The sequence below is a fragment of the Carassius gibelio genome, chromosome A14 (assembly GCF_023724105.1).
Source record: "Carassius gibelio isolate Cgi1373 ecotype wild population from Czech Republic chromosome A14, carGib1.2-hapl.c, whole genome shotgun sequence".
NCBI classification, from domain to species: Eukaryota; Metazoa; Chordata; class Actinopteri; order Cypriniformes; family Cyprinidae; genus Carassius; species Carassius gibelio.
This window is the reverse complement of record NC_068384.1, coordinates 16,778,177-16,850,265: the sequence shown is the minus strand read 5'-3', so window position 1 is coordinate 16,850,265 and position 72,089 is coordinate 16,778,177. Positions and strand designations below refer to the sequence as shown.

Here is a 72,089-nt window from a genome sequence, read left to right as displayed (position 1 = left end):
GTAATTGTATCGTCAATCGGAAATCGTCATCCTAGAAATAAATATTCCACACACAGAGACAAAAAGACATCCATTTCATCTCCACTAAAAGGTCACTGAGTTCCTAAAATTTAAAAGCACTGATTGATTATTTTAGTATTCAACATTAAATCAGTCAACACATTAGTTTACTAACTCATTATTATAATACTAATGACTCTTTATAAATTACTATATTCATGGTCAAAAAAAAAGAAAAAAAGAAAAAAAAAGAAATAGAATAAATAAAAATAGAAAGCCAAAATGAAAACCCAGACTTTTAGAGAAAAGGAAATCCAATTCCTCTGACAAGACCACCAACAAATGCAAAGATTCTCTTTAATTTTACAGCCTCTGGGGTGTTGATTTCCCATGCGTCAGTTTTTCAAACTTAAAACAACAAATTAAACAAGCTTTGTGTTTGCGCACCGGTGGCACATCCTCATAATCCCTGCCTTAATCCAGATTCATGATGACAGAGAAACAGCCAGACTTACCTGCAGCTGGAAGTAGAGGACCAGAAAATGTAAACACCTGGAGAGAGAGAGAGAGAGAGAGAGAGAGGAAGTAAGGGAGGTGAATCACAAGTAATTACACCAGATAAAAATGTAGCAGTTTATCTTAAACCTGGCTTTGAGCGACTTCTATTGGCAAGAATGTATGAACTCAAGGTGAATCAAAGAGATTATGAAAAATATTCCTTACACGTATATGAACCTTGACGGCAGAACAGACATCTTGGTCAAATACACCTGTTTCCAGCGTTTGCCGCTTCAGTAAGTGCCGCGCGGAGCCCTGCCACCGACTCACACACAAAATCCAGGAGGAGAGGTGCAATCCCAGGGAAAAGAGAGATAAAGGAAGTGTAAAGCTGCCGCTGGAAGCAGCATGAGGCTCTTTCTTGTTTGAAAAAGATCTGAATCAACGCAAATCAGTGTTTTCCCGGTGGTGTCGCCGCTCCTCCGCGGTCCGCGCGCGCTGCGCTCTCTCGCCAAAGCGCGCAAAGATTGAATTGGTCAGAAAGCGCGGTGTCTCCTCCTCAGTGAACAATCCGCGATCTTTACTGCTTATTCTTGATCCAGTATGCGATATAAAAATATAGATTCCGTTCGCACCTGCCGAAGTAACCTGAAAGTGCACACCTTGTGGATCATTCCAAACTTCCCGTGTCCATTGTTTGGAAAAGGAAAACGTTCCTAACAAGTCCAAGCTGTCAGGATAGATGAGTTACGTTCATAAGTTTCTTCTTCAGTTGTTGCTTTGCTGTTATCCAAGTCGTTTGTAGCTACATAAAAGACGCACAGACCCGTGGCGAATCCTGGAAGAGCGCTGAGTGATGGGACGGGGGCCGGGACTGTCTGTGTGCCGAGGAGGGTTGGAGCGCGCTGAGGGGTTTTGGGTTGGTGGTGGGTGGAAACCTGTCAGTGGTTTTGCACCTGATAGGGTGATCTGGGAGAGAGTCCATCGTGCGCGGAATGCGTCTTTCCTCTATCTGAACACAGTTGCATTTGCACTTCTTGTAGTTTCTTAAACACTTTCGTCGGTTTGATGTGAATCTGTGAGAATTCCACATAGGAACTCGTAAACAGGTGCATTTCAGTTTAAAAAAACCAGACACGCGGTGCTGAGATGACCAGATTCTCATCTGATGGGGTAGTGAGAAAAAGGCGTTTCACTTACTATTTTTCTTCAAAGTTTAAATGCGTACTACAAACGCAAATTAGGATGACATAATATAAAAATGGACAAATCATTCAAAAATTATGTATTAAACACATGCCAAGTTCTTAGAAATTTTATCTTTATGCCCATGATGGTTTCAAAAATATTTTGTAAAACAATACTCTACAACTATTTTAGTGAATTTAAAAGTTGCATTAATTTATGTATAAATGTATATATAAATGATATATTATACACATAATTATAATATAAAATTATATATAAATGTATTGTATTTATAATTTGTGTACATATGCATGCATTTTAAATTGTTATGAATATTGATCATATCTATACATTTTCTTGGGGGGGGGGGGTCAAAATGTGTGATATTTAAAAATGTTATGACGCTGGCTCACTATCTTTGTGTTATGATTTTCATATCACATGACAAGTAAATGGCTTCTCATTAAAAAAAGAAAAAAAAAAAAAAAAGGTGGAGGTGTAAATTAAATCCGTAAGATGTAGTAGTTGATGACACAACAAAAAGTAAGCATTAAAATAAAATGTCCATCCGCTGATTACCCTCATTTCAGCTCGTTTGTCAACTTCCCAAAGCTGAAAGTGTTTTTATTGGTGGAGTTTGTTGATTCCTCTCAGACGGTATTGAAATGCAAGTGCTGGTCGAACTCGAATTTTCAATATTGTGCTATAAGTCATTGGGCATTGAAATGCATCAGAGGTGTGAATGTGTTTACACGGTCTTCTGAACATGCCCCCTGCCAGCTGCAAGTTATTCCCTCAACAGCCCTTTTTCTCAGCTGTAATCAGAGAAAAAAAAGAAACATTTACTCATTTACATTACTGCTTTTACATGTTTTACCAGTGTAGACTATCATTTGCACAGAATTAATTTAAAAAGCACAGCTTAGATTTATTTTAAAGGTTAAAAACTAACAGAGCATGTGATTTAAAACAACACAGTACAGTTGGCGTTTTTGCTTGTGCTAACGATTACAAACAACCTCAGACTGGGTTGGTGTCCAATATATCTATTATGAATCAGATGAATACCTTTGTCTGGCCTAGAACAACACATGCCAAAAGAAGGTATAGTGGAAAAAAATAACACTTCATTAACACCAAATGAATTTCTATTTAGTGACTTAGAGATTTTTTTTTTCTTTTAGCATGTGCTCTTTCTTGTTTGCATGCCATTTTTAATGATTTAAAATCATGCAAGCTCCTTCTCTATAATACAAAAACAATAAAAGAATATTTTAAAATACAATGCTAACCTTTAAATCAGGAAGGCTGATGTTGAGTACAGTGAAATCCCTTTGAGGTGAATCACCTGGCCCATGCGGTAAGCTCACAATTATCCATTTGGGAATAACCAAAACAAAAGGGGTTTCAATGAAGAAGCGAACACAAAGATTAGTCCGTCATCATCCAAAAAAGATCAAGGGGAGGCTTTGGCAACCTACAGAACATTTCCTGCAACGAGGACGAGATTGGGACATGCAGATCTAACGAAAAGGAAGTTACACTCTGGCATTCTCTTAAATTCGGAAGTAGCTAGATCTTTCTGAATATTCAAAGCTTTGGATACTGCATCTGTCTTACAGGGTATTAATCTTTAACATGGTGGATTCCAAGTGCAACTTATGCTACGGTGAAGGCCAAATTCATTTGTCTAGCGTGAAGCATAGTTGTGTTTAAACTGTCTTTGTTATTTATTGGAATTGCACTGCTTGGAAGAATAAAGACAAAACGAATGAGCGATAGATTCCAGCAGTTATTCCTGGGAGAGCTGGAGAGGTCTACTTCACACTTTTAACTTGTGAGAAATTTCTAAACCTTAAAGCGGGTCACACTTTGTATGTGCCGTAGTTAAGTGGACTGAGGAGTGATTTAACTGAACAACAAAGCTTCATTAGTCAAAGCAGCTAAATGACAGGATAAAATGCATAAAAAAAGAAAAATATGTCAGATCAAGGCATTCTGCACAAAACCGAGGCCTAAAAAAATAATAAAAACCTCCTCAGTGCATTGGTGTAATGAAAGTTAGCAACACTGTGCAACTTCGGCGTCCCTGAAAGCTTAATAAAGCAGGCAAAGAAGGTCACGCACAGTTGTTCAAAGGCTTTACAAGGCCTTTTAAAGCTTGACAGAGTAACTTCACAGTTTTGGATGTAAAGCCCAGTGTACAACATTAGTGTCAGAACACCTCCGACACACCCAGCTTCCTCCCTGCTTCCGCTTTCATCTCTGACACAAATGTATAGATGGAGGGAGTCACAGCATCTGTGTCCTATTGAATTTGAAGGTGATGGAGAGACCTAATTGGCTGATTGATATCTGATGGGCTTTTTGAGGCCAGTGTGTGAAGAGAAATAATTCAGAAATAATTAGTGTCTCTCACGATGGATTCAAAGGTTTCTCTGTAAACAAAAATAAAGCAAAAATTTTTTTAATGCATTGCACAAACATAAACAATTTTGTAACATTTTAGTACATTATTTTTTTATTATATATATATATATATATATATATATATATATATATATATATATATATATATATATCATGTAATATTTTTAAGAGTTATATGATTTTTCATAATACAGCTAAACTCTTGAATAAAGGAGCCTTTTTATAATCTGAAGAACCTTCTTTCGCCAATAACAGTTTGTGAATGTTACTTCAGATGTTAAAGGTTCTTAATGGAACTATTTGCACAAAAAGGCTCTTCTATGGTCCTCCGTGAAGCACCTTTATTTTTAAGAGTATATGTGATAATTATTCAATCCCTTTTCATCATTGCTGTTTTTAAATCAGTTATTGAACAATTTTTTTTTTTAAACACAATTAAACCTTTGGAAACTATATAAAAGACAACTAGCTTTAGCTGTTGCGAACAGAATCACCCCATGCCAGTGGTAATGTTGAGTAGCAAAAATGGCCAAGACAAAAGAGCTCTCACAAGAGCTATTTAGAAAAGTTGTTAGTTTTATTACATGCTTAAACACTAAGATATGTCAGTAAATAAGGTTACTAAAGGGTTTTTTGCAATGCAATAGAAGAACCATGTCGGGTTCCCTAAAGAAGCTTTCAGTGAACAGTTCTTTAAAGATGCATTTCTTAGTGTTATGTGTGATCTAAACAACTTTTTTTCCTCCATAAAGAACCTATTGTGCAATGGAAAAGTCCAATGGATGTTAAAGGTTCTGCATTAAACCATTGATGCATGCTAATAGAATCTTTATTTTTAAGAGTGTTAATTTACCAAAATACAAAAAGTTCCTAGAGACTGAGCTGGCAGCATCATTTGTGAGTTTAAATTTGATTTTACCACAGAAAACCCAGTCCGAAGAAAGTCAAAAAAGCATAATTTCATCAAGGTCAGTAAAATGTTTGATCAACTGAGAAAAACACTAAATTGAATTGCCAAGGAACACTAAACAAGCACGGCCTTCATGCATGTACACCTCACAGAACAGCATGGTTGACCAAGAACATCATAAAGGCTAACCTAAATATGCTAACCTAAAATTAATTTGGATATACCTGTGGAGCTCTTGAAGTACATTTTAATGAGTAGTTAGACCAAATGAAAACTTTTGAGCCCGTGGATCAGTGGTATGTCCAGTGCAAAAATAAAGCAAAGTTTATGACCAGAACACTACCATCACCACCACTAAGATCAACTGGAAATCTTGAATATTTGAAAGACATAATGACTTCTATGAAGTATCAGGCAATTTTGGTAGAAAATGTGATGCCTTCAGTGCTCCGACTGAAGCTTGGGGATCACTGGACTCTTGCAGAAGGTTTGCATCCAAATTGACCAAAGCCTTGTTTAGGGACTGGTTCTAGAATAATCTTAAGTGGCCTGCTCAGTCTTCAGATGTAAATCTCATTGAAAAAATGTTGTGGGATTTGAAAAAAGCGGTGGCAACTTGGAAACCAAAGATTATCAGTGATCTGGAGGTTTTAATGTGAGGAATGGGCTCAGATTCTAGTAAAGAAGTAACAGAAGCTTCTAAGCACTTAGATGTATTGAAGGTTATAGAGTAAAGGATCTATCAGTCTATCTATCTATCTATCTATCTATGACCACAGTAATTGTCAATCCCACTTTTCAAACCCTTGGTAGGTCGCTGTAGGGTCATGTCGTGTCGGACTCTGAAGGTGACAGAGAGGGTGTGTGGGGGAATCAAAGCATTGATGTTGCTTTGAGGGTGTGCACACATTCCTAATTTGTCCCCCGTCACACGTCGACTGCATGGAACTGTTTAGAAACCCACTGAAGTGCAGGACACGGTGTGTGGGTGGGAACAGGGGTGGGGGGTGGAGGGTTAGCGTTTGAAGGTCAGGGTGCATGTTGTGGTCTGTGGGTCTGAGAAGGTGATGCTACTTAGGCAACCAAATTTGATAATTGCTCTGTCAGTGCAGTGGAAATCCTGGCCCGTGCATAGAAGGCATTAGCGCGGCCCGCAACCAGGCTGCACAGCGTGGCACTAATGATGATATTTCCCCTCTTGCTCTACGTTCTCTGTCCAAAATCATAAACACTCGGTACGACTCCCTTGCCACTAGCTGCTAACATATGTTTTTATTTTCATGACTGCATCAATTTCCATGGCTCGGTGAACTCTGCGCTCCTTAATTATTCCACAGTCGTTTTTGCAGAGTGGAGTTTAATAGATTTCAGAGAGCCGGGCAGTCAGAGCTTGTCACAATAGAGTAGATGTCTCAAACCGGAGAGAGTAATTGGTTTGGGAACAGCAGGTTTCTTTGGCACTTTGGCGGGAGGTCGAACGGTGGTGGCGAGCCACATCTCGGGTTGCAATTTGAAGACATGGTGAAGGTGGGTTATGCACCTATTTGGACGCTGAAAGTGATTTGATTGCTGTTATTATGCCATGACGCCTTCAATCTTCAAAATGAGGCAATAAGGAGTCAAAACGTCTGAAGTGTTGAAGGACAAAATTGGCATTGTCAGTCAGAGAATTACTTGGCTCTGGATCTGGGCCAGATAACCTTGTTTACATCATCTGTTTAATAAAATACAATGAAGTAGTGTCACCCACCGGCCCCGAACAGAAGCCTTGTCCTCACAATGCTCAATTATATAAAAACAGTATCTCCGATTACAGTAAACACTACCTTTGCTTCCAGCTTGGGTCATCTAAGGGCACTTTACTGTTTTAAAACAGAGAAGCTTTGTTCGGGAAAGCAGACAACGCTGGAACAAGCCATATTCTTCTGTTTGAATTCAGGCTGTCTCAGGTGTATTCTCTTACAACATCTCACCACTGTGTACAAACGCACACACACATATACAAACTCAGATTAGCAGACGTTTCTGAGAAGTGTGCTGGAGGTGTACTTTGTGTCCCTCCAGCTAGCTGAAACCAGCTTGAACTCAATGGACTAGTCTAGTCCCCCCTCCCGGACACTTTTTGGGCTGGTCTGATCCATTCCCCTGTCTAGCACCTCCTTAGAGCCTGCGTTTCCTTTGTTCTGTCAATACACAAACAACCATTCACATATGGCCACTCTGTAATCAGTGAAATACTAGCCTCTGGGCTTTCAGCAACAGAGAGAAAGAGAAAAAAAAACATCCATGACCAATCAACTCTTAAAATACCTGTCTGGATTTTGGTTGCAGATGTTTTCCAAGAAGGACATGGATGAAAAGGACATGGATTTTTTTTTAAAAAAAACAAGGGAATGGTTAATGTCTTGCTAATAGTATTGTATATATAATAGTTATATTATAGTACTATTATGTAATAGTATATAACAGTATTGTCAGTAGCATAGAGATGCATGAAGTCACTTTCAAACCAAGCAGCTTTCTGTTGGTCAGCATGGCTGGGGAACTAAAAATGTATTCCCCTGTGGAGAAAATAAATTGCATTTTTACTCAACTGTTGGGCTCTATAACCTGTGAACATGAGAAAAGAAGATGATACAGAAATTCTGCTGAAATTAAATTTAAGCTTCTACTCAAAATGAAGTTCATTTTTACAGTCTATATAATGGTTTATTGGGTGAAAAGTGTGCTGAAGGGGAAGGCCTTGATGGTAAGTACACCATTACAAACAACCACCCTTCTCTTTCCAATGCAGTGTGACTTAATGTGGTAATTACGGATCACAGTCTCCTCTGGATTCATTTGACAGCAACGTTGTTTCAGTAACACATTTACAGATTTGACTTACAAAACTTTTTTCAGGATTAGGGTTGCTAATTTCTAGTAAAGAGTACTGCATTTATTTATTTGATTTTTTATTAAGAGGTACAGTGGAAATTGAATAGACAAGACAGGGTGAGCGAGGTCATGAAATGACATGTCAGAACGTGTGCTAATCGCTAAGCTCCAACAAGAGCTTTGCATTTAGTAAATAGTGTAGTAAATTAAGCTCAAATTCTCTTCCTCGACAAAAGGTGATCCATACCAGGTGTTTATGTATGACCTCATTCCGGCTTCAAGCCTACAATTATTATTTTGTCTGATTCATATTTCTGCAGTCTCCTCATTTCACTGTTCGTATGGTAAGTCTCGGGTTGTCTGGATCAGTCTGGCCAAGTTTTAACGATAGATAGATAGAGGCCATCACATTTGCAAAAAGCCTGCAAATCACATGGCCTGTCACGCTCCATTTAGCAGCAAATGGGTTCAATTCATCTCGATAAGAGTCTCCAGAACTCAGTCAAGAAGGGGAAAAAAAAACTAAACCTCATCCCATCACTCTTAGAGAGCTACAGGTGCCCCTTGTGACCCAGGGCTGAGCATGTTTGAAGTGAAGAACCGCAAGAACCACTGGGACCGCAATCTGCACAAATATAGCTCAATTTATTTCACCCAGGAGATGCTTGGGAGTGACAAATGGCCCTTTTTAGCTTCACCGTCTCAAAAGCTAACTAATGTATCAGGAAAACGCTAAAACAAAAGTGTTCGCAGTAATGCAGGGTGAAATTCAAAAGCTAAAGAGGTCTTTGGTAAATGTATGGCCCTTTTTGTCCTGCTCATTTAGAAGTGAATGAAGCAAAATAACTATCTTAAAAACAGATAGACACAATACTATTCCAGTACTTCCACACAGTAACAGCTACCACAACTTCTGGATAACATGAATAAGAAAGTCATCTGGTTTAACATTTAGGTTTAGCTCCTTACTATGAAAATAACTTTAACAAGGGAAAATATTTCTTGCTCAACATTAACTTAAAATTAGAACTGGAACTTCCTATAATGTAACTTATGAATTTATAAGTTATTTTTTATTTTTATTTTTTTTTTTTAAGTAAGCAACAGAACATTACTGAATAATTATTATTATTTTTATTTATTTTTTTGTTTCCACATTGAAGGTGTAGGATTGACTTTACAAAGAAATTTAATTTAAATGTGATTCGCAGTAAGATGGTAATGGTTCTTTTAAGAATTATTCACTAAAAGCTTCTTTAGGGAACCCAAAATGGTCCTTCTATGGCATCACTGATGCTGGTTCTATCAAAGGGCCTGAAACTATTTTACACCTGCCCTGGGTCATCAAGTCAACCTTTTTGTTTAGCCGTGCACTTGGATTGGCAATTAGTACTGTACATCAAGATTGAGGAACAGTCCTTTGGTTGTTAACAAAGACCCATGATTCAAAAAGTTTTACAAGAGTAACCACAGAGAAACCACAAACTAACCACACAGCAGCTTCTAAGAAACCACTGACAAGCTATTAAAAACTGAAATGAAATCTTTCCCAACTGGCCCTTGTTTCTAACGTCTCTCTGTGCTCAGAGCCGAGGGTTTTTGTGGGTAGAGGAATGCAACTCACATCTCTGCCATAGCCAGCCAAGAAGGTAATGCACTCACATGTTGGCACATGTTAAGGGAAGCGCACCTTGTCTCTTATTAATAAAGCTTGGCCTCCTCTCTCAAAACTGGCAGCTTGGTCTTGGTCTTCATGAATCACGCTACACACATCACAACCATCCTGCACACACCCTTAATACATAAATCTGTAAAGAGGAACTTTTAATAAACATACATCTAAAAGCATGCTTATATTACAAAAAACTTCACAAATAAACACATCATAGAGCGAATGCACTGCTTTGAGTGAGACAGAAGCAGTTTAGGTGTCATTCTAACAGATTACAACAGGATAGAATGTCAAAGCTCAGAGCAGTTTAAAAAAAAACTGAAATCTGACAATGACAACGATGGCTTCCTCTCGGTCTAATCTAAACATACCAGCATGATCACTTATTTTCCCCTCAGGCTATCATATCGTTCCACTTCCATTCTGAAAGAACTCCACAAATAGTTGAAATGCTTCTTTGCTTTTTTTGGGCTGTATCTAGACAGTGTGTTAACATGTTTTTTTTTTTTTTTATGTACCTGACCTCTTATAGTGAAACAGAGAGCACAGAGCAGCTCTGAAAGAAAAGAGAAACAACATGTAACCAAACGAACCAATAATATTCAAATAAATAAACATAAGGCTATGGTGAGAAATATATATGAACTTACAATGCACAAAAGTAATATTACTAGAATGAGCACGTACCCCCTTTGAGTGGTGCACTGAATCCAATCGTGTTCAGTTGCTGGGAAATCGAGGCCACGTTTGTGCCGACCCTGCTCCAGCACAGATTCCAGTGTGATATTGCAGAATAATTAGTCCTTCCATCTCATACTTCAGGCATTCTTTTTTTTTTTCTTCGATCGGGAAAGGGTTATGCAATGTGTTCCTCCAGAGGCCCATGCTACCTGAGAGAAAGTTCACACCAGCACAGCCGTAGCCGGAGACTGTGGGAAAGTGAACAGTTCCACAAGCTTGCAATGTTAACGAAACAGTTAAAAGCTTAGTTTGCTTCTAATGAACCAATGGAACAGATGGAACATGTGTTTCGGAGATGATAAATTAGGTTAGACTTTTCTGGTCGGCAAAAAAGAATGAACTGTAAAATGTTGTACTGTATTGTTGCATTGCGTTTGTCCGCAAAAACCTTGTAAAAATGAAAAGCTTTTAGTTCACCAAGTTTTAGTGGTTTTCTACTGGATTTCCGCAATTCTGATTAGGCTTTGTGAAAAACGATTCTTAAAGGGATAGTTCACCCAAAAATGACAATTTGATGTTTGCCTTCTTACCCCCAGGGCATACAAGTTCTAGGTGACTTTGTTTCTTCAGTAGAACACAAAGCAAGATTTTTAACTCAAACCGTTGCTGTCTATCAGTCTTATAGTTAGGGCGGGGCAAAAAAAAATAAAACATTTTTGACAAATAGTTTTTTAAAATGACATCGATTCAGTATCGATGTAGATTCTCAAAAGCTGCAAATCGATCTTTTCCGGCACACATTTAAACCATGATTTGATTAACGTAGTCTTCTCCACCAGATGTCACCCTTATTTACCTTGTGCGATGTTAAAACAGAAAGCCTGTCATTCATTCAGCGCTTATTATGGCAGAGATACTGTCGATGAGAACCAAGAACAAAACCATACACGTAATTCGCGATGCTCAGGTGGAATGCTATAGTAATACTATAAATCTGCGGAAGTATTTGATATCAAGCATAAGGCACCATGATTGCTGCAATCAATGAATAAATGGCGGATGGGATGGCACACTCTTTTGTTTACTAACGTACACACATACTAAAGCGCGGACAATGCTTGCATTTTTTCAGCCTCTGTCGTCTCACTTTGTTGATATGAATACACGAATATCATCTCCAGCTGCTCTAAGAGTCAATTCATTACCATTTTACAGTCCATTTGAGAAAACTACTGTCATACCACATACACAGCAGCTGTAAGTACCTCACGGCAACCCATCAAAATAAAAGTTTAGTTTTACATTAAGAAACATCAAAATATATCATTATTTAGCAGTCTTAAGACTCGGTGCTTCTACTAATAATACATATAAAATAAATTTTTAGTTTTAAATGAATAATCAAACGTTTTCTTTTTTTCTTTTAACTGTAAACCTCTGTTGTGCAGCACTTTGTTTGCCAAAAATAAAAGGGTTTACTTTTCATTTGATTAAGATAAATTAATCACAGCTAAAACATACAATAAAAAAGTCTCTGATCCGCTACAAAGCAAGAAGAAGAAGATGACATCTCACACGTCTGGCCTTCAGCTCATCTGCATTGTTTGGTCTCTTGTTTCTCATTTTCCTCTTGACAAAACCCATCAGGTCTTCAGGGTTTGTTGTCAAGTCAAGAACATCAACACCATGTTAATTTAACCAACTTTTGGTGCTTTTGGCAGTGTGGGCAGGTGCCAAATCCTGCTGGAAAATGAAATCAGCATCTTCGAAAAGCTGGTCAGCAGAAGGAAGCGTGAAGTGCTCCAAAATTTCTTGGTAAACGGGTGCAGTGACTTCGGTTTTTTCAAAAAACACAATGGACCAACACCAGCAGATGACATTGCACCCCAAATCATCACAGACTGTGGAAACTCAGCACTGGACTTCAGGCAGCTTGGGCTATGAGCTTCTCCACCCTTCCTCCAGACTCTAGAATCTTGGTTTCCAAATTAAATACAAAACTTGCTCTCTTCTGAAAAGAGGACTTCGGACCACTGGGCAACAGTCCAGTTCTTCTTCTCCTTACTCCAGGTAAGATGCCTCTTATGTTGTCTGTGTTTCAGCAAATTCCTTGGCATTTCAGTGTGTGGTGACTCTTGATGCCTTGACCCTAGCCTCAGTCCATTCCTTGTGAAGTTCTCTCGGTTGGTTGTGCATATTTTTCTTCCACATTTTTTCCTTCCACTTAACTTTCTGTAAACATGCTTGGATTTAGCACTCTGTGAACAGCCAGCTTCTTTGGCAATGAATCCTTGTGAAGGGTGTCAATGATTGTCTCCTGGATAACGGTCAGATCAGCAGTCTTCCCTGTGATTGTGTAGCCTGGTGAACCAAACTGAGAGACCATTTTGAAGGCTCTGGAAACCTTTGCAAATGTTTTGAGTTGATTAGCTGATTAGCAATTTGTTGAGATATTGAACTGGTGGATTTTTGTTAAATGTGAGCCAAAATCATATAAATGAACTTTTCCATGACATTCTAATTTATTGAGATGCACCTGTAGTGTTTACATCATGAGTTTTGCAATTCAGTTATTCACTTAAAATCTTGCTATCTGCTGTATCTTTATTACATGCATTTGGCAGACGGTTTTATCCAAAGCAACATACATTGCACTGAAAGTATACATTCAGACTTTGGTTTTTATTTGGTTCTTTTAATGCAATCCTCAACTCTTTGAGCTACAGGAATGGTGCAGGAATATCTTATTTGCAGTGCAACTTATTAAATTTGCACCAACACAATAAGTCATATGACACTCAAGTAACAATGGCGTTCAGACTCAGTGACATTAAACGTGGCATGACCTGTAAATTAAAGAGTATCAGTGAAACACAACTTTTTTTTTGTTCTGTTCCTCGCACAATGATTTGCACAGATGATTTGGCATATAGACTAATGCTTGACCAATGTTCTGATGAATACTGGTGAGCAGGTCCAACCCAATCACTCACTATCACAGCTCTGAGGACCCAAATGAGACTGCCAAGCTCATGACAGCTGAAATTGAAGCTACGTCAAACATTTAATCAGCCTTGATCCAACCAGTTTTTGCCCCAAGTGTTCCTGGATAGACATGCCAAGTTGCCATTCCTTCATTCTCCCACAGTCAATGTTTACAAATCTGTCTGCATTGCACTTCAGCAGTCTGTTTTATAACCATGAACATGAATGCTTTGTTTTACCTGGCCCAGGTATATCAGAAAAGTTCAGCGCTGCATCTTTCCATATGGAGCACTAACTGGAGCACTGGAAAGACTCCCTCACTGTGAGATGCGGCCTCTGTTCCAAAACCTAGTAAGCTGTCTACACAGACAGCTACCTTTTGAGGGAGCATCCTAACTCAGTTGGAACGCACTATATAGGCAGAAACTTGCATTATAAAAATAACCTGCTGATGCAAAATGTATCATCTGTATAGATGTTTGTGTTGAATGTTAATAAGATAAAAAAAACAGTTTTCTAATTAGCAGAAATTACACATTACTTTATGTAAATAATCCAAAATATTGTGTAATACATTCAATTTCTAACTAGACTGAAAGATTTAGAGTTTAACTTTTTTTGATTTGGCTGCTATCCTGGCTTGGCACTGTGCATTATCCATATACATGCAATTTGGCCAAAATAAAATATTTTAGAAGATAGGGTATTTGTACTGCATGACTGTGGCATCTGAGGAACTTCCACAATCCAAAATTACTTAGATTCATGTATTTGCATTGCACATAAATATTACACCTATTTTAACAAACTTATTGTTATGCATATTTACCAGTCATGCATAAATAAAACTGGTAAGAAACTTGACATATTTGCCCAAAATCATGGTTTAATTTTATGAAAAGAAGGAGAAGAAGAAAAAAATCATGGTTTATTATAATCTTTATACATATTTATTTTAATAATGATTTTCAAAATGCAATAAATAATATTGAATAATATTCATTTTGTTAAAATGTATGGGACGCAAAACATATTTGATTTATTGGGGATAATTATATAAACCTGGTTATTGCGTACTTAAATCTATTGCAAAAATTTTACCTGTTAAGTCATACACAAATCTTAAAGACTTAATATTCATCACATTAGGTTTATGTCAGGCAGTGGCCCTTTGAGAAAGGGACTAAACTGGTTCCACTGCACATGTAGCCTTAAAAGAAAATAGTATGCAAAAGTATGCTGTATGCAACCGTTAATATTTCAAACAGCAGCACACTACATTGATTTTATATGACCCATTATGCTGCATGCTTAATCCAGTTATCATCTCAGAAGTTAATACTGTTATTTTGTGTTTTTTCAATGCAATTTTGTGCAGAAATGTCCTAACTTTTGGCAGTCTGAACAAATAATGAGTCAAGAAGGAGATGTTAAACGGATGACATTGCTTCTAGTTCATTCGTCACAATGGATGAAAGGTTAAGTTGAGCGCATTTCGTTGTGATACAGTTTTCCCACACAGCTCTGCTTGTATGTTGCATAAAACAGTATTTATACATAAAATCTGCATGATGTTCAGAGTGCTCATACAGTATTCTTTAATATAGTCAGTATGTCTAGAAAATCTAAACTCTACACCTATTTCCCTTACCTGTATTCAGGAGCTATAAGCACATTTTTTTTATTACAAGGCGGCACCAGTGGAAGTCAAGGCCTAAATAAGAAAAGACGAAACCAAAGAACAATTTATAATTCTTTCCATAAGACTCAGATGCATATTAAACTAAAGATATAAATTGGTGTACAAAAGGACAACAGTTCAAATCCCAACCTAATGCTGAAGTATTTGTGTAATAAATGAAGCAAAACTGGAAAAAGTGGAGTAGGATTTATTTACAAATTACACTCTATTCACTAAGAATTACAAACAAACAGCAAATTAACATGAAATTATAATTATTTTTTTTATGTACTCCAATAATCCATATTTACAGAAGAGTCTAAGATCATGCATGGAAAAGGGTCTGATAGATTCTTCGATTCCAGTTCTAGTGAACACAGAGATGTTAAAGAGCTGACGTTTGCACAGTTAAGCACTAATGTGCATCACGCAGGACAGCTGCATCTGTCCCATTATTAAATGGGATCAAAACAGTTTCTGTTCCCAACAGGATCTTGCTGACACTGTTGTTTGCGCAGTCGTGACTGGACTCTTCAGTCAGACAGCTGAATCAGAATAATATTTCATAATTCCATAATAACTGCTGATTGGAATAGCTTCAGGTGGAATTTGTGTATGATTTCCTTCATCCCTGTTTCTGCCTGGAGTGTGCGCTGATCTGGAATTCCTCACACTTGGGAAAGAGGGGGAATTCCAACACAGTTGTACTTCAAGGCTTTCCCCCCATACACACACACACACACACTGTCTGCTGAGCTCACTTCCTGCTGTAGACTCAGACAACAGGAAGTAGGTAAGTGTCAGCAGGCATAATGAAGGGGCAAAATCCAGGTGAGAGGCTGATTAATTGTCCCTTACAGTATAGAGGGAAGGAACTATCCATAAATCAAAATCATGTCATCATAAACCATTATCGCCACCATGTGGTGAATGCATGAAGAATAATTTCTAAACTAAAACAAAGTAAAAGAATGTTCATGAAAAGATCAATCAAAATGGTCCACAATGACACGAAGAATCATTCAAGTATAAAAATCCAGTTTGTTCTTACCAGTACCTTGCTTTTGGAGTTTGTGATGGATCTCTACATTTGAGATTCATCTGCCGATGGATGTAACTTTGTTCTCCCCTAAACTACTCTCTTCAAAAAGCGTACGAAAAAAAGTGAGAGCTGCAAAATAAGCAGGTGGTATGTAGAATTCACAAAGTTTTTATTTTTAGGGCAATAAATAGAGTCGTCATCATGATGGCCACGGACTGGACCAGGTTCCAGAGTTTAGGAAACATGCTGATCAACATGTGACACGTTTTTCCCAAGATTTGCTTCAGACAATTAGGAAAAAGGAAGCAAGTGTAAAAAGAAAATGTAACAGTATGTTTCAGCCATTGATAGAACGGAATCAGGTGAACACCTTGGGAGGAGAAATGGGATGGAGACTTTCTGGAGCAGGAGAAAAGGACTGCTAAGGTCGAACAGAAAACATCTAAACCGTAAACTCTACTGCGCCGTATGGTCCTTTGAGTGTTACAAGAATGTAGAGAAGGGGTGTCGAACTCAATTCCTGGAGGGCCGGAGCCCTGCAGACTTAAGATTCAACCCTAACTAAACACACCTGATCCAACTAATCCAGTCCTTCAGCTGTTTCCTTATTTGAAAAGTACATGTGTGTTGGAGCAGGGTTTGAACAAAAATGTTGGTCTCCAGCCCTTCAGGAATGACACCTCTGATGTACAGCATCATCTAACATTTACTCCATCAGAGCTGCTTTTGATTCAACGTTCAGATGTAGGCTAGGAGTAAAAATCAATTAAATCGTTAAATCAATAAATCCACACCTACATTATTTGTAAATGAAATGACTACTGATGGACAGCTAAAATCAAGATGCTGCATGGTGCAACTGTGCAATACAACACACATAAGAACACTTTCAGATTAGAGAGGTGCAGAATATAGTTTGTTTTGTGCTAGTCTAGCCAGATGTCTTGTTCTGAAAACTTTACATGGCAAGAACATGATCTCATCTCCGGCCTTAGATGTTGGCAGTAACAAACACCACCTTAGCATTTGGTTACCTTCATCCAAAGACTGGTTAAAGGCAGAATATAGGCAACTTCACATTGTTATAATTCACGGACAAAAAGTTTTTATACAGTATTTATTTCACAGATTAACTAAAGATGGATTACCTCAATTTCCATTCAAGAAAAGAACTTAATCTAACAATGCTAGCGAGCAGAATGATGCAACAAAAATTTAACAGCTCCAAGTTTAATCAACATCAACAAACAAGCTGCATCAACCCGATCTCATGGCAATTCGTCAATTTTTCACAAGGTGGCTTATTCGTACAAATTTGTACGACCACACTCGTACAAATTCATATGATTGTTGCCAAATCGTACGTATTTTATGAGTTGCACAAATTTGAATTTGTACACATGACCTACACTTAACCCCGCCCCTAAACCTAACCGTCACTGGGGTTTAGACAAATCGTATAAAATCGTACGAGTGAGGTCGTACAAATTTGTACGAATAAGCCACCTCATAAAATACGTACGAATTGGACGTGAGATAGCGTTGGCTGCACTGAGCGACTGCATTATAAACCATTTTGTTGATCATTATGGAACAATACAGTTTTGTTGCAATGCCCTGCTTGTTTTAAGCATTTACTTTGTCAGACAAAAAAAAAAAAAAAAAAAAAAAAAAAAAACACTTGTACCAATTACACAGGGAGACACAACATGTAATTTTAATTAAAACAGATCTGCTTTCAAAAAAACACCTATGTATATTTCAGTGTTTTAACTATTAGTGCTAGCAAATTAAAATGGTTTAGTAAAAATATACAAATAAAAACAACTTAAAAAAAAACATAAAAGTGAAATCCGATTTTAAGGCATCAAATCAACCAGACATGTACTAACAATCATCTTTTTAACAAGGTATGATATTCTGGCCGTGCTTCTCAAGAGGATTTTAATAAAAGAGTCTATAGCACTAAATTGTGTTAACTGATAATTGTATTAATTGGTAATTGATTGTTTTATAATTTTTTTAATGTTGAAGGCCGTGGGAATTGCTGCAAGGGCTGCATGGAATTCTGTGAACTAGACGGAATCTTTAATCAGACGGAACAATCAGAATATGACTGAATCTTCAGAATTACTACACCTCAGCTGCCATCTTCACATGAAGAAATTAAGAGGCCCATTTACAGTGATTATGGTTTCAAATATACACAAGAAGCAAAATGGGTTGGTAGTGTAAAAAAATATTTTGCTCAAGATAACATTTATGATAACAATGTTTTTTTTTTTAGTTTTTTTTTTTTTAAATGGCCTTACAAAACATTGTACTAAACGTGTGATAAACAAGCACCAACCAACCAATATTGGTTTTCTATTTTAAAGCGATGCTAACAAAAACACACAGGATCATATTTTACCCAAAATGCTAAAGAAAACAAGGGAAATTATATTTTGCATTAAAAAAAGCTTTTTTATTGACCATGAGCATTTTTGCATATATATATATATATATATATATATATACACCCCAAATTCTCATGATCATAATGTGCCAGAATGAGTTACTAAAGTTCCCCCCAACATTATTTTTAATGGTGATTTTTACTAATATAAAATAGTACAATTATTATAATTTTTTTTTATTAAATAACCATAAATTATAATCTCTACCACAGATCATTCCATGATGCATAAATACTGACAATGAAAATTAGGGGAAATGTGCTTCATTCTTATAAAAGAAAAAAAAGAAAAAAACATAATGCAAAACACTTGTATAGTCCAAAATAGGCTTAATTTCCTTCACGCAAAATATAATCTCTTTTGAATTTTGAGGTAAAATATGACCTGCACAAGTTTGTGAATTTAGTGAGATTTACCAATTCGGATTCTTTTTTTAAATTAAAACTATCTTAGCAAAACGTCCCATTACATGTTCTTTTAAGATCCAAAAAAAAAAATCCATAATTATAAGAAATACACATAAAAACATGATGCTTGATATCTCTGCCATTGCTGATGCTCCTTTTGCTCTATCCATCTTCAAAGTGAGAGAAGAGCAGACGGATCACGTTAAGATGGGAAAAGACCAGATCGTACAGCTGAAGTGCCGTAACTGGCTCACCCCAGACTTCTGCTGCACCGGGACGGGAAGGGGAGCGCAGTGCAGCCATTACTTTTTTAGTGACTGTAAAAAGTTCCAAAGGTCTTTGATCACCTGCAAGGAAATAATTGGGGGGAGAGAGAGAGGAGGGGGAAAAGGATGAGTTGGTGAAGCTGGAATGGAGTTTCTCTGATGTAGCGACTCATTTGGATACTTAATAATTAGAGCTGTGTGAGTCAGCTTGGATGAAAAACTCCACATTAACTGTGCGTCTGGAGCCCAGAGGAAGGGGGTGCAGTCGTTGTACATACCAGAGGGTATGACTAGTGCCTCTCTTTGACAAAGACATGTCTCACACCTCTCTGCCTGCTGTGCTCCCAAAGACGATTTTGCTAGAAAACACACTCTCAACACACACGCTCCACCCATTGTATATCTGAGAGGATACCTGCACAGCAAAGTCTGACACACTCCAGCCTTGTTTCTTGAACACAGGGCTCAATACCGACCAAAACACAAAAACATCTAAACTCCGTTCCAAATGCTAGTGAGCTACTTACTGCATTCTTTCAAATGCAGCATCCAAACTGAAACGGGACCTCATAAGTGATCTGAAACAATCTTCATAGGCAGCAATGAACACAAACGGCACACAGGAGACTTGACTCAACTAAACAATATGATGAGTATAAAAATACAAAACGTACAAAAATTGGCTACAAAAATTGACCATTTTAATAGTTTTGGGTATTGAATGAAATGTACGTTTATTTATAATCAGCACGATCAAACATCTTTTGGAACAGTGGTTTCTTCACACATCTATGAATATTGGTCGACTGATATATCGTCCAGGGTTAATATAACAAAATAGATGGAAAATGGGAGCTACTTTGTTTCTGACGCTCTTTGGCCAAACAGAAAAACTGTTTCTGATCATTAAAAAGAAAAAAAGAAAAAGTTGGGGGAAGGTCAAATCTCAGCCGATTAGTGTTTCTGTTTGGCCCATAATAAGTGTTGGAAAAGGGACTTCTAATTTGAAATTGCTGAGAACCCTGTGCCTGAGTGCAGTCCTGTCTAATTTACCTTTCTTTCATATAATGCATTCAGCAAATATTCATTTCAATGAAGCTGTGTGTACGGTATACTGTCCCTGTCCAGAAAGGTAAGAAAAACATCATCAAAGTAGTCCATGTGACATCAGAGAATATTTTGAAGCATCGAAAATGCATTTTGGAGCAAAAAAAAAAAAAAAAAATTGTGACTTTATACAGCATTGTCTTCTCTTCCAGGTCTGTTGTGAGCGCGTTCACAACACTGCAGTGAGGCTGCTGATGTGTTTTCTGGTGCGCCCGATAACAAAGATAACACGTCAGCAGCGTCGTACATCAACAGTCACAGCAGTCACACTCACAACAGACATGGAAGAGAAGACAATGCTGAATAAAGTCGTAATTTTTGTTATTTTTGGACCAAAATGTATTTTCAATGCTTCAACAAATTCTAACTGACCCTCTGATGTCACATGGACTACTTTGATGATGTTTTTCTTACCTTTCTGGACATGGACAGTATACCGTACATACATTTTCAATGGAGGGACTGAAAATTCTCGGACTAAATCTAAAAAGATGAAAGGAGGTCTTACAGGTTTGGAACGACATGAGGCTGAGTCATTAATGACATAATTTTTGGGTGAACTAACCCTTTAAGCAAGGGAATACAAACGCAAAAAAAAATAATTAATCCCAAAAATGAATAATGGCATTATGTAGTACTTGAACTACCTACAAACTGATTTTTAGGGAATGAGAAAAAAGGGTAATGTGTTCCTGCAGCTCAAAAAAGCAGATAGTAAAGTCATGGGTTTGATTCCCAAAAAACTGAGAAATGTGTAAATGTCTGTCAAATAAATTAATTCACACACACACAAAAAAAGATATTAGGGTAAAATAAGACCTGGATGTGTTTTTTTAAGATCCACCCCACTGGTACCACTAACACACACAGACACTCACACTGACATTTGCACTCTCTCGTGAGTAATTCATCCTGAGGAGCTACAGCAGACATGATAGTGCGCTTTAGTTAAAAGAGAGAATTTTCTCTTGACCCAAACGTACCCATTTGTGAGGGCTGCTTTAGACTACGGCAATATTTTAGGTCAACACCCAGCCTGACACATACAAATGCAAAAAAAGCTCTAGAATAAAAGAGATGGCAAGAAAGGAATGAGTGAAGGAGGGATTTAAATCACAGCTAAAGATGTCAGGCGTTACAGCTCCCTCCTGTTCTTTTGAATGCCAAGAGGTCAATCAGTACATATTTCATTTGCTGATAAAAAAAAAAAAAAGAAAAAGAGAGAGAGAGCAGCAGGAAGAACTCAGTATGACACCCCCGACTGGCCCAGTAAGACAGAAGATGCGAAAGGCCTAAAATATACTCAAATGCAAGTATTTCACTTTTTTTTTTACTAGAATAATAACATCCATGTTGGCACAAACATTCCAAAGTAACTATATCGCCCCCTTGAGGCAGGGTTACACGACACGGCAACAATGTACTACAAATTTAAGTTTTTTCTTTGTGTTTTTGAAAGGTTTCACATTTAATGCTTTCTAAATTATCCCGTTCACACAGATTCGTGAAAATGACTTAAACACTGTATTATGCATGCAGGCCAGTAGTTGGCGATGTCACTATGTAAAGAAACACTACGCTCCTGCACACATACACATTCTTCTACAGAGCGGTGAATTTGGTTGTCAAGTGCTTGCGCATACCTATAGACAAAACACATAATATGCATGTGCATGTCGTCACCATTTTCACAAACTTTTGGTTTTGACAGTTTACACTCAGACAATAAATTTATCATTATAAAAACGTGCACTTTGAAACCAGTTTTCAATTGTTTGCATTTTCATGCCCCCAAAACACTGTTGTGTAAAATAGCAGCCAAAATGGATAAAAAAATTAATAAATTACGTTTTCAGTTTAAATTGGTGTTGTGTAAATGCCCGCTTAACCTAAAAACATTTTCGCTACTTGAAATAAAAACGTCTAACTAAAATAAATAAACGTAAACTTATTGTTATATTTTATTTTTCTTTGAGTTTTACTTGATGTACGAAAATAACTAAAACTGAAATAAAGATTAATAAAAAATATATACAAATAAAACTAATAAAAATGATACAAACACAAAACCAACTGACTAAAACTTTAAACTGAAAATAAAAGCATAAAAATATAAACAAATTCCTGAAACAAAAATGTATTTAATTTCAGCTACTTTAGTTGGACTTTGTTTTAAGTTTATGTCCTCAAATAACTAACTAAATAAATAATAATAATAAATTAAAAATATACTACTGACACACACACACACACACACACACACACACACACACACACACACACACATATATATATATATATATATATATAAACGAATATAAATTACATTAACACAACAAAAATCCATAAAACATACAAAAAATTAAGTATGTTTATAACTATGTTGAACAGGACGTAGTTAAGGTTGTCTTCGCATAATAGAGTACATTTCTAGCCTGATGCTTTTGTATTTCTCCGCCGGCTGAGGAATGTCTCATCTTCTGAGCTGAAGTGTCTTAATCTTTTAAGTGGACATTTCTTACATAAAAGACCTCTTAGAAGTGTTGACAAATTTTGTTAGGGCTGCAGTACATGCTTTCTACGCAACGTGTGAGTGCTAGAAATACTCCAGCCAGAGGGTGGACAGTGCTTTATGAAAGCAGCGATACTCACTTGTTTATCGGAGATCTTGAAAGCGCTTCTAGCGTAGTTCTCAAACTTCTGTTCCGTCTTTGGAAGTGGCTTCCCCTGTTTCAGAGAAACATATTTTTTTTGGTAGAAATGAAATGGCCCTTTTTCATCACTGGTGTCTCTCTGTTAAGTGTTGAGATCATCCTGTCTCGGAGCCAGAGCACTGCTGCCGTGATGAACAGGGTGAGTCGTTGGGTGTTGGACGCACTTCAGTGAACTCACATTTTTTGTGTCCTTTACAGTAATTCCAGTTCCCCTTATCTACAGCAGACTGAATGAAATCACACGGACACAAATCATCATATCTGCTCCACACAATCCATCCATCCTATCCTTCCAGTTTTAAACTAGATATTACGGCACAACACACCATTCCTCTCGCTCTCCTTTTTTTGGGGGAGTTTTTAAGAAGCATACAGCTAGTGTATATACGCTTTTCAGGATTATTACAGGTTTTTTGTTTTCAACCTGCAGTTGATTGCCACATCCATGACCATGAGTAAGTTCACCACCATTCAATCTTTTTTTATCATTATTATTATTATTAATAAATTAATACTTAAACATCAAAAGTGACAGTTAATACATTTATAATTTTATAAAAGATTTGTAATTGAAATAAATGCTATTTTTTCAATCTTTCAATACATCGAAAAACAATATTAAGTTTCCACAAAAGATTGAGCAGCAAAACTGTTTTCAACACTGATAATAATAATAATAATAATAATAATAATAATAATAATAATAATAATAATAATAAAAAATGTTTCTTGATCAGCAAATCAGCATATAAGTATGATTTCTGAAGGATCATGTGAAACTGAAGACTGGAGTAATGAAGCTGAAAATTCACCTTTGCATCACAGGAATAAATTACATTTTAAAATATATTAAAATATAAAACAGTTATTTGAAATTGTAATAATATGTTTACATTTTTTTACTTTTTTTTTTACTGTATTTTTGATCAAATAAATGCAGTCTTGGTGAGCTAAGAACTTCGTTGAACATAAAATGTCTTTCAAAAACATAAAAAACTACCAACCCCAAGTGTTTGAACAATAGTTTAGGTGGTGCAGATAAGCCAAGAGAGTTTTGCATATTTGAAAATCAGTATTAAACATCTACTTATGGTGTTGTACTACTGCCTACTTGGATGCATAGTTTATAGCTTGCATTATTCGTTCTCACGAACTGAAAAACAGCATATCACACATAAGCAATGTAATGTGAGACTCACAATGATCAGGAGGCTATTATAGATCTGAGGATGTGAGGATGAAGAGGGTTAGTGGTCAGGGGTGCTGAGTGAATGCGTGCATTTGTGAACTGATTGAGGAAGTGAGCAGGTGGACTCAGAAGGACTGGATAATCCTGACATCATGATGTCATATAGATGGTCATTCCCCCTCCGGCCTTTAACTCAGACACCTCATTAACATTTGACCACCTCATCATCTGCTAAGTCAGCCTACTTACTGTTAACACACAGCATGTGTGTGTGTGTGTGTGTGTGTTTGTATGTCAGGGCTAAAGCATGTGTGTGTTTACAGAAAAGAAGTGCATCCACATGTAGCAGGGAGACAAATGTCAATGTGAAAGAGAATATGTTGAGTATTTGTACCTCTTTAGCTGTTGATGCAAGTTTGCTTTTGACCTCACTCAGGCTGGGAGTGCTAGGAGTCTTCCCAGAAGGCCCTGCTGCAGACTTGTCTTTTACTTTCTGTGGTGTCTGTAAACAAGAAAAAATTCAAAAATTCAATTTAGTATAAAGCAGCTCTACAGATGACAACCAAATTTTCATTCAGCTCAATTCTTCTGTTTTTGTCCGAGAGTGTCAGTGCCACACATCATGCTAGATATTGAGAACAAGAGGCCATGTACAATCAAAAAAAAGGTTATTCTCCTGCATAACATACACCAGGAGGCTCATTGACCCATTGAGCCTTAATCAGCGGCCCACAGACCTCTGAACTAATGACAGCACCCTTTGACAAATTTGGAGCGTTACAAATGATCGTTTTATTGCTTCCATACAGGAGAAGACAAGCCCAAAGCTCTTAGATGCGTTGGAGGGACGGGACGCTCTGCCAAGAGGAGGAATAAATGACTTGTTTTTCAGTGACAAGACTATCATTTCCGAACACCCTCATGTTATACAGAGATGAACAACTTACTGTATCAGCACCATTAAAACTATTACACACTGTGGCCACAAAAACACTTTTAAACTATATCAATGTCCATTACCATGATAACCAAGCACGCTGCAGGTTCTCTCAGACATAACTTCACTTCTCAAAGTAATTTTTGCATTTTACTGTCTTTTAAAAAAAATAATAATAATTTTATTTTTAAACTGGTTCCAGAGCATCATAGCATGAAATTCACTCTCGGAGAACAAATGCAAGTGAGCATATTTATCCTCTCCATCACCGATATACTAGTGGATTTACTCTTCCACATTACATTGAACTCATACATTTTTTAGATAATTTATATTATATAGTTGATATAAACATAAATAAACTTAATGTGATGCTTACTCATACTCATACATAGATGAAACGGGTAAGAAACCAGTAAGATTTCTGTAATAATACTAACAGACTACATGTGTTTTAATTACACAATAATCTGGTTTATACATTCATAATCCAGTTTTTCAATCTCATAACTTTTAACTAAATGTGGTTTTTACATAGATATATTTTAGCCATATTTTAAGGATGTTAATAGTTTTCAACAGAATAAATGAAATCGTTTTTACAACGAACAGATTCATGCTGATTCTTAGCAATGTGAATAAATGCATTTTGAAAATGATTAAATAAATCAAATAGATGCATATTATTCAAATGAACTATTAACTATACTATAAATGCCTATTTCTTACCCGTTTCATTTATGTATGACTAACAAATATGCATCATGTTAATTTATTCATCCAACTGGATGGTGAATTTTATATGCAATTTAAACAGAAATCTTAATTTTTGTCTGAAATATGTTTTTAAGTGTGCCTGTGAAGGGTTTGTCAGGTTTCACAGTTGATTTTTAAGTCAGTTTAGCTCAAGTAAACACAGGTGCTGTAGCAGATGCTAGGAGATTGCCAAACTGTGATCATATTTTGGAGGGCAGGTCTCTTATTTTGTCACTGCACGGGATGGTAATTTTCTTTCAAAGCCAGTAAAGTTTCCCAGGTGTAAACAGCAGACATGGGGACTTGTGACTTGGTGACTTGGACTCGAGTTGACTCGAGTCGCTATTTTTAGGACTTGAGACTTGACTCGGACTTGGAAGTTAAAGACTCGGGACTTGACTTGACTTGAGACACGATGACTTGAATGACTTGAGTGTTAATCACACCATGTGTTCAGTTTGAATATAAAATATATAAATTATTTTTTTAAATAAAGTTGATTACTCAGCTGGAGCGCAGGCTGAGAATAGCGTCGTGACTGGATCAGGACAGTATCATCAGTCATGCCCTCTCTACCTTACACACACCACGCCCACTTAAATCAGATATCACATCACATCAACATGTCAGCCTGAGAGGTACCGAGGGTCATCGCTTTTGTCTTCAATAGTTCGCGCCTAAAAACGCGTGGAAAACGCTAGTCGCGCCGCTTTCTCCTCCTTTCCAAAGCGCTCGGGCAGAAGTGCTCCTGGGGCGTCTGTCGTTGCTAAGCATCCATGACACGCTCTCTCTCAATGGAGACGCGGAAATTTCAGCAAAGTATAAATGGATTTGCAGCACTAAACATCGCTCGCAGTAGCTCTGCTACTAAATTCATTTCAAAATGGCAATCCATATACAGCTATGAACAGCTGTTCCTTCATCTTAGCTGAGCTTTCAACGTTGATACGGGAAAGGAGGAAGCTGATTGGTTAGTTATTGTCACATGACCTGCGGTGCGCTTGCGGCATTATGAAAAGTTTAGATGTTTTTAACTCGATGCGGTGCGACGCGCGCGCGTTGCTTCCATCATGAGCGCGCATACATTGGAAATAACGAACTTGCGCGCGCAAAAGACATGATGTGAACGGCCCCTAATGATCCGCTAGCAGGCCGTCAAAAAAACGCATTCCAGGGGCGGCGCATATATATATATATATATATATATATATATATATATATATATATATATATATATATATATATATATATATATATATATATATATATACAGTACAGAAAATAAATATGACGTATTTTAAGTTGTTTCATACTTTTTTGTTATGTACAGTACAGACCAAAAGTTTGGACACACCTTCTCATCCAAAGAGTTTTCTTTATTTTCATGAATATGAAAATTGTAGATTCACACTGAAGGCATCAAGGTCTATTTGACCAAGAAGGAGAGTGATGGGGTGCTGCGCCAGATGACCTGGACTCCACAGTCACCGGACCTGAACCCAATCCAGATGGTTTAGGGGTGAGCTGGACCGCAGACAGAAGGAAAAAGGGCCAACAAGTGCTAAGCATCTCTCGGGGAACTCCTTCAAGACTGTTGGAAGACCATTTCAGGTGACTACCTCTTGAAGCTCATCAAGAGAACGCCAAGAGTGTGCAAAGCAGTAATCAAAACAAAAAGTGGCTACTTTGAAGAACCTAGAATATGACATATTTTTGGTTGTTTCACACTTTTTTGTTATGTATATAATTCCATATATAATTCCACATGTGTTAATTCATAATTTTGATGCCTTCAGTGTGAATCTACAATTTACATAGTCATGAAAATAAAGAAAACTCTTTGAATGAGAAGGTGTGTCCAAACTTTTGGTCTGTACTGTACATAACAAAAAAGTATGAAACAACTGAAAATACGTCATATTTATATTCTATACTCTGAGAGAGAGAGAGAGAGTGTGTGTGTGTGTGTGTGTGTGAGAGAGAGAGAGAGAGAGAGTGTGTGTGTGTGAGAGAGAGAGAGAGAGGAGAAATGTAACAAAGTTTAATGTTGTATGTAAACTGTGTTTGAGAGAGAGAGAGAGAGAGAGAGAGAGAGAGAGAGAGAGGTGTTCAGAGAGGAGTCTGTTGGATGTTTAGCTGTTATTTGTTTTATGGACTCAATGTTGAAAACGTAAAACATTTCAAACACTGTTGGCAGAAGTGAAAAATAAATAATTTTAGGAAGTTACAATTTTGTTTGATTCCATTATGTATTTTACTGAACATGAGTATTTACAATGCAAATCCAAATTATTTTAATTTACTGACAGTTACTTATATCTTGTCTTTTAACTTTATTAAGATCAGATTCTGCAGGTAAAATAACAATATTAAGGTGACTTGACTTGGACTTGACTTGACATAGCTTGTGACTTGACTTGACTTGACTTGCCCAAGAAAAAAATACTTGGGACTTACTTGAGACTTGAAGGTTAAGACTTGAGACTTACTTGAGACTTGCACATGTGTGACTTGGTCCCATCTCTGGTAAACAGGGTTTGCATTGGTGCATTAAAATTAAAATGTTTTATGTGCTTACTGATGCTCTCTCATAGTATAGTAGATTGTGAGGGCAAATGTCTGAATTATTACAAATTCACTGAAGAATCTGGAGTCCACACTCCACACTCTGTTTCTGTGTGTGCTCATTGGGCACAGGTGTGTGTCCAGCTTTAAGCAGAGAGATACTATCCCTCTGCAGACTGATATAAGTGCTTCCTGTCTCTCTCTCTCACACACACACACACACACACACACACACACACTGACCTGTCCATGCATGCAGCCCAGCCAGGAATCCACACTGATTGTAGGGTTACACTGATGGATAGAGCCTTGTTTTACACAGTAAGTGAAAAGATGGAAATAGAAGGAAGAAATGGAGATGTAAAGCATGAAGACTTTTGGCATAAGTGTGTATATATGAATGCTTCAGATGACCTCCATGCCCTTTAAAGTGATCCAAACTAGACCATCTTGATAGGTGGAGTGATTATTTCATGTTTACATATTCTTCTTCTTTTTTTTTTTTTTAAGTCAGTAGGAAAAGATATATAAAATAAACCAGAAATACTAGCTAAACAACTTTTTTTTTAATTAGTTAATTGCCTTGGAAACTAACTGAAATAAAATTAGCTGAAGTGAAATAAACTAAAGCGAAATATATATATACATTCAAATTCAAAATATTAAGAAACATATGAATATATACTACAAATGTATATAAATAATGGTAAAATTACACTATGTACACACAATAGTTTGAATGGAAAGATGTCTGAGAGATACTAAAATAAGATGCAAGTCCACTTAAAGGCTCACGTACAAGTTTGGTCTGAGTTTGGTTTTCCTAACAGTGAAAACGTCACAAAACCAAAGCATCTCTAGGCACATCTTGACACGCATTGTGTATGTGTTCGGCTTCAAGGTGAACAGGTTAACATCCCTCAAGAATCCTCCAGAACTTTTGGCCCAGCTAGATGAAAGACGAAAGTGAGGGAAGAACATAAAGTAATGGACAATGTCTTCCAGTCTTTCTTTGGGAGATCAAAATAAATAATCCCCTTTTCCTCTGTAGCAATTGACTAGCATGCGATAGATCAAAAGGTATCAGATTAAAGGACAAATGCACTCACGACACACACACACACACACACACACACACACACAGGACTGGCAGAAGACCAGAGAGGCCCGGTGTGGTGCAGTCATTATATAGCAGGGCGTTTTTGTGTGTTAGGAAAGGACAGCTGTAGAGTTAAGACAGCTGACAGACAGAGTGTGCAGCGAGCTTTTTAATCTAAGCCAGACACTGATTACAGATGCCAGGGGACAGCACTTAATCATTAGCACGCTAGCATTTGATGTAATCAGTTGTCCTTTATACACACACAAACACACATGCGACTCCACTGAGCTGTGATCAAGCAATTAACTTAAAAAAAATACTGACCTTTATCAATCAGGGATATTACAAATGATCTTGCACATTGTTCGCAGCTCTATTAGACTAATGCCACTTTTATGTATTTAAGGACAGGTAATGGTCTCAGCTGCCTAATAGGAATGGACTTTACAAGTGTCCATACAGTCATCATCTCAGCCTCTTCTCGGTTTCCACCGTCTATGCTACTAGTATGCTCTGATAGATTTTTAACAACTCAGTTCAGCACACAGCTACTCAGCCATTTCATTTTCTCATTCCGACTGAAATATAATGATTATTCTTTATGGCATTGGGAATGGCAGGAATGCATAAACAGATAAAATGTATACCTTCTATACAATGGAAGACAATTTGGATAAAAGCATCTGTGGTCAAAGTTTGGAGTCGTTAATGGATTGTCAGGAATGGATTGCAATTTTAAAATGCAATCCATTCCTGTGATGCAAAGCTGAATTTACAGCATCATTACTCCAGTCTTAAGTGTCATATGGTCCTTCAGAAAACACTCTAATATGCCGATATGCAGCTCAAGAAATATGTCTTATTGTTATCGGTGTTAAAATTTTTTTTTTTTTTTGTTTTTTGTTTGTTTTTTGGAAACCATGTTACTTAAAGGACTTTTTTGGATTGACAGAAATAACTTAAACAAATTAGGCTGCAAAAGAGCCAGAATAGAAATTGCCATTTTGAGGAAGCATTTCCCAAGACAGACAATGAACAGTTTGCATTGCAGCGGAGGCAGACTATCATGAAACGAACTTGACTTCGTGCATGAATATTCTTGTATACTTTATGACATATCACATGCCATTCACAGATGTAGGTATCTTACAGTTATGCCCCATACTATTGTACTAAACTTGTTTCTGCATGCAAATACAGTCGTACAGAGCATTCCACAACTGCTCGTGCATGTCAGTGGGAAATGCAAGCAATTTTTCTTCATGCATTCATACAGATATACAGTTCTCTGATGGGAGAATGCAAAGAGTTAAGCAGTGCGTCTGCTACACTTTAATGACAGAGCACACCGTTTCCGCTCACTTCATGGCCTGCAGGGACACCCAACGCCAAGCCCTAATGATTTCTAAAGGCAGAGGTGTGGCCACCGGAAACAAGGGTAGGAGAAGGACGAGTAGGAGTGGCCGACCGGAAACAGAAGAGTTTGAGAAAGATTGGAGGATGCCCGCTTGACTGTCTAATCTGGTCAGGTGTTTTAACAACCACGTCTTACAGCAGAACATGGCCATTATGGAATTAGCTAAATGCGGGTGCACACACACACACACACACACAGCTCCCCCCACCCCCCAGGTCTTTCTATAACAGTAGGTAATTAGTGCTCCTTACGTCAAGCATCTAAGATGCTAATAACAAGCTTACCAAGTCTTACATTGTTATTTCAAGTGAACAGCCAGCGGGAACGATGGGAAACTGATTTCCACATTGTTAAGGGATGTTTCAAACATTGTGCGGGTGCGTACATGTTAAAGGTGGTCCGGGTTTGAATGCAAAGACCAAAGGTCACCCTGTAAAGGTTTATACCTGTCCTGAAGGGGTGTGTTCCAGGGGTCAGAGGTCAGACAAATTTAAACAATTGGTGAAAGTTCAGTCTCGCTTTTGTTTGTCACCTTCAAAAAAACCTGCCAACTTAGGCAACTGGTTGTATTGTTAGTGAAATAGAAAGCAAAAAAATCATTAAAGCACACATATACATACATTCTTAAGTTTACACTGTTCTTGTGCTCCGTCTGGATGACTGTGACTTCTCTAAATGTCTTTGAAGAACTCTTACTGGGCGTAGCATTCCTACTCCTGTATTTTTTTTTTATTATTATTCAGCACCACTATTACAGTGAAAGAAGAAAAAAAACTACATCAAAGAATATTCAACCCCACACAACAGCATGTGCACCGGTCAAAGGAGAAAACAATGTGATTACAAGAAATTCTGGTGAATGCATTTTAGATTCCCAACATCGGTCGCCCTGCCAAAAGGCAGTGGCTTTGAGACTAGTTTGTTGTTTTAAAGCAGACCACAAATGACCTTCAAATTGGTCGTTTTGGGATTGTTGCCACCAGCAGCTAGTTAACAGCACTTCACCGTTTCTTTGCATGGGAAATTACAATGGACCTTTTCCATGGGCTAGGAGAAAAACTTTGAATGTCAAGATTGAAAATTTTTCTCTAAAACGCTTGGTTATTAAAAGTGTATTAAGTGAATTCACAAAAAAAGTAAAAAAGTCATTGTGTCCTCCCAAGACTGGGCAGTTTTCAGCTAATCACAGCTGGAGTTTTGAATTATGCTGCTGCGCGCATTTATCTTTAGGGGTACCGCTGGTCTAATTTACATTTGCTCTTGGCGGTGTTGGCTAATCGTTAATAAAGACAGCCGTCTCATTATCCCGTGGTTTTCTCTGTGAGGCTGCCATGTTTTCGGCATCCTAAACTGCACCTGGACGTTTGGTAAGAATTACCTCTGGCACCCACTGGTAGACTTTGGCTTTTGGTTGGCACGGCTTGGAAATTTGGAAAATGGGATGTGGACTGAATACCAAAACCTGAAACCCAGACAGCTCCTACAACTTGCATTGACCCATGAGAACATCAGAACGTGTTCATTTTCTTTTTAGTTTGTTTTAAAACCAAAGTGTTACATAATATAATGTTACATAATAATTTATTTATTATGATTAAGCCTTATCTTTTGGTTTGCATCCATCAAATACCAAATAAGATAAAACAGGTTTCGCAGAACATTTCATTTGAAAAAAAAAACAAAACAAAAAAAAAACACTTAGTTTGCTTAATTATCAGAATATAGGCATGAATGTTTTAATATTTAAACAATTTTTCGGTAGATTTCTAACAAAACGGCTGTATTGTGATATTACACCATTACCTTTACGTGAGAAAAATCATAACTTACCTGCGTTTGGGGCTTCCCTGATGTCCCCGCTTTCTTGTCTGGAGAGCCGTTCTGCTTATCTGCACTTTTCTTCTTCTCTGGGGTCTGGAAAAATTGGACGGAGCGAAAAAGAGAGAGAGAGACACATTGCAGGTTAAAATGAGTTATTTAACAGGTGCCAAAGCTCCAGTCACCTGTCATGCTCCGTGTTAGAATCATTACAGCGGATAATGTTTGTGAATTGGGTGATTGTGACAGCTTTTCTCTTCAGTGATGTAACAATACGCTTCTCAGAAGTTTTTCAGTTGGGCTGTCAAGAGAGCCGTGATGAAAGAGAGCAGTAATTTGTTAGAAGCACAGCCTGTCTAGTCACGGTCTAAATGGACCACAGGACACTGTCATTGCTCTATAACTCTATACCCCAGAGAGAAAAACAGACAGTGGAAGAAAATCATCACCTTATAACAAGCAACATGTTTTTCTAAGGAAAAAGGTTACAGTACATTAGAAGACCTATTCTTAGTATATAGTATATGCCAATTCATTATAATGCATCATAAATGTGGTTATATTTATTTATTAAAAAGGTATATTAGCCCGCAATGTGTCATTTGAACACTGTAGCATAAATGAACTATTATAAACAGACTTCACAGACGTTGTTTCCAACGAAGTGAACAGCGAAAGAACAAACATGTAAAAGAGCTGATGGGTCAAAGCCAGATCTCGAGACGGCTAGAGAAAGAGAGAGTGAGACACTGGAAGCTGTGAGAAGAGAAGAAAGCATTGAGGATGGGGGGATGAGGGAGGATGTGGAGTGTGAGACAGAAGTGCTTGTCTGTCGTCCCTCCTCAGGGCAGGAATCAGTCCTCACAGAGCAGGTATGTACCCGCTTTGATCTCTAAACACACATACAAACACTCTATCACGCACACACACACACACACACAGCAGGGCTATTCGTTTTTCAGTTTATTTCCACTGCGTTTTATTGGTGCAGAAATAGTTTAGATTTTGATTCGAACTACATTCACTTTCATTATATATAATATAATATATATTATATTAATTCTTTAGTTAAATTATAAATGTCTTTACTGTAACTTTTTATTAATTTAAAAGTGATTGCTGAATGAAAGTATAAATTTCTTATTCATCCATTAATCTTCTGTCCCCAAACAAGCAAGTGGTGAGTAGACAAGTGAAGTCAGACTGTCTGTGAAGCTTAACAGTGTATACGTGATCATTAAATTAAATTAAATTAAATTTATGCATTTAGCAGAAACATAGGCTATCAACATATCATGTGTTCCCGGGGAATCGAACCCCCAACCTTGCGCTTGCTTGCTTGCTAGCGCAGTGCTCTACCAGTTGAGCTACAGGAACACTTCATTACGATCCAGACAGAGAGACAGAGTTTATGAAAACAGACGGATGAAGAAAAGATGCAAACAAGATATGATAAAGATGATAAACATGACATGAGGGAGGAAGAATTTGTGTTATATGAAGAGACAGAGAGAATACCATGTGATCTCAACATGATGGGATAATAACAAGTGGTGATGAATATTTGATGAGGCAACATCCTGTGTCTCAGGCAGAGACTGGCACCTGCTGGTCACTATGGGGTTCATTTGGTTTCATTCTGGACAATAGCAATGTAACAGAATAGTTCAAGAGTATGGGGTCAGTAGGGTTTTTTTTTAATGACAATATGACAATGACAATAAATGACTTTCTTTAATGTTACAAAAGATTCCAATGCATTACAAATAAATTCATCAAAGAATTCTGAAAAACAAATGTATCAAGGTTTCTATGCAAATGTTGAGCAAAGAGTTTGAGAGAAAAAGAAAAAGAGAAAAACTTTGAAAATAACATGAAATATTTCTTTGAGGAGCAAATCTGCATATTAGAATGATTTCTGAAAAATCATGTGACACTGAAGACTGGAGTAATGATGCTGAAAATTAAGCTTTGATCACAGATATAAATTACATTTTAATATATACTAAAACAAAAAAAACAATATTTTAAAATGCAAAAACAATTTGAAATATAAAATTTTACTGTATTTTTTGATTAAATAAATGCAGCTTTGGTGAGCATCAGAAGCTTCTTTCAAAAATATTACACATTTTACAGTAGTGTAATACACAGCATTTCCACTTTTCTGATTGTATAAAGATAAAGAAGTGGCAAGACTCACTTTTTGAGGGGTTTTGATGGGGCTCTTTTCAGCAGGTTTTTCATCGTCTCTAAAAAGCGAGACAGCAAAAAAATGCAAACGTTTATCAAATGAACAAAAATACTAATTATTCTCTCAAAGTGAATTCTTGTTTACTGAGTGTAAAAACTAGGGCTGCCTTCAGTCGACGAGAAGAGGCTTAATCTATCAAAAATGTTATTAGTCACTTAGTTGCAGGTTCCAAAAATAGAAACAATCCACAGGAAGTGGCAAAGTCATTATTAACAGCTGGTCTATGTGCTAATTACAATCAATGGTCAGGACATCCAAATGGTCATTTAGTTTAGAACCTCAAATGCGGCTTATCATCTGAAACATGCAAGTAGTATCATCATTACATAACGTTAACCTAGAAAAATGTATGCTATTCAAGTGTAAACTGTATTTAAGCTGCATTTAACTTAAATTGCAAATTACTGGTCATACAGATAAGAGTAATACATCTTTTCGAATCTGTAAAAGGTCTATCTGTGTGCGCTCACAATAAAAACAACCCGTTGTGCTTTTGTAAAATAATGAAAGCAAACAGGTTGCACTTTCTGCTGTCCAGGTCTCTGTGAACTTGACTGCGTCAAAAAAACTCGATACACTGTGATTGACTCACTGACATGAAAAATATATCTGCAGAAAGCAAAATATCTACATTTAAGTGAACCATTTCAAATGGAAAACAAATACTTTTAGACGTCGAGTCAGTCTCGTCGATTTTGTCACTGCAGCCGAAAATACAGAAAACACATGAATTAATGAAATATTACAATGTTAAGGCAGTCTTCCTGCTGTTTTTCCCTCTGATGCATTCATAAACATAACTTCTGCAGTGCGTTGTGACAAGATTTATGTGTGCGCTTGAGCACTGAAAGGCTACAGGCAATTAAAGGCTCATTATTATGAATTACTTGGTTTAATTAATATAAACGTGCAATTAGTCGACTAAATGAACAACTATTAGTAGATCAGAAACATCTTTAGTCGAGGGCAGCCCTAGTAAAAACCTTTCAACAGAACACACATCTACACTGAATAAACATGAGTTCTCACTCTTCATCATCATCATCATCGTCGTCGTCATCATCATCTTCATCACTATCCTCATCCTCGTCTTCATCTGTGTCCATTTTCAGTTTTTTCTGAAATGAAAGAAGCAAATCATTGGAAACAGAACTAAGTAAATATATATAAAACTGAGCGATCTGGCAGTAAAACCTGAATGGAAGTGATTTGTTAGATGCTAGAGAAAATTGTAACATAGATAAGTGACATTCAGCCAAGTATGGTGACCCATACTCAGAATTTGTGCTCTGCATTTAACCCACCCGAAGTGCACACACACAGAGCAGTGAACACGCACACCCGGAGCAGTGGGCAGCCATTTATGCTGCGGCGCCCGGGGAGCAGTTGGGGGTTCAATGCCTTGCTCAAGGGCACCTAAGTCGTGGTATTGAAGGTGGAGAGAGAATTGTACATGCACTCCCACCCACAATTCCTGCCGGCCCGGGACTCGAACTCAGAACCTTTCGATTGGGAGTCGGACTCTCTAACCATTAGGCCACGACTTCCCCTGAAACTTTCTTTTCTAAAAACATTTATTAATGCATTAAATTGTGTCTTCTCTATTTAACCGTAAATCACAACAACAACCCTTAACCCTAGTAAAAACACTGTAAGTGACAGCATCTCATGGCTCACTGCTTCAGTAAGAATTCTGGGATCATTTCAACACTCCGACAAAAGATTTCAAACAGACTCTGTGTATCACATCGACGACAAGCTGTTGCTTGTCTCAGACACTTATCTAGAGGATTTAATGTGTATTGAACAATGTGTCTCTTTATTGAGATTCCACAAAAGTCAACACCCACTTACCCTTAACCCTTTTCATGTCTTATTACCAAAAGAAAGTACCACATTCTGTGATAAAATGTTTCCCAGTACAAATATCTATGCTTAAAATATAACAATTACCTGGTTTAGGAAAAATCTTAAAAGGAAATAACTGATAAATTGCTAGATTTTTTTTTTCTTGTTTTAAGAATGAACTGTTAATTTTGATACATTTTTTACGTCATTTTGTTGTATCTTGATCAAAGTAAAAGGTTAAGTGAGATTTTTATGTTAAGTATCTATCTCTGTTTATATTTAAATGAAGACGTTTTTCAATTCAAAGTGTAATGCACCAAAAACAATCATAATTTAGAAGCTTTTAATGAACTGTGTGGAACCAACATTATTTGATGTGAGGTCAAAGACAGATCAATCACCTGAGGCACTTTTGCAAGGGTCATGTTGGACGGTCTCTTCACTGGTGATGTATTATTCTCCTCCTCTTCCTCATCATCTGATTCCTTCAGACCTGAGCACACCACAGAGATCTCTTGACATCACTGACTGTGGTTTAAATAAAAACCAAAACAACTTCACATGTCTAAGTTTGTATGACAAAACCAGTCTGACTTATGTAAGTGGAGGCCCAAATGCTGCACTCGTTTAATATCCGCAGAATAGAGCTGACATGCTGAAAGTGTCTAAACAGCATGTGCAAACATATGGAAGCGATTAAATCAGAGAAAATGGTGTTGCATGGTGCCAGTTCATTCATTTGGAGTCCGTGCGGAGAGAAAATGGCCCTTTAGGACGGCAAGATTACTCCCATGGACGACACATCAAGCAGAAAGAAGAAGTTCATCAGAGAGAAGAGAAGAATAAACAAGAGAAGCAAAAGACACACCCGGGAAAGGGCTTTTCTGAACTCCTGAACTGGTTTTCAGTGGTCATGTTTGGTCCTAACAAATGAGAAAATACAAAAATGTACTCACTGACGAAATGCTGACCGCTGATGTAGACCGGCCCCGCTCCGGACTGCAGGCGAAAGGACACAGGAGGCGTGACCTCAAAACCTCCCAGACTTAGCTAGAGGGAACATGCAGACACACATATTGCTGTAATGATCAAGCGAGAATGATGGAACAAAACAAATGCAAAACGTTTGTTTCACGCTCTACTTTTAGAACACAATCAAACCAAAAAAGAGGCTCTGTTTAAACATTAATAACAATAAGAAATGTTTCTTGTGGAGCAAATCAGCATATTAGAATGATGTGACACTGAAGACTGGAGTAATGATGCTGAAAATTCAGCTTTGCATCAAGAATAAATTATAGGGCTGCTCCGATCACGATCGGCCGATCGTTAATGTGCATCTCGTTAGTAAAGCCGGTTCTCTAATCAGCGGTAAATTCCATCAGGTGCGCAATTTCACATAGAGCAGCTGTTACTACACAGAGCAGTTGTTAACTGAGAAGATGCGCAAATAAACGCTGGAACTTAACGTGGATTTGCGCATCTTCTCAGTTAACAATGGGTCTGTGTAGTAACAGCTGCTCTATATGAAATCACGCACCTGATGGAATTTACCGCTGATTAGAGAACCGGCTTTACTGACGAGATGCGCATTAACATCGGTCGATCGTGATCGGAACAGCCCTAATAAATTATATATTAAAATCTATTAAAATAGAAAACAGTTACTTGAAACTAATAATATTTCACAATATTACTCTTACCGTTGTATTTTTGATCAGATCAATCTAGCCTTCGTGAGCATAAGAGACTTACTTCAAAACACAAAAAAAAAAGACAAAAACTTTCAAGAGTTGCGTAGATGATTGAATATTAAAACAAATACTACTAGGTGTTCTTTATCAGACGATTTGGTGCTAAAATCAGATGCTAAATGATTCCCACCACACAAGCAACCAAAAAAATGTGTTTCCCAGAAAGAATTCACGACTGGGTTCTGTCCTGATCAATCTATGCCAGAACATCCCAGCCAGGCCTTCAGCTAAACATCAGTACATAATTGCGCAACTCGCGAAATGCAAGCCACGGCCAAAAAAATCTGAATGAACATTCCACTGCGCCAGGCAACAGCACTTGAATCGATGGCAACCAGATGTAAACAGCTGAGGGTGCGATGGTCTGCTTAATGCTTTAAATGACAGCTATGAAATTACATTGAATGGCGAACAATCCCTAACGTCCAACATCATCTCAGATGATCCGTTTCAACACAAACGCTAACTGATGAGTTGATTGTCTCCTGAGAAATCGAGACAAAGCCTTGTAATTAAGGTACAACTATTGCTCGAGTCAGATATCCTAGGGCGTTTGCTAATTTTGGGCTTGAATAGACTGAATAAAATCCAAGATCTTACAGACAAGGTCAAAATAACACAAAAAAGGGCTTACAAATGTCGTCAAAACAAATATGAGAGAAAATGAATACGCCACCATTAACAACTCCACCCACGGTACTAAGCATACCCGCAGTTGGTATCTACTGTTCACTCTAAGCCAAAAAACATAGATTCCTTGCAGAGCTCTTTAGAGATGCTCACATTTTCCATAGCTGATATAAAACAGAGGCAAATATGTGCTGATGTCATGGAGGGCTTGTGCCTGCTGTCCTGATGATGCAATGATGGCCCAGCCCCTTCCAAAAACAATCTGTCAATCACAACTTGACCAGCCTCGGCACAGCTGGAATTTTTATTAGACACATTCTTCCAATACCATAAAACACCCATAACAGGCATCCCTTCACAGTATAAATCCATATATCAAGATGTCATTGAGGGCATAATAGCACTATTTTTATTTTACAAAATGAATTTGAGTAAACTTGTAGAAACATCTGCAATATTTATTTCACTACCACATTACTTGAACACTCTGTCTACCGCAAAATATGATTTGAAGTGAAAGTCTGTAAATCTAAGGTCGCCCTTTCAGTTAAACAATTAAGGCAAGATACTACAGGCAAAATCACTTTTTTCATGCACTGGTAGGGGACTATGATTTCTGCGATGTGGAAAATGCAGACAGAATCGCGGAATCCATTCCAAAAAATGGAATTTACTGTATAATGTATCGTGGAATGTCACAGAATTTGCCAAATTGCAGACTAATAAATTAAAAGTAACGCTAAGTCAGTTCATTTAAATCAGATCGCAATATGGGCTAGTGTCTGTGAATATTTAGGCGCAAAAATGTTATTGAAATATGAATCCTGCATGTTCTGCGTGTCTCTGTGTGAATGAATGAAGTCTCAATAAATGAAGAAGTGAACACATAAACATTGTCTCCAGAGCTGCTCTGAGAGTCACTTTATGAGCATTTGACCATTTAATTTGAGAAAAACTGTCATCATTTCTACATCATATATACACACAAACAAAACTCTTCACAGCAACCCATCAAAATAAAAGTCTGGTTAAACTTTAAGAAACTGTGACAGAAACATATTAATTTTGTACAGAATATAAGTATTAATGTAATACTACTACTATTCATTAAATATTTATTAAAACTATATATTTTTCATGAATAATCAAAAAAAAAAACTGAATTTGGGGAGAAAACAAAACAGGTTTCAATAGGCCCTGCATTGGTCAGTTCTGAGATTTTGGCATATTTGGCTTCTCATAATGTTTTTTCAGACTAGTGGAAGGAAATTAAGGAAAATACAATACTTTTAATTTTATTGCAATTTTATTGCAAATTAAATATATATTTTTTAAGTTAAAAAATTAATAAAATAATAATAATAATAATAATAACAATAATATGTTATCCCTATCCATATTGAACATGAGAAGGATTTGTTCATATAGGGTATACATATATATCTGAATTCTATGTTCAGATTTCTGTTCTGGAAATGGTGATGTTTATTAGTTAAATGTTCTATCCTACTCACCTGGGGGTATTTTTCCCTTAAATACAGATTAATATTAATTATTAATGTGTAATAACAATAGTGTTAGGGTTAGAGTTTGGTTTAGAGTTAGTTGCTAGAAATTATGCATTATTAACAGGAATACAAATGAGACTGTGAGGGACTGAAGTACAGGAGTTCAATGGATTCTACGGCTGTGTAATATCATACCAGTACCGACTGTTCAGACAAAACATCCTTCCAAAAACTTACAGTAGAGAAAACTCTGTAAAAGCGGTTTTGGAAGTTTGGAAGTTGTGAAGATTAGATGATCTAGGACCTTTATACAGTGCGTGCTACTATAAAGACTGCAAGTCTATCCTTCACAGCCTTGTTTTCATCCACGTTAAATTCAATATGATTTCGAAATCAACAAAGGTCTACTACTATAGAAAAATCCATGAAAAGGACACTGTCAAATAAAGAGTTACTGAACTGAATCAAACCAAATGAACAAAAACAGTCACTGCACTATTAATAACCAAAGTAGAATAACTTCTGAATGATGCATAATTAGATAGATGGATACACAGTTGACACAGAAATGTAGACTAGAACACTTACAGAAGGCAGAACGGATGGCTTCAGTACAGCAAGAGTGATTTTGGTCATTTTGCCATCGTAGGCCAATCCCTCCATTTCCACGGTGTGGAATTTATCCTCCGCCTCAGCACCCAAACACACCTGAGCACAAAGGTGAAGAGAGGAAACTGGTTTGTTAATGTGAGTTCATGGGCAATCGAAATAATTCAGCTATAATACGAATCACTGGCACGGTGATGATGAACACTATAACAATATTCCCAATACAGAACTGAATGCAGTGTCATAGAATAATACGTTATAAAACAGTGTTATTTATTCCAGGATAGAATGCTATGTTTTAGAATAGAATAGAATAGAATAGAATAGAATATGCCATTTCAGTCTTTCTTCAGTAAGTTTAATACTTTAGAAATATATAGAGATTTATAGTTAATACATACATATATATATATATATATATACATATATATATATATATATATATATATATATATATATATATATATATATATATATATATATATATATATATATTATATAACTTACAGCACCCCCTGATTTCAGCAAACATGAAAAAAGCTAATATACAGTAATCGTGCATTTTTACAGGAGTAAAGGATCAACTAAAGGATTTACAAGATAAAATATTAATATTTGAAGTGCTACAAAAAAGGACAAATGTACAGAACAGATCAAAACGTCTACATTTATATAAAGGTAGGACTGAATATCTGTGATTTGTGTCATTTTAATGACATTTTTTATCAATTCATCTTCCTCACCGCCTTGAGTGACAGTTGATGTTCAGCCTCATCATCATCTAACTCGACTTTGTGCTCTTTCTTACCAGGTTTCAATGAGCAACCTAAAGGAAGAAGACAAAACTTGTGTTTTATTCATTAATGTTGTAAAACTTGCATGAAAGTAAACTTTAGAGGAAAAAAACAAGGAACAATCAACATCCACATAACATACAACATCCTTGAATAAGTCTACAGACACGAAATCATAGTAAGCAAAAGAAATACCCCACACCTCTTGTCCACAATATGTTTGAAATAACAATGAAAATAACATTTGCACTCATTTGAGCATTAGGCTATAAACAAAGGCAAACTCCTTGCATGAGGCTAGCTGCATTAGCCACAACTCTTTTATTGCAATCCAATGCTGCAAGCAGACGCATGCCATATGATTGCATAATACTGATTAAAGCATATGTATGATTATGCAACATGAGGTTTTATTTCAGCTCACCAAATAAATACATCTGAGGTCGACAGAGGTCCTTAACGTTATCCTCCATTTTTGCGCCACAGAGGGTCCTGTTACTCGTAGTTCCGGCGTGCGGATTGACACTTGATTGGACGAATGAAAGTGCAAGAGTGGGCGGCTTTTGTTTGCAATTTTTTTTGTGCGCGCGCTTTCAGTACCCAATTTATCCGCCAGATGACGCCATATGATAACTATACTATTGCTGTTCATCCATCCACTCTCGAAACCGCTTGTCCTGTAGTCTTATTTCCCCAAAATAAAAACCGTAGGCTTTGTTTTAATATTAACTGAATGCTTTATTATGATGTTTTAATGCAATTTGACTCAATCCCAATTGTAACTATTATTATTATTAAAATAATTATTTAAATGTAATTATTTTATTCTATAAAAACAATAAAATGATTATATTCCTAATCTTTAATCCACATTTGATCACTTTTTTCAAAGTGAAAAGTTATTTGATCACAAATAAAGGCTTGGTGGGGTTACTCGTTGAATATCTGTCACAGCACGTGATGCAAGAAACACAGCGAGAGAACCAATTGCGGGTAAGTCGTTTATTTAGGGATAATCCAAAGGGGTAAACAGTCCAGGCAGGGGTCAAAACCAAACATAATCCAAATCCAACATAAACAAAACACGAAGACAAAGCAAGGCAAGACAAGGCAAGGCAAGAGTTGACGGACCTGAATAATACACAACATTAAACAAGGACTCCGTAACACAGACTAAGACAGACTGGGTATAAATAGACAGAAGGATAATGAGGGAACAAGAGAATGGTGGGGGACAATCAATTACACAACAAGGAGGAAGGTGACCAAATAAGGGAGGAGGAAGTGATCTGGTGACAGACACCGTGAGCAAGGAGGACATCTAGTGGAACCCCAGGGAACAACAACCCAGACACTGTGACAGGGCGGAGCGGATGACCACCACATCTATGTGGTCAGCGCGGAAGCCCCCCAGGGCGTAGCGGATGACCACCACATCTTTGTGGTCAAGGCCGGAGTCCACCAGGGCAGAGCGGAAGACCACCACAGCCATGTGATCAGGGCGAGGGCCCCCCAGGTCCAAGTGGAAGACCACCACAGCCATGTGATCAGGGCGAGGGCCCCCCAGTTCCAAGCGGAAGACCACCACAGCCATGTGGTCAGGACGAGAGCCCCCCCAAGGTGGAGCTGACCTCTGTGCGGCCGTACCAACGGGACTACGAAACTCCGGGAAACCCCTGGTGTCTTTACTGGACTCCAGAAGATCGGTGACTTGACCTGACTCTGGAGAGTCAGCGGTGACTAGACCTGACTTTGGAGGGTCAGCGGTGACTAACCCTGACTCCGGAGAGTCCACCAGAACCTGACTCGACTCCTGAGAGTCCACCGGAACCTGACTCGACTCCTGAGAGTCCACCGGAACCTGACTCGACTCCTGAGAGTCCACCGGTACCTGACTCGACTCCGGAGAGTCCACGGGAATTTGACTCGACTCTGGAGAGTCCTCCGGAACCTGACTCGACTCCGGAGAGTCCACGGGACTCTGACTCGACTCTGGAGAGTCCACTGGAACATGACTCGACTCCGAAGAGTCCACCGGAACCTGACTAGACTCCGGACTGTCTGTGAAGACCTGAAGCACCTTGGCTTCGGGCACTGTCTCTGGAACGGTCTCGGGCACTGCATCGGGAATGGCCTCAGGCAACGCCTCGGTAGCGGCCTCGGACACTGCATCGGGAATGGCCTCAGGCACCGCCTCGGTAGCGGCCTCGGGAGCGATCTCGGGCACTGCATCGGGAACGGCCTTGGGCACCGCCTCGGCCTCTGGAACTGCCTCGGCCTCCGGTACAGCATCGGGCGCCACCTCGGCCTCTGGAACAGCATTGGGTACCACCTCGGCCTCTGGAACAGCCTCGGGCACCGCCTCGACCTCCGGAACAGCCTCGGGCACCGCCTCGAAGGATAATGAGGGAGAAGGATAATGAGGGAACAAGAGAACGGTGGGGGACAATCAATTACACAACAAGGAGGAAGGTGACCAAATAAGGGAGGAGGAAGTGATCTGGTGACAGACACCGTGAGCAAGGAGGACATCTAGTGGAACCCCAGGGAACAACAACCCAGACACTGTGACACTATCCTTTTTCGGGATGTAAAATGCAATCCGAATATAATTCCATTGCATTAATGAATACATAAAGTGTCTCAACTACCTCAAAGATAGACTACCGCTGAAATAGATATTAAAAAATGACACCTATCTCTGTGACAATACAAGGCTCTGTCAAGGCTCTGTTAAAGGAAAGGACGCTCGTTTTAGCCAATCAGAAACGCCTGTTGGCTGGCAGGTCTCGAGAGGGCGGGGTTTCAGTTGAGATTTACAAAGAGACCAGTGTTTTAGAAAACGACTAATAGTTTACAATACAACACATACCTGTATGTAGCTGACGGAATTTATGAATTTTCAGTAAATCTAGATGACTTACGGAATGTCTTTGTTAAGTACTGATATAGGAGAAGGTTTTTCAAAAACTTTAGATTAAATGAACCAGTTGCTTCATAAAATAAAATAACGATTCAGTGTCCCCATGATACAAACATGTCAAAATGCTGAGGATATCAGCTGGTAAAAAAATATGTTGATTGGCATGTTCTGCCAAATAATTTTGTAATAATGTAATATTTTGTCAAATAAGTGCAATATATATTAGCAATAGCAAATATAAATATAATTTTGTAGCACTTTATTTGTGTACAAGCTTTAACAAAAGCCTATTGAAATTTCTACTAAATGTTTATGTACATAAATTCTAAAACTGATTCCAGGTCAGTTATTAATTTATTATTTTAGAATGTGCTTGGTTTACCAAACAGCTTGTAAACACTATACCAAAAAATGTTTTTTAAAAAGTTTTTAGAAATACTCTTTTACTTTTTTTTTTTTTTTTTTTTTTTTTATGAACACAAATTATAAAGCTGATTTGAGATCAGTTATAACTAACGTTAGGCATAATTTTTTGGTTTCGCAACAGAATGGCTAAGCTGAAATGACGTCACTTGGTGAGTTTATTCGCCCTCCGAAGCATTGATTGGAAACATCGAAGGATTCATTTCCTTTGTTTAGAGGTGACAGCCATAAAAAGGACGAAGATAATCGCTTCCACCCTTCATGCAGGCTCTTGTGAAAACAGCCATCTTGAAAGAAAACAGTTCAAAACAGGCAGCACTTTAACGTGAGTGACCCGTATACACACAGAGACATGCCGGTGTCCTGATTACACACCCCAAAACACATGCATACCTGTTGGATCTCAGGATTTAACAGTTCTTTCTCGTATATCCTGCAAATGTATAAACATGTTTAGTATGTGGTACAAGCCTTTTAATTCGTTATGCCTTATTTAAAAGCAATTGAATGCTGCCTGTTTATTATTAATAGTTTGCATGAAACAGTTTGAATATTGATTTGCTATAACACAAGCAACTGTCTGATTTTCACAAACGCAGATGAGCAGATCAGATCATTTAGATGTGTCAGTAAAACTATCATATGTTTTTGTGTTTTGCTTTACTGTGTTAATGCTTTTGACGGCCAGGCATTTGGTAGAGATTGTTGTTTGGTCACAGATACTGTGGAAAAAGTTGGCACAGTTATCAACCTAAAATGTGCAAATACTGGTTGATATGTCCATGACTTGAATCAGCTAATGGAGCTGTCAAAGGATACATGAGATGTTAAGATTATAAGCATGATGCATGGTTTTCACTGTTCTTTTATGTTGAGCCTAAAGCTTGTACTTGTTTCTTGAGGACTGTGTTTATCTTATTGTGCTTGTAAAAAATTCAGTGCGATGAATCTTTGAACCGTCGGACATCCAATGCAATCTGAAATAGCAGACTTATTATGAAAAACTAGAGGCCACAGGTCATATTGGTTTGTAGCGTTTGTGAGATAAACAGGAGCCTGTCTGTGAACACTGAGGGAGATAGGAAGTGTAATACTTTAACCTCTCACTTCTTGCTCATCTTGTGTGGCAACATTTTATCGGTGAGGTGAGGGCCCTCAGGTAGATAGTGCAAAAACAAAAAAAAAAAAAACACAAAGGCACATCAGCAGGAGAAAGAGAGGCTCGGAGCACTTGTGGCCAAACCAAGAAGTTTTTGAAAACAGAGGACGAAAGGAATTTCAGCAAAATGAGCCAAGTCACGTCGCAGTTGAAGGAGAGACAGGAAGATGAAAGCGGCTGGAAGACTGACAGAGGACATGAGGGTAGGAGAGGCGTCACCGCAGGAACCATCTCACACTGACAGGATCTTAACCAGGAGATGGCATCAAACTTGGCTAAACAAACCTGCGTGTGATGGCTAAAACAGACAGATGTCAATTTTAGATTTAGATTTCTTATGGTATAAACTGATAAGTTTGACTGCTTATGCAATGCATAAATCAAAATACAGGTAAAACACCTGTCAAAATAAATGCGGAAAACGGCTCCTTAATTATATAACAGTCATTGGGCTGTGTTTCTGTGGACTTTTCTTAGTGTTTACGTTACTTAAAATGTTATAGTTATTCTTTCCAATGTTTTTTAAAGTGTACTTCACAAGATCATTCTAATATACTAATTTACTGCCTAATTATCATCAATTATTGCTTGTTCTCAATTATAAATAATGACTCTTGTTATCATCAATGTAATCAATGTAATCATCAATGTTGTACTGCTTAATATTTTTAGAATTTTCTTTTTGAATGGACCGTTCAAACCGCATTTATTTGGAATAGAAATCTTTTGAAACATTTTGCATGTCTTTACTGTGACTATTATTTTAATGTGTCTTGCTTTATAAAATACATTTATTAAAACCAAAAAGTATATATTACTAACAAGTTAAATTGAGAAGCTTCATCAGGCTTTAGTTAGCAACCTGATTTGGTCAGATGCGTTCGATCATACTGAATTTTATTTTTGATGTATGAAAGTAGTTCATTTGGACGTCACAACACAAAAATAACTTTTTACATTGCCTGAAACAAACATTTTATAAAAAATCTATATAAAAAAAAAAAGTTTTATTTGAATGTCTTTAGTAATTTCAGAAACAGTTTGCAAGATTTTAATATGTTTAATTTGCGTGCCCGAGAGCAAAAGTGGAAAATTATTATTTGTAATGAATTTAAAAATAGGCCAATTACACACATTCAGCAGAATTATTGTTCCCGTTGAAAAATGCATGTTTTCCAGCTGTGTTCCCAGTCTGTGGTTTGTTCAACTGCTGGTTTTTTTCTGTATGCCACAGGCTGTAGAGCGCTGTAATCAGTTTAGAGCGTCAGCATTTCCTGGGAGATGCAGTCGTGTGTGGAATAGAATGTAAAGGCTCATTTACTGTGAATAAAACTGCCATGATTCCACGTCCCCTCCCTGTGTTACGTGGATACCACTCTGCTGTGGTAACCAACCAATGAGGAAACTGCTGTTTTGACTGCTGTCTTGGCTCACAGAGATCCCATCAGTTGTTTACGCCCTTACGGTGTCTGGGTGGACATGGGTGATGAATGCTTTCAAAATCCTTGTCAAGGACTCTGTTTTTGTATACAAACTGTACTCACATGTACTCACCAGCAGGTTTTTACAAGTTGACAATGAATGATGATTTGGGATAAAGAGGCATGTATTTTATCATTGTTAATATAAGCCATTTGTTGTTTAATATCCTCAAGAAAAAAAATGGTGGTGACACTATAAAAACATTGTTCTGTATTAGCATCCCAATCAGCCCAATATGGCCACAATGGCTCAACCAATTGCATGAGTTCACACTCCTTAAAATAAAGATTTCATTCCAATAGGGCGTTTACAAAGTGATTCCAAACAAGACTGAATTTTTGGTTCCACAAAAATCCTTTCGGTGAACAATCCTTAAAACAAACCATCTAAAGAACTGTTTTGCACTATAGAGAACCATTTTGTGCGATGGAAAGATTTCATGTAAGTTAAAGGTTCTTCATGAATCCACCAATGCAAATAAATAACTTTTATTTTTGAGAGTGTAGGATTTTTCTTGTGTGCAAAAATGGCATATTTCGCCTTTAATATTATTCCAAATTCTTTTTACGAAGGATGAAACCAAACTTTTAGAAGTCACAATTATTTTTAATATAAAACACCTTTAAATTTCACGCCATGAAGAATCAAGAAAAAGCACCTTCGTAATTGCTTCCAAAGTGCATTTTAGGAAGGACTCCAGCTTGACCGAACGAACAGTTTTTAGTTCATCTCTTCATACAGGAAATGTAGAGAACATGCATCACAAACACATCTTACAAAGTCCCCCCCCCCAAAAAAAACAGAACACAAAAAGAACAAGAGTGAACGAGTCTGGGGTTGAGTCAGTCTCCTTGATGCCAAATGGCACGTAGACGAACAGCAGTCTTGATGGGTGAAATTCATCAGACAGCTTTGCAGTTTGGGGTTGGAAAGAACAAAGCCCCTCCCTCTCTTAGATGGGTAGCTGAAGAAAGAGGAACGAGAATGTAGCGTAAGGGACGAGCAAATGACCAGGCAGATTTAGGTGGCAATGAAAATGTGAACTTGGTGTGCGTGTGTTTGTTGTGATTCCCACTTTAAATGGGAATACATTAGGGTTTTTGTTCAATGCCAAGACTTACATATGCATGTTTCTGAAAAAGACAAACAAATACACAAAACTACAGTTGGGTTTAATCTGTTTCCTAATGGTTTTAATCACAGGCTCAAAGCTGATCCTGTTCAAAAAGATATCAGAATTGAATAGAATCTTTCCATGTATGAGTGGAAATTGTTTTTGCAAAGCTAGATCTCTTCTACCATCTCACCCATCCCCCCCCCCCCCCCCCAAAAAAAACCATATGGCTTCATACGGATGCTCGTGAAGTGAGTCCAAGTGAGAATGTCAGAGAGACGCCTAAATTAACTTCTAATTGGCATCCTATAAAATCCTTTCTCAATTAACTAGCACACATGAGAGTTGTGGGTCAGACCACAGATGCGACTGAGGTGACGGACGTCACCTTGTTTTCTTCCGCCCAAGGCTGTAAGTTCTGCAGGGCGTAAAGCGAGGAGTTGTGTAGGCAGAGAGGGTCTTGTTGGAGCGGCTGACTCAGGGTCTTCTGAAAGGCCTCCTGTTGTAGCTGCAGCATCAGACGGTTGGCTTGCTGTCGCTCAGCCTCTCTCTCCTCAGCGGTCTGCCTCCTGTCATCAGAGACGCATGATTGAAGTCAACATGATGTGCAGTGACTGAGACCCTTTTCAAATACAAAAGCAGATTATGTCAACTAACATGTTTATCTGGTGCAGGTCCTAGGCTGGTTTTAATTACCTTGAGAGATCTGAGCTTTCCACGTACACAAAAGAGATGCCATGCCTTTGTGAAAAATAACAATGTTATGACTGAAGTCATTTTGAATGGAACACATGAATGTTAATGGTTCTGTACATTTAATAATGCCTTGAATGTACACATGAGGAGCCTATTGGAGCTGTCAGCGTAAAGATTTGAGTATTATTATATAACAGTACATGACAAAACAATTATTAAATGCTATTTTAATGGTCGGGGGATCTAATATGTACTTTGATAGATCAAAAATGATTAATCTTTCTACCAACTGCATTAACTTACAAGGATAGTTCATTCAATTTTTTTTTTATTTTACCATCATTAACTTCATGGCATGTGTCACTGATTGACTGTGTGGGGGGAAAAAAATGTCATATGTTTGGAATGACATGAGGGTGAATAAATGATGACAGAATTGTAATTTTTGGGTCAACTGTCACCAAAATGTATTTAATTTGAATAAACAAAATGTTGAAAGGCACATGAAGGAAGCATGATTTCGAAACACAGAGGGAGCATCAACAAACAAGCAAATTGAAATGGTTTCTTCAGGCAATGTTAATTAATTGTTTTTTATTGTTTTAATTTTTGCACCAACAAAGGATTTTAAGGTTCAAAATAGCTGAAATAGCAAAAAAAAAAAAAAAAAAAAATTTAGATTAGGGCAATTGAAATCCAAATATATACTGAGGTTTTTTTTTCTGACATAAATTATAGAATTGCCATTTACTTATAATGCTCTATTATTATTTATTTTTTAAATCTTAAACAATTATAAAAGGTGTGATCACTAACAGCATGGGGAAAAAATGAGCAAAAGCTAGAAACAAATGTGTGCTGCATTTCACTCCAGGTTTTCCAGTTTTGTTTCGATGTATAATATTCAGCTAGTCTAGAGACACTGAGAATGAAGGATGTATCTGTGTGTGAATCATATGGATAACAAGCCTGTGATCAAATGAGCCGAGTGCAATCACATTACAGTGATGCATTTAGCTGTGACGTGTGCTGGACGCCGGGCGGCAGGTATGGAGCAACCATTTAGACCCTCATGGTGGACAGATTTTGTCATGAAAGATGAAGTCATTAGGCTGTGTGATTCCATGCATTCACGACATGTCGGTTCATTTTGAAATAAACTGTTCTCTGTGTTGCTGTTGATATTCAGGTTTGATTGGTATCCTGTTGTGAGGTAAGATTTACCAGAATTTCTAAAAGTGACCGCGCTAGTGAATGTTTCCCAGCAGCTTTCAGCAGATACAGATAATTGCTGAATTAAGTTGAGCCCCATGAATATTGATGAGCAGGCATACTAAAGCAACTATAATACATTTTTATTTGTTAAAGGCCATGACTCAGCTTCATTATAAATAAATCCCCTTCAGCCAGCTCTCTCCTCTGCATATTGCAGCCTGTTGGTAAAACCAAAGGTAAGTAAGCCAGCTCTTAATTAGATCGGGCACTTATTTGCTCCAAAAAAGCCAACAGCAAAAGGTTGAGTAGATTATGGGGAAAGGATGGACATGCTCTCAATTATTCAGAAGTATAACTTCAGTACTGCATGGACAGCAAGTTTCCACAGAGCCTTTTAAGAGCTTGGACGTTTCTGCTGGGTCAAGGCAATTGGTGTTCAATTTAAAATAAATAAACAAATAAAAAAGGAAGCCTCTGCAAATTTACAATAGTATTTTTTCCACTAGGCCCCAAATGACCTCTTCACTGAAACTCAGTTCTGACTAAATTAATTGCTATTGGGATTTATATCTAATCAGGTTTAGCCAACAAAAAAATGATCTGAAAGCCTTGGATTCACATTCACCTCCATTTCGTTCTTCTGTTTTGAAACCAGGTTTTGACCTGAGCGTCTGTCATCTTCAGGGCCTTGGCGAGAGTTGCGCGCTCCGCGGACGCCAGATACTTCTGCCGGTGGAAGCGTTTCTCCAGCTCACAGATCTGCACGCGGCTGAACGACGTGCGGGGCTTTTTCCGTTTCGGTGGAGTTCGGTTCTGGTACGGATGGCCGATCCGTCGTGTCACGGAGAACGGTGAAAGAGCAGCTGAAAAACAAGATTTAGGAGTGAGTATAAGTGAAAAATATTTGCATTCAATGTCACTGAAAAGAATAATATTCACAAAACAACATATTTTGGAAGGTCTTCCAATTTGATTAAAATAGTGAACATTTTTACAAGTTTTTCGAATTCAATGTATTTTTTAGTAATCTTTATGGCATCAGGTAGCCTAGACTATACCATCATAACAGTGGAAGTAAATTCATGGTCAGTAGGGCAGAAACAAACAACCACCAGAAGCATCACTGTTGATGTAGTGGTCTTTCTGAGTCTATTCTGAAATATGTATTTAATTAGATTGATAGATAAAAACAAACATCACAATAAATGATACTGATGACACGTTATTTTGAGTTGCACTTAGAACCTTAAGGCTACATTTTAAACCATGCACTGATGTTTAACATGATTTATATCTGTGATCAGTTTTCCTGAACGCAACATAGTTTGTTTAATGTACTGTTGCTATAGTTACCTCAGCTGAACACAAGTTTTGTTCTTGAGGGTCTTTTTTAAGTGTAAATTTGGGGTCGTGATGTCAATCACTTTTAACTTCAGTCTATGCATGGATGAATTGTATTCCAGGTTTATATCACACATAGTGTTCACAGCAGTGAACTCAGGCTCATTCCTCATTCAGTCCTTCTGTATTGTTTATTCATTATTCATGGTTTTACAACAGAGGTATTGATTGTTGCATTTCGAATTCTTTGTATGCATTATTTTAGCTTCTTTCACCTTTCCCCTCCTTCATGTTTTTTCCCCTACTAATGTTAGTAGAAGCAGCTGTGAATAACCGATGTAAACACGTTGGCACCTTTCCTAGATGCAAGCCCAATTTGACAATATGCCAATATATCACTTAATAGAAATGTATATACATATGTGTGCATGTGTGTGTGTGTGTATATATCCTGAGGCCTCTAAATGTATTTGTTGTCCAACTGTTTTTAGCTAGGACAGTGTTTATGCACCTGAAAGCAACCTTCAAACAGCATCTGAATAACGATGCTACATTAGCAGTTTGTGGCAAACTATCCTCACCATTTGGTGAATATGATAAGGATGTATAAATTCAAGATTAAGAGGACCAAATGTAACATAAGTATCATCCATTGGAAAAACTCATATGTGTCAGCCATATGTTCACATATAGTCATAATTATTAATAACATATGATTTGTGTGTAATATGTTATGCAAAACTATAAATAACAAAATAAATACACTTAAATTTTTTTAAATAATTTTGGCCTTCCCTGCACCATAGGAAAAATGTGTTTGTATGATTCAGCAGAAGCCAAAATTCATATCGAACAATTTGAACATCTGATGACTATATCTGTGTAGTGTTGTGTATTAAACAGTTTTGTGCAAAAAAAAAAAAAAAATCTAATCAAATAAAAAACAAAGTAAAACTGTTACCAAAATATCACATTGCATAATTTATATAGAATATAAAATAACTTAAAAAGTTTGGTCATGATAAATTGAAAAAATAAAATTGGACCAGAATAACAAAATAACTCAACAGTTCACTGTGCAAAAATCTGTTTTTAACTGAGTAAACCAAGGGAGTGACCTTCGGCCAGAGGTGTTTTATTCTGAACTTGGGTCTTGCCAGGTTGGCTGGCCATGTGTGAAGACCGAGAGCCAGTTTTCTGTTTGGCAGGCTGGAGTTCAGATAATACCATGTTAGAGATCTGTAAATGTCTGTACTCAACCACATTCATTCACGTTCTGTGTAATTCAAGATTCATCGTTTGCTCTCAGAAGAACTTCTCAGCAGTTCACACTGGTCAGGCTAGGACTCCTCAAGGTCTGATATGAGGCCAGTCTTACAATGAATCTGTTTTGGTCAACCTCAGAGATGCTTATTTTATCGGTGTAACTGAAACAATAATAATAATAATAAATAAATAAATAAATTAAAATAATGATAATGATAATAATAAAACAAGGTGTCATGATTGTATTAATTTACTTATTTTATTTTGATTAAAACACTCCTAATGTTTAGTTTGTTAGTTTATTTGTCTCATTTTATTAGACAAGCCAGTAAAAAGGCTTCTGATTGGATCAAGCGCATAGACTCTTCATTCCTTTGCGTAATTAGATTTTATTGCTTTTAATTAAAGCTCTGATCTTGAGTGACAGGCGGCACGTGTCATCATCAATTAAACACACCGGTAATGAATCTAGAACGTTTGACATCAAAATTATAAAGCTAAATTAGTTCAGTTATTTTTATTATATATATATATATATATATATATATATATATATATATATATATATATATATATATATATATATATATAAACATATTATATGATACACTCAGGATGTTTGTTTTCGATGGTCACAGCTTATACATTTTTTTTTTCTCCTTTCCCCTTCTTCTATAGGCTATGTCAGGTGTGCCGATTGGAGAACAAATCTAATAACAAATTTCCCAGAAACACTCCTCCGCAGATACATATGTGGGTCAAATGGAAACAAAAACAATCCCCGTATTCAGTCTCGACAGCAGAGGGAATTCTAAATGATAAGTCTGGGTAATAAAATTTATGGTGAGCACATCAAAAAATCAAAGCTTGCCTTAGAGAATATGCGACCAGTAATAAAATCAGTTATACGTGATATCACCTTCATGCGACAGCGCCTGCCTTTCCCATTGCGCATATTACCTTTGTTGAAATCTAATAAATATACATGTAATGGTTTCAAAGCGCGATATTGAAATGTAACATGGGCATTTGTCGCTATTTGAGGCAAAACAAAATGTGCCTTTAAATTTCCACTCATGCTGGGAATTGAAATATCGAATAGAATAAAATAATTGTCAGGAAATGCCATAAACCGACCGCTCGAGAGCCTCGTCTTCCCTTCAGACACTGTCACCATGGCTACACGGCCTCGTCTCAGTTTCATAATCATTTGTATTTATGGGTGGGAAAGATCATTATTGTCATTTCAGATAGAGGGGCATCCACATGCAATTTCATTTTCCAGTTTCTCCAAGGCCAGTGCTATCAGATTACGACCATCACCTGCCCCTTGTTGTGATGCAGCTGGACCCAACAGCCCTCTCCAGCAGCGGTAATACAAATAAATGTACCTACTGATGAATATACTGTTATGTGACTGAGTCTTTTCAGAGCACGCGCGGAAACAAATACAGAGCGTTTGAATTATAAGACACGTGAGTTTTTCTCGTGTCAATGCAGATTCTGGTATTGTGTGTATTTGAAAATGCTGCTCAGTAAGAGCATGCATTTTATTTCCACAGTTATATATAGCTGGTTGCACATAGCAGTTGTCACCAGGAACCGAAAAGCCGTGCGTAAAGGCCGTTACCATCACCAGAGCACCCGTGTTTATTGAGTGGAGAGCTACTGATCTGTTTATGCATTTCTGGATTTTTTTAAACTTGCAAACTGCCAAGGAGTCAATTAACAAAAAAACATGTGGTATAGCCTTTCATCGCCTCCCAGACCGGCATGAAATGTCCGGCCTGCAGTGCATATCGAGTCTCAGGCCTATGCGTGCACCTGTACGCGCCGTGACACTTGTGGTGAAAATATAAACCTATTTCAGACAGGCATCTCGACTTGTGCATTGTGACTAATATAAGTGGCTCTGGTTCCTTCGGATTACGCTGGGACAAAGGCACCAAATTAATTGCAACTGAATTGAAAATGAAATGACTGTATTAGATTTTATTTTTATGCAAATGCAGATTTTTTTAAATATGCTTATAGAACTATATATATGCTTATTATTATTATTATTATTTTCTATTTTTTATGTTTATATATACTTCAATGTGCAGTGTTAAACATCCATATTTCTTTTCGGCGCAATTCAAAGGCACGGAAGAGATAAAATATTATAAATGAGTGGCCCAAAGTGACTATGAGTAAAATTGATAAGCATATTTACAAAAGAGCTTTTGCAGTTGACATATCATTTTCTCATTTGAATAATAAATGAGAATAGAGCGGATTTCTGAATATTTAATGCGCAGAAATCTATATTCTTCTTAATTTTCATCTCACTGTGAGTGACGTCATTTGAAGACGCGAACTGACCAAATGACGAGACACAAATAACGTGATGCATATATTTTCTTATTATATCTTGGCATATATATATATTTTATTAAAATATAAATTAAAATATATGAAAATGTGTATATAAGAGCACTGCTATAATAATAAATATAACCTATAATTTTCTTTTCTTTTTTCCTGTAACCATGCACAGGTTGTTGATTTGTTTTGTTTTTGTCCCAAAATCCAAAAATCGTCCTCTGTTCGATCTCTATTGGTATTACGTTTGCGTATAGATTAAAACGATTTGTCAACATGCCATTACGCATCAATGCTGGTTGTGGCAACATTTAGCTCCCTGCAAACACTGTATCATGATTCATTTGTCTTAAAGGTTCAGAAAGACAGTGGCTCAAGAATATAGACGTGACTTGGTGTCATATAAAACCATTCCACACGAAATTATGATTTTGAAAGCCACTGTGTTTTTATGAGTAGCACACGTGTATAATATCCACGGCCGAGATCATGATGCTGGGTCTCCTGTGCGCATGATCGTCGTCTCTCTCAAATAAAAATGAATTATTGTGCTGGTTTAAAGAGTGTCTAGTGTTACTCCTCAATTTTCAGATGTGTCGAGGAGTAAAGCTAGTTGACTGTTTAAAGGGTTTCCGATATTAATTCACTGTGCAGAGATGTTAGATATCAGATTTGTGTTGTTGTAGTTGTTTTAACAGAGAAAAAGAGTGAAATTTAAATATAAACACCTAATATTGGCACTAAAAAATAATCCTCTAAAACAAAACAAAGCAAAAATATTTTAGAGTAAAATACATGTGGTTCTAAAAACAAAAGGTATCATAAAATAATAATAAAAAATACAGAGTTATTATATTCCATTATATATTACTGTATTTAAACTTGGATATTACATTTTAGTAGTAAAATAATACCTTGATGTATTTCTTATTTGTAAGGTTTATATATATATATATATATATATATATATATATATATATATATATATATATATATATATATATATATATATATATATAAGCTAAATTAATAAATGTAAATCTAAAGGTGCGCAGTAGATTCAAATGATATTTATTTAAGAAACGGCAGCGAGTCAAAAATATTTAAGTAGAAATAGGGGCCTGAAGATTTAAGGACACTCTTGAGACTTACTTTTGTATTTAAAAAATAACAGTATAAATAGGCTAAGTAATTTCAATACAAAAATACCAGTAGCAGTTTATTTTTTTGTTTTATTTTATTATTTATTTATTTTTTGTTTGTTTTTTTTTTATTTTGTTTGGCGAAATTTATTACATCATCTGCATTTTTAATGCAGTTTAATTTATAGAAAATCGCTTTCGAAACCTGCTGAAATTTATCAGCTATTTAAAAAAATATATATAGGCCTATGTTCCGAGCTGATGAGACAATTTTCTTATTGTTAGCGTTGCCCTTAAAAGTCAGTCTTCGTTGATGTTGGACAAAATTATACCCTTTTTTTTCTAACATAAGCAAACTGGGGCAGCCTTTCTTTTGGCAGGGCTGTAAATATTTTTAAGTCTTACCGGTCAGTCGATCTTTCGCAAATCTTCTGCTGCTCTCCATCCAGGGGAACGTGAAACTGGCGGGGCTGCCCATGCTGGGTACCGTGTGCACGGAGGGTATGCCCGGTGGATGGGCAGTAGTCGGCGGGTGAGGCGCGGATGGCATGGGTCTGTGGGCCGGGACGCGGATGACACCACCTGCGTTCCCTGAGTTCACATTAAGGTTCATATTCATGCTCACATTCATGTTCATGTTTACGTTGTAGGAACCTGCCAGTCCCGCCGCCATCGAACAGGCCGGATTGTACACGCTGTTGTAGCCGTTAGCGTAGACGTTAGGCGCGAGCGCGTAGTCCGGGTCGCCGGTTCGGCTCGGCAGCATGCAACTACTCGGCTGGTCGGAGCCATTGAGAATCTGATCTATTCCAAAGCTGATGGGTTCGTGCTGCTGGTGGGTCTGGTTCACCTCTTCGATCCCCGTGTGCTCCATCGTCTTTCTGTTACGCACAGCTTGGAAGGTTACGATGTTTAACTCCTAAAACTTCAATGCAAAACAAATTATTCCCAAATGAACAGAACTGATTAAAAAAACAAAAAACAAATATTCTTCCTTGAATTGCTCAGAGCCCGTGCAATTTTATATCGGTGCCATTTAATGCACGAAAACAGCGAAGAACAGAAATCACATTGACATCTTCACGATTAATTCAGCGTTATCCAACACTTTCTTGCATTGCGTCTGGCTCCTTTTCAGTTCCATGATGATGCCTAAAAAAGCAGCTCGGCAGTAGAAAGGGGTCCGTGCTCACTGATAAATCCCGAAGTGATGAGTTGCCAAGTTGTAGCAAACAAAAGTGACGCGTTTCTGGAGTGGTGCTGTACCTCAGAAAGGCGCACGGCCCGGACCTGAGCTCATTATTGTTATTTGAAGTGAAGTGTTAACTGTCCGATACGTGCATATTAATTGTCGTGAGCTGAAAATGTCCTGTTCACGCTCCTCTTGAAGTGATTTCGAGCAGGTGAGGCAAACCCCTTCTGCCCAAACTCTGTCACGCGCCTCTCCATTGGCTCTTGCGCACTTCTGTAGAGACAATGCCTCGCGCCCGCACCCCTCTCTTAAAGAACCCGCTTCTGTTTTTCACCAGAGCTGTTTTGTTGTAGCTCACGTTGAAATATAAAATGTTTCATGCTCCTAAAAAAAAAAAAATTATTAAAACATGATGACATAAGTAATTTGGAATAATCTTTTTTTTTTTTTTTGAAGAATAAGCAGTGAAGCCTTTTTCGTGTTTTAAAAACATTAATTATTTGGAGAAGAAGAAAAAAGAAAAAAATTTTTATTACCAAATCAAAATCACTGTGGTGTAAACAACTTGCAGGAAGCCATTTTGTTGTCATGTGACAAGAAAGACAACTGTTATGACTCTGTTATGAGTCAAGGTCAGTCTGATCACATGCAATATCACTTTTGGACCTTTTTATGAAAATTCATATTGACTAAGAAAACGTTTTGATAATCTTATTTATTTAATATTTCTATTTTATATTGAAAAAAAAAAAAAAATATATATATATATATATATATATATATATATATATATATATATATATATATATATATATATATAAATTTTATGCAGTTTATTACATTTATGTTTTAATTTATTTTGATTTACTTGATGCTTACCCCACTTTTTGTACTCAATTAATTTTACTCAGTAATTAATTGTACTTATTTTTTAGTCATTACATCCACACTTTTATTGAATATGTTGTGGAGACAGCTGACCTAAAAATTAACTTTCTTATATTCACCCAGGTGAATTGACAAGTAAACATGGAATTTGAGCGGCAATGGTAATGGCATTGGGTTGTAATAATAAAAGCAGGCTTCAATTCTTTCCTGTTGTGAAAGCTAACATCAAAATGACTTGTAATCCAGAGGGTTGATGCTGTTAATTATCCCATGAAATAAAGGCCAAAATGTTTACATCAATTCAGAAAAAAAGCTCTTCAGGTTCTGTCAGGGGTACGGAAACATGCAGCTCTACACATGGCAATGCGTTTGCTTAATCAAATGAAACTGAATTTCATTGAAGTGCACTAGCCTTTGGGTGCGTAAAATAAAGGGTGAAGCCAGAGAAGCGTCAGTTGCCTTCAGTGATGCAGAAGCAGATCACAGTGTGATTGGCGCAAATAATTTAACCTTTTTTCGCCCGAAGCTACAGTGGAAGATTCTCCGCGTTCAATTCAATAAAAATGAAAAATGGCTCATAATAAAACCCGAAAGCAAGGAAAACGAATTTAATATATCATCGTTTTATTACGTACTTATTTCAGCTTTCGCACGAATAAAAATATTTCTCCTCAGCACAAAGTGGCTAGAGGGAAGCATAAAAATCAATTTTCTGAATACAAAGCTGTGTCAATAATAAGCGCTCGTGTGTGCGTCTCAATAGAAGGAAAACATGTTGTTGGTTCTCAGTGATATCGAATAAAGCAAGCCGGAGTCGTGGCTTTTTAACTGCACAAGGTCATGTTGTGCAACAGCAACAGATTACAGTCAGGCTGTAGTCTAGGCCTATCAAAATTGGTTGATTTTCTCCAACATGGAAAAAAGCTGATCATATAGGCTTGCATTGTATTTCTTATCTTTGGTTGAAGACGCTTTTCAGAAATGATGATTGGATTTCGTTGCCTTGACAGAGTGATGATGGTGCTCAGACAGAAGCATTCACGTGCAGCGCGCTTTTAAAGGCCCATCGGAGGTCATAATGATCAGACCCCTCATCACGAGACAGTTACGGAATTAAAAACGAACTCAATCATAATTAACAGTCAGAATGAACTATTATTCCCTGGTTTCATTTCCAGGATTTCGTCCTTATGCCATTTTGTGTTCTTATAGACACATATGCAATTTTAGATCTAATTTCTTGCACATTCATATTCATCTATTTTTTCTTATTTTCCCTAAGATTGCTTTATTTTAACCACAACTATTATCGGACTAAATGAACTGTGTTGAAAATATTTTAATTGCGTTTCCCTCTTGCTGTTATTGAGTTGAATTAAATTCCAGAAGCATACGGTAGCTACCCCGCGTTCTCGAGTTGTTTTCGTCAGCAGTGAACGTTAAATAAAATTACATTTTCGCACGGAGGCAAAATATTACCTAATGGTTACTAATTGGTTTAAGTTGCAGGCTAATTATTTTTAAGACTAAGCAGCGCTCAAATGATTGAAGCTGACAAACCGCGCCTACCCAACTCTTGTTTCATTTCATTAAGGGCAATGGAGTGTTAAATCCATTATTTAAAGTCCTGTTAAAACATTGCAATGTAGAATCAAGACTGAAATCATATTTTCAGATGAGAAAATCTGAAATGCATGCCGGGATGTTGTGAAAGCGAACTTCTAAGAATCACTCTTCAGTGAGTTTATGTTGTTAACTTATTTAATTTTTTATATTGTGATTTTGAAATAAAAACTAGGCTAATTGTGTAGCAGGTTAACTATTGATATGTAGCTGCGATTGCCAGTTAACTTAACTCTGCACACAAAGGCGGTTTGAGCTAGGATATTTTGCACACTCTGGCTAACATGTCATCTAACTTTTGCAGATAGCCTGCCACACTGCAATGATGTTTGATTAACGCCTGTATCTAAAACTAACCACTTATTTTATTATTATTATTATTATTATTATTATTTTACTTAATTTAGTTAGTGCCTATTCCGGCCTAAACCGTGGTCTTCGGGTTGAAAGCCCAAAAGCCCTTAGCTGGTTGCCCGCAGGCGATGTCTTGGCAAGACTGTATGCAGGGTCATTGCTGAATCGGAATCTCCAGGCGGGGCTGATAATAAAGTAGAAAGACAAAGCGAAGACAAAAAGAATTTGTCACAGTTCGCCTTTCAACAGATTCGGTGACCCGCCGCCCTCCCGGGTGTAACCTGTTTCAATGCGCTTTTGGAGATTTGCAAACAACTGCGATAGTGTTTGCTCAATATGGTGCCACAGGGATTGGAAGGCGATACCAAGCAGCACAGCTCATGACAAATGGCGATTACAACACTACATAAAGAATGAGATAATCAGTAGCAAAGTAGCAACTCTCTGCCACGTTTTTGCCGGTTACTTGCACGAACTGTCAGTCTAAGTTTTTTTTTTTTTTTTTTTTTTTTTTTTAAGAGAAATAATCAAACAAAAACAACGTGCCAAACGTCCATTTAAATGTAGCTATTGCCTGAACACCTGCCGGCCGTGTTCAATATGAACCCGGCACGTGGGTTTGAAATGAAAATCCCACCCATCACAGCTGCATCCATCTATAGATTATAAGGGTTGTAATGCATCTGTTTTTCACTTCAGATGCAAGACGATCTTTTACACTACTGTTATTTTGTTTTTACAATTTTAATAAACGCTGCAAGTGCGGAACAAGCCACATATATATGGAGCCAGAAGAGTCTCAATAAAGATAAATGCACACACTACAGTCACATATGCACACATAGGATTCATACATGCACACACATAATTCATAAATACACACGCAGGATACACAAATGCACACAAAATTCACAAATGCACACACAAAATGTAAAAAGCACAGAAGATTTACAAATGCATACAAAATTCAGAAATGCACACAAAATTCAGAAATACACACACAATTTAGAAATGCAAACAACATTTTCAAATGCACTCAAGATTCACAAATGCACAGGACAAGATTCAGAAATGTATTTCTGATGCACACACACATATATCTTGATTTACAAACTGCTTGCGGTCTGTGAACTTCACTGCATTTGTGTGTGAATTTTGAGACTCCCTTGACTTGGCTCGACACACAAATGCCTTTTTTTAAACAGGGAATGATCTGCAACCAATCAGATATCTCCCTTGTTTTAGCCAATCACAAGAATGCACCCCACGTGGGGGATTGTTTACTTATAAGCCAATCAGCGAACGACTCACTTTCCTCACGCAGCGAATGACTCACTTTCCTCAGCGAACGACTCACTTACCTCACACAGCCGGCGACTCACTTTGAGCAGCGAACGACTCACTTTCCTCACGAGTCACGCAGCGAACGACTCACTTTCCTCATCCAGCGAGCGACTCACTTTCCTCAGCGAACGACTCACTTTCCTCACGCAGCGAACGACTCGCTTTCCTCAGCGAACGACTCACTTACCTCACACAGCCGGCGACTCACTTTGCGCAGCCAGCGACCCACTTTGCGCAGCGAACGACTCACTATCCTCATGAGTCATGCAGCGAGCGACTCACTTTCCTCAGCGAACGATTCACTTTCCTCACGAGTCACGCAGCGAACGACTCACTTTCCTCACCCAGCGAGCGACTCACTTTCCTCAGCGAACGATTCACTTTCCTCAAGCAGCGATCAACTCACTTTCCTAAGCGAACGACAGCCGGAGACCCACTTTTCGCAGCCAGAGAGCCACTTTCCTCTCGCAGCGGACCACTGACTCTCTCTTCATGTAGGGACTGAATATTATAATTAAAGTGACTTCTATATTGCATCCAAAAGAATATTTAGATATATTTAAATATTCATAAAGGTTTAAACATTTTTTTTTTTTTTTTACTTTCATTAAAATATTTCAATAAAATGAAATAATTGCCTATTGCAAATTTATGAATCCATGGTTAACTTTTTTTCTGCAGTCACTGGGCTATATGTATTGAGACATTTTTAAATTTATATTTAGTAAAAAATAATAAAAAATAAACCTGAATTGTAATCTAAACATCTGTATTTTCATACAATTTAATACAATTGCTGTGTGAACACGTTCATGTGATTGGCTTATAAGTAAACAATCCCCCCACATGGGGTGCATTCTTGTGATTGGCTAAAAGAAGGGAGATATCTGATTGGTTGCTGATCATTCCCTGTTTAAAAAAAAGCATTTGTGTGTCGAGCCAAGTCAGGGGAGTCTCAAAATTCACACACAAATGCAGTGAAGTTCACAGACCGCAAGCAGTTTGTAAATCAAGATATATGTGTATGTGCATCAGAAATACATTTCTGAATCTTGTCCTGTGCATTTGTGAATCTTGAGTGCATTTGTAAATGTTGTTTGCATTTCTGATTTTTGTGTGCATTTCTGAATTTTGTATGCATTTGTGAATCTTCTGTGCTTTTTAAATTTTGTGTGTGCATTTGTGAATTTTGTGCGCATTTGTGCATCTTGTGTGTGTATTTGTGAATCATGTGTGTGCATCTATGAATCCTGTGTGTGCATATGTGAATGTAGTGTGTGCATTTATCTTTATTGAGACTCTTCTGGCTCCATACATATAGGCATAAACATGTAATTTATCTTGAATATAAATTATATTATAAAAAAGTTATTATTATTATGAATGGTATTTTATAAGTAATTTGTATTTATAATTATTATACATTATATTTGTTATATATTATATTATTACGTGTTATTATTGGTTGTGTTATGACTATTATTAATAAATAATATTATATAAGTCAAAATATTTTATATTATGAAACAATTAAAATTTTATAATAATTTGAATTATAAAAATAATGCTATTTGCCTTATTGTTAGGCCTATATTAAAATAATAAGAATAATTATTATTATTTGTGTTATTAATAAATCTAATTTATATTTGATTGTATTTATAATTTATCATAATATAATTTAGATATTGGAAATGTATTATTATTATTATTATTATTATTATCAACATTATTATTATTATTATTATTATTATTATTATTATTATTATTATCATTATTATTATTATTCGATTTCTTTTTATTAAATGTAATGTTCTTAATCTAATTATGTTGCAAGCTGGAAATGGTTGAGACTTCAGCCTGGTCTTGAGCTGGTGTTTTTAACAGAGAAAAGGCAAAACAGCTCTGATCCCAGCGCCTCTTAATGTCAGTACATCCTTTTACTTCCAGCATTTCCTCGTGTGCATCTTGGCCTTGTGCCCCTCAAATGCATGTGTGTGCGCCCGTGAGTGTGTTTGCGTGTATGTGATCGCCGATGTGCCTCTCAGAGTGGGGATTCGCATCCATTGCACCATTCTCCATCCCTCCATGACTGTTGTGCTTTCTGCTGTAATTAGGTTGAATTCAGAGCAGATTGAATTACGTTATTCTGCATCTCGAGCTGCAGTCCTTGACTTGCTCTCTCCCCCGGGAGAACCTGGCGCCTCCTTGCCCGATCAGACGATCAGCTTCAACTGGACGGACCGCCAAAAGCGCTCAGGAGCGCCCCGGGATCTCCGATACGTCATCTGGTAATGTGGACTAAATGAGAAGTGTGAGGGCAGGGGAGACAGGATAACATCGCAAGGTCTTGTGTGACCTGAAACAGATAAAGTGTTGGAATAATGAATTGTTTTATTCGCTTTGTCGATATGAATTTTGCGCAAAGGGCTTTGGGGGGAAAGAGAGAAAGGATAATTTTGTTTCGTTTTTGGATGTAGCCAGTATATTTCGAGCTGTAGTTTTCTCTTTTTGTCTTTTTTTTCTGGTATTATTATTATTATTATTAGGCTATTATTACTGTCGATTTAATGAGAGAAGATAAATATATTAAAACGGAAATTTATTACTGCTGTCTTTTCATTTATTTATTTGTAATTATTATTATTATTATTATTATTATTATTATTATTATTATTATTATTATTATTATTATGCTGTATTTTGAATAGCCAAGCCTACATTTTTTTTTTTAAATCCACTTAGGCCAAATCAAGCTTTTCGTTGTTTTCGATAAATTATAACAACTTTAGGCGAGATACATTTGCGAGTGTTTTTAAATAAAAAAAGAATGAACTTCTTTTTCACTTTTGTAATAATTTTTTATTTTCTAACAGCAGTGCAGGACATTTCTGGCAGTAAATGTATTGGTCTTGTACAGATCGTGCAAACAAAAGAAAACATGACTAACTAAAATATGTATTTGTGTGTTTTTATTTTGCTCTATTGATTAAATTAGTTCTGAACTGTCTTATGGAGTGATCTGTTTGCAAAAACATGAATTCGTTTTCAGCATATTTAAGCGTGCATTCTGTTATTAGTTTTCATCAAGTTTTATGTATTCTTGATTGCATATTTAATGAATAAAGATAGTCCCCCGTTTAGCGTTATGAAAATGTTGACGCTAATGGACACAACAGTGGTTGTTGATTCATTTTAATTGGGTTAAGTTTTGTCTATGCTGTGGAAATCATTGAACACAATACCAAAGTTTAAGTGATTTGAAATAAGTTTATTTATTAATAAAAGATAAATAAAATAAAATAAGAAAACATATTTTGATGGTTCTCTGAAAGAAGAAAGAATATTTATACCTAAACGGAAGAAAGAGAGAGATAGATAGATAGATAGATAGATAGATAGATAGATAGATAGATAGATAGATAGATAGATAGATAGATAGATAGATAGATGTTTGTAAATGTAAATATGTTTTTTTTTTTTTTGTGATGAGTTGCACAACAATGAAACATATTTAATTTAAACGCATCTGCTTCAACCATTATTATCTTGTAATCCATCTTTTGTGTCTTTCCTTCTGATCGCGTTTCTACACGCGTCTCGTTGAAGTGTCAAACGGGTAATTAAGCGTATCATTGGCTTTGTGTTGTTTACAAACCGCGAGCAGTAATTTAATTTGGTCCACCAGCCGCCACCGGCACGGACTCAGCGCTGATGCCCGCGGGCTCCGCGCGGAGAGGCACCTTCTGCCAGCCACCTGCGGGGCGGTCACCCTGGGGAGGGGTGGCATGGGCCAGAGTAATGAAAACAGACGGGAAATGTTCGAATGTATGTAACAATAACCGTTTGTTCACTTTCTTTTGTTCCTACTGCAAGAGGCCTGTCTCTGTTACGGTTCAAATGGCACACGAGATCAAATTTAAAACTGGTGCAAATGAAATGCTAAGCATCTCAAAAAATATTTACGGCAGTCGTAAAACGTATAACACACACATATTAATACTATTATTATTATTATTGATAATTTATAACTTTTATTTATTATTTATATTGTTCTTAATAAATCAGATGTAGTTTAATTATGCTTTTTATTGCGCGCGTGTGTGTGAGACGAATTCAGTGATTACATTTCAAATATATATAACATAATACAATACTATATATATATATATATATATATATATATATATATATATATATATATATATATATATATATATACATATACATATATATATATATATATATATATATATATATATATATATATATATATATATATATATATATATGTATATGTAATTTTTTTTTTTTCAAGAAAGAGATAGAAAATACCGATAGGCTAAATACATTGTGGAGCAGAAGTGAAGAGAGAGAAAGAGAGGGAGAGAGGGGTTTTGGTAATAATGACGTACCCTCAGGCTTAGTGCTGTCTATCATACAGCCCCCCCCTCTTCTTGCTCTCCCTCTTTCTCCATCCCTGCACAGTCTCAGCACAGACAGGCCTGTTGTATTATGGGAGGACCCAGCGTTTGGGCCAAGACACAGGCCACAGCAGCCTCCTAATTGATGACTCCCTTTAAGTGAGGAAAAACACTAGCTGAGATTGATGGCCTTGCAATTTACAGCTTCTGGAATGAGTCCTAGCAGCATTAACTCAATAAGGTGTCTATCAAACTGGCCTTATAGCCCATCCTATGACAGCACCGAATGACTTTAATTACAAGGCATTTGCATGAAATATTGGGAAGGCAGTGCATATATCTGTGGGTAAAATAGGGGTGAAGAATAATACATCATCATTTGCACTTTGTCTCTATTAAAATAAGGATTTGTTAAGCTAATGCGTGTGATTATTTTTATTTATTTATGCCCAAACCTAGGTGAAGATTCTTCACAATATATTTGGGTAAGACTTTACAATGTTCAACTCACTATAATTGATCATCATAGGAGTGCTGTGACATTATGTGCAATTACAAAGATTTGCTCAAAATATAAGCATTTGCTCAGTTTTGCAATAAAATGAACACCTTAAAGTTTTAATTCAACCGCAAATGAAAATATACTAAAAATGTGTTTACCCTCAGGCCATCCCAGATGTAGACGGGTTTTGTTGATATTTCGTCATCACTTGCTCATCAATGGATCCTCTGCAGTGAATGGGTGCCGTCACAATGAGTGACAAAGAAACATAACATCACAATAATCCATAAGTAATGGATTACTTGTTTTTATCAGTTGTTTCAACTCATTTTAACGGCACCCATTCACTGCAGAGGATCCATTGGTGAACATGTGATGTAATGCTACATTTCTCCAAATCTGTTCTGATGAAGAAACAAACTCATCTGCATTCTGAAAGGCCCAATTTTGCAGGACCTTGCTTTGATAACCTCACTTTTAATCATGTTTTCATGGGTCATTTTAGTAGAATCCTGTATTATCCTCATGAACATAATTAGGTCACACTATCTGGGGCTGCTTGTAATGCACATTGTTATTTTTATTACTATACTCATTAATTAATGCAACATGCAATATACAGTGTTCCACATGGACATCATTATTGTAGACTCCCACTGTATGGTTATTTGTAAAGTCTAGACTGGACTTTAGTAATCTGGCCCTGTTGTCTGATGGTCCTACATATAGTTTCCAATAGCTACAGTCTGTCTTCAGTGAGTCCTGTTCTCCCAGCCATCTCAAACGAGTAATTGCATTTTTCATTTTCTCTCACGACAATGGCGCATCCACAGCATGCGGGTTATTAATCATAATGAGCATGCGCAAATAAGCCCTCATGCATCATGAGAGAGAGAGGCAGAGTTTTCAACTTGCAAGCACAAGCATATTCCCCCCATTTTAATGGATTTAAAGTAAATGAATGCGCTTTAGTTTCATGTTCATTTCATTTTCAATCATGTGTAAGAATGTTTATTCCACCGGCGTTTTAAGCGTGTAAGTTATACTGTGATGAAATACAGTGCAGAGTTGCATAATGTTGATGCAACACATTCATTTTAATATCATTCATTTAGCACAGTAATACAGTAATAGTTTGGGATAATTAATCATACAGTAATTTATCAGAAGAGGAATTAACACTGAAAAAACGATAAAAAAAAAGTTGTTAGTTAAACAAAGGTTATTGGAGTGTGTTTTACAAGAAAATACTATTTCAGTCTTTCTACTTAAAATGTATGTTTAATTCTGTCTATTACTTGTCGTTTATTTGTAATTATTAGTGAAGTTCACTAGCAATTTCTGAATAAAAACACTTTCACTTTTATTAATTTATCTGGCTGTGATATAATTCTCAGATGTTTGGGATTTATGTTTCTCATGGTCTTGAAAAGCTTAAAACTGTTAAAGCATCAAAGAAAATCTCTACAGACATAAGAATTTCTTTACAATTTTTAATGGATTAGTTTAAATGTAAAGAGAAGATAAAGCACCAACAAGTGTCCTTCATTCTCCTTCAGTATAGAGTTTTAAATCCCAGCATGCACTGCGTGATGCTCAGAGATGTGATCTGTACAAGGAAGAAGCTCAAAAAAGAGGCTTTTCATTTGTTTTGTTCACTCTGTAATTCTTTCCGTTTGTGTTATTTTATAGCTCTCAGGAAAAAGGTACAAAAGGTTTCACTGGCACTTTTCGAAAAGTAAGAGTATGTACCATGTAGTTACTAATATATTTTAGGTGCTGAAATGTACCTTTGAGTTACTAATATGCACCATGTATGGGTAAATAAGGCACAGTTGTACCTTTTTTAAAGGAAACACCCCAGTGACATCTTTTGTATTATAATGTTTTGATGACTTTAATATTAAAAATACTAATGAAGTATGAGCAAGTGTGTCCAAATGTTTGAGTGGTAGTTTATATATTAAAAACTCTGCTTTAATTTTCATCAGATAAAAGATGGGTCATTTGAGAAGACGTTTTTCACATATGTGCAGGCTATCGTTGCTGTTCATTTGCAATCCATTTTAAAACAGGCCTAAAGGCGTATTAGCAGACTTCTTGATCAGTCCATTTCATGTATGTTTGATTAAAAAGGTGCGCAGATCAATAATATATATTATCCTGGAGATCCCCAGGTGAAGTTTTATCTGATAATGTGGTTATCTAGAAATACGGCCGCTTTGATATCATTTATTACAGTTCATGGTAGGACCTTCAGGCTGAGTCTAATAAATCTGAGAGGAACAGCTAGTCTGCTAGTGGCCTCTGCCCTGCTTAACTCTATAAGAGCACACCGTCTGAGGACTTCATTATGTCTTCACAAACACCGCCAAATCGATCCGGTCGCCCTTTCAGTGGCAGAATGAGTCGTGGTGGAAGCAAAAGGACAAATCTAATGAACAGTATTTGTGTTTAGGCTTGCTTTGCTGCCCTGTAGGAGTGTCTGGCACAGAATATGTTGTCCCCTCTCTAATTAAGAGAGTTAAAATAAACTCAGCTTGAGCCCTGCGGTGGGACGGGGGAAAGGAATGCATTAACGCCTAACGAGGAAATGATTGCAGTTCGGAAGAGGGAAAAGTCAAAGATGACTTCAGTACCGACACACCTTTTCTACTTCCCAGGGTTCTTTATTTCTTTAAACAATTTATTAAATCTTAATGTACAGTGTAGAGATTGTTTTTCTTTTTTTTCTTTTTTTAAAGCAGCAGCACATGAAGGCTATAAAACTTTTCTTGGCATGTGCAAGTATGTGCTTGTTTGCTTGTAACTGAAGTTTTTTTTATGTTTGTATTTCATGTGCGTGAGATTATATGTTTATGTTTGCAAGTTTTTGAATGTATGTACAGATGTGTGTGTGTGTGTGTGTGTGTGTGTGTGTAGAGCGATCAGTCAGGTTACTCATGTCAATAGAAGTTTCTCACTGCAGGTGAACCCTGTAGAACTGTACTGCTGTCGTAAACTTTGATGAGTGATGACACAGCGGTAGATTGACAGCAGTTAAAGGGTGAGTCTGAGCTCTTTTGCTCCACGCTTCACTTCACCACACAAATACTCATTAAATGGATCTGAAGCTGCCAGGATATGTCGGCCCATCAACAGGTCTGATCAGCAGGCCTCAGAAAGAACCGATTCTATGGAATCTATTGAATGCTAAACACGCTCAAGGAGGGGAATCGCAACTGTTTTACTTTTGCCTTATGTCTGTCATTGGCATTTTTCTTTTCTATTTTAAGACATGTTGTTCATTGATGCAAAGCAACACAGTAAAGTTGCTGTCGCTTTGGACAGCAAATTACCTCGGCGTGATGAAGGACTGTAAGGTCAAAGTTCATTCTTGCTTATACAAAGCCACACAACAAATTAAATATATGTGAGCAGTATTTTTTTTTAATTATCTAATATGAACATATTTGTAAAACAAAATTATAGAAGCCCATCATTTCTGCCTCAGATTGCCCTTTTCTGAAAAGGTCATTGTGGGCGTAAGTTTAAAATGAGAAATAATAACCTTGTGAAATGTTCCAATTGAGAGATATAAAATTGGTAACCCAAGCACACACACACACACACACACACACACACACATATATATATATATATATATATATATATATATATATATATATATATATATATATATATATATATATATATATATATATATATATATATATATATATATACACACACACACGTATTAAATACTTTGAGAGACAGTTTATTTGTATTTATACTACTTGATCAAGTATAGGTCATTTTATTCTGAGATAATACAATATCTTTATATAGGCTAACTACAGCCTATCACAGTTTTTGGCTAGATGCAAGTGAATGCAGATAAACATTTTCATAAAGGTGTAATTTTATTTTTTTATTAATTAATTTTTTTGTGCAAACAAAGCACTTGCATCGCTTCATAAAATTAAGGTTAAACCCATGAAGTCACATGGAGTATTTAAAATGTCCAAAAAATGTCCAACTGTTCTGGGCTTTGAATGTGTAACTTGCATTGCTGTTTGTGGAGGGACAGAAAGCTCTCGGATTTCATCAAAAATATCTTCATTTGTGTTTGCAAGAGGAGCAAAGGGCTTGCGGTGTGAAACGACATGAGGGTGAGTAATTAATGACATTTTCCATAATGAGTTTCCATTTTTGAAAGAACCATACCTTTAATTTGTTCATGGTTCCATCTTCCAATTAAAAACAAAAAATGAAGGAATTATGTACTAAAATAACACTAGCTTGCTCTATTCTTTTTTATTCTTTTTCTATTCTGTTTGTTTTCTTTTTATATATTATATTATTTAAAAGCCCTTGCTACAGTGTACGTGTTCTGCGTTTAAGCTAACTGAGACTTGTTATAGCACTTATATATCATTGCTCTTTTGTTTGTTTTGATTGTTTCCATCGTCCTCATTTGTAAGTCGCTTTCGATAAAAGCATCTGCTAAATGACTAAAGGTAAAGGTAAATGTAAAATATATACTATCAGATATTG

At 36.9% G+C, this 72,089-nt stretch overlaps 3 protein-coding genes and 1 long non-coding RNA gene across 6 annotated transcripts in view; 1 reads left to right on the top strand and 3 right to left on the bottom strand.

The window, feature by feature from the left end:
* Positions 1-1,700, bottom strand: part of LOC128027034 (fibroblast growth factor 18-like) — a 14,435-nt gene extending 12,735 nt beyond the window's left edge. The window contains exons 1-2 of the mRNA XM_052614354.1: positions 724-1,700; positions 516-552 (exon numbers count right to left, since the gene is read on the bottom strand). Coding sequence (XP_052470314.1) covers positions 516-552; positions 724-755 — 69 coding nt within the window. The 5' untranslated portion in view covers positions 756-1,700. The remainder of the gene's footprint in view (positions 1-515; positions 553-723) is intronic.
* A 15,367-nt stretch (positions 1,701-17,067) lies between these two features.
* LOC128027681 (nucleophosmin) lies at positions 17,068-42,639 on the bottom strand. Of its 2 annotated transcripts, XM_052615490.1 has the most exons (12): positions 42,523-42,639; positions 42,048-42,130; positions 41,284-41,403; positions 37,760-37,853; positions 37,205-37,296; positions 35,985-36,073; positions 34,905-34,953; positions 32,714-32,797; positions 24,501-24,608; positions 23,096-23,144; positions 22,856-22,930; positions 17,068-19,177 (listed from the first exon to the last, which is right to left on the bottom strand). In XM_052615490.1, the coding sequence occupies exons 1-11, from the start codon at positions 42,569-42,571 to the stop codon at positions 22,896-22,898; spliced, it is 852 nt and encodes a 283-aa protein (XP_052471450.1). In that variant the 5' UTR covers positions 42,572-42,639; the 3' UTR covers positions 17,068-19,177; positions 22,856-22,895. The 2 variants fall into 2 exon arrangements, with proteins under 2 accessions (XP_052471450.1, XP_052471449.1); XM_052615489.1 differs by lacking the exon at positions 23,096-23,144 and having other exon boundaries at positions 42,523-42,638.
* Positions 42,640-45,573: 2,934 nt separating this feature from the next.
* LOC128027040 (uncharacterized) lies at positions 45,574-55,119 on the top strand. Its single transcript, XR_008186607.1, has 3 exons — positions 45,574-45,769; positions 51,766-51,993; positions 54,396-55,119. It is a non-coding gene; the product is annotated as an uncharacterized LOC128027040 (long non-coding RNA).
* LOC128027039 (T-cell leukemia homeobox protein 3) lies at positions 48,671-58,724 on the bottom strand. 2 transcript variants are annotated; one of them, XM_052614360.1, is made up of 5 exons: positions 57,629-58,724; positions 51,736-51,973; positions 49,896-49,940; positions 49,588-49,768; positions 48,671-49,049 (listed from the first exon to the last, which is right to left on the bottom strand). In XM_052614360.1, the coding sequence occupies exons 1-5, from the start codon at positions 58,095-58,097 to the stop codon at positions 49,038-49,040; spliced, it is 945 nt and encodes a 314-aa protein (XP_052470320.1). In that variant the 5' UTR covers positions 58,098-58,724; the 3' UTR covers positions 48,671-49,037. The 2 variants fall into 2 exon arrangements, with proteins under 2 accessions (XP_052470320.1, XP_052470321.1); XM_052614361.1 differs by lacking the exons at positions 48,671-49,049; positions 49,896-49,940 and having other exon boundaries at positions 49,552-49,768.
* Positions 58,725-72,089: the final 13,365 nt, after the last annotated feature.

Bases quoted from the DNA above. Each gene is read 5' to 3' on its own strand.
- LOC128027681 (XM_052615489.1), bottom strand. From the start codon at position 42,571: ATGGAGGATAACGTTAAGGACCTCTGTCGACCTCAGATGTATTTATTT. The intron at 22,931-24,500 runs GTACAAATACTC...TCTCTGAAACAG, and splicing joins TTGCATCAACAGCTAAAGAG to GGGAAGCCACTTCCAAAGAC. The intron at 19,178-22,855 runs GTGAGTATCGCT...ATTTCCTTGCAG, and splicing joins TCAAGATCTCCGATAAACAA to GTGATCAAAGACCTTTGGAA.
- LOC128027039 (XM_052614360.1), bottom strand. From the start codon at position 58,097: ATGGAGCACACGGGGATCGAAGAGGTGAACCAGACCCACCAGCAGCAC. The intron at 49,941-51,735 runs GTGAATGTGAAT...TTTTTCACAAAG, and splicing joins AACAGAAGAACGAAATGGAG to GCATGGCATCTCTTTTGTGT. The intron at 49,769-49,895 runs GTAATTAAAACC...CTCTGATGACAG, and splicing joins GAAAGCTCAGATCTCTCAAG to GAGGCAGACCGCTGAGGAGA.